At 44.7% G+C, this 70,210-nt stretch overlaps 2 protein-coding genes, 1 long non-coding RNA gene and 3 other non-coding genes across 8 annotated transcripts; 1 reads left to right on the plus strand and 5 right to left on the minus strand.

The window, feature by feature from the left end:
* Nucleotides 1–9,735: 9,735 nt before the first annotated feature.
* Nucleotides 9,736–14,204, minus strand: LOC106801771 (uncharacterized). Of its 2 annotated transcripts, none has more exons than XR_015555568.1 (5): nt 13,830–14,204; nt 13,383–13,492; nt 11,992–12,135; nt 11,581–11,668; nt 9,736–9,978 (listed from the first exon to the last, which is right to left on the minus strand). It is a non-coding gene; the product is annotated as an uncharacterized LOC106801771 (long non-coding RNA). The 2 variants fall into 2 exon arrangements; XR_001391082.2 differs by having other exon boundaries at nt 12,071–12,135; nt 13,830–14,179.
* On the minus strand, nt 11,830–11,921 carry LOC147914196 (small nucleolar SNORD12/SNORD106). Its single transcript, XR_015555704.1, has one exon. It is a non-coding gene; the product is annotated as a small nucleolar SNORD12/SNORD106 (small nucleolar RNA).
* LOC147914197 (small nucleolar SNORD12/SNORD106) lies at nt 12,212–12,302 on the minus strand. Its single transcript, XR_015555705.1, has one exon. It is a non-coding gene; the product is annotated as a small nucleolar SNORD12/SNORD106 (small nucleolar RNA).
* LOC147914198 (small nucleolar SNORD12/SNORD106) lies at nt 13,568–13,658 on the minus strand. The gene has a single exon (XR_015555703.1). It is a non-coding gene; the product is annotated as a small nucleolar SNORD12/SNORD106 (small nucleolar RNA).
* Nucleotides 14,205–14,423: 219 nt separating the features above from the next.
* Nucleotides 14,424–40,318, plus strand: ZNFX1 (zinc finger NFX1-type containing 1). 2 transcript variants are annotated; one of them, XM_014787347.2, is made up of 14 exons: nt 14,424–14,565; nt 16,518–16,632; nt 19,240–21,048; nt 26,177–26,308; nt 27,648–27,796; nt 28,690–28,839; nt 29,897–30,011; nt 31,126–31,373; nt 32,896–33,035; nt 34,060–34,214; nt 34,613–34,758; nt 35,598–35,708; nt 36,032–36,127; nt 36,792–40,318. In XM_014787347.2, exons 2-14 carry the CDS (start codon nt 16,572–16,574, stop codon nt 39,228–39,230), a joined length of 5,751 nt encoding a protein of 1,916 aa, XP_014642833.1. In that variant the 5' UTR covers nt 14,424–14,565; nt 16,518–16,571; the 3' UTR covers nt 39,231–40,318. The 2 variants fall into 2 exon arrangements, with proteins under 2 accessions (XP_014642833.1, XP_087301259.1); XM_087445133.1 differs by lacking the exon at nt 14,424–14,565 and adding an exon at nt 15,083–15,242.
* A 1,773-nt stretch (nt 40,319–42,091) lies between these two features.
* DDX27 (DEAD-box helicase 27) lies at nt 42,092–59,702 on the minus strand. Its single transcript, XM_004430290.3, has 21 exons — nt 59,553–59,702; nt 57,742–57,888; nt 56,174–56,233; nt 55,760–55,925; nt 55,167–55,210; nt 54,973–55,059; nt 54,151–54,256; nt 53,163–53,336; nt 52,362–52,512; nt 50,012–50,111; nt 49,716–49,857; nt 48,689–48,842; nt 47,558–47,639; nt 47,272–47,449; nt 45,714–45,820; nt 45,403–45,505; nt 43,953–44,047; nt 43,734–43,857; nt 43,113–43,200; nt 42,359–42,433; nt 42,092–42,227 (listed from the first exon to the last, which is right to left on the minus strand). Exons 1-21 carry the CDS (start codon nt 59,643–59,645, stop codon nt 42,209–42,211), a joined length of 2,295 nt encoding a protein of 764 aa, XP_004430347.1. The 5' UTR covers nt 59,646–59,702; the 3' UTR covers nt 42,092–42,208.
* Nucleotides 59,703–70,210: the final 10,508 nt, after the last annotated feature.

The raw sequence follows: 70,210 nt of genomic DNA on the forward strand, positions 1-70,210 counted from the left end.
GATCCCTCTATGACCAATGTCAAAGAGTGTACTGCCTATATTTTCTTCCAGGAGTTTTATAGTTTCAGGTCTTACTTTTAAGTCTTTGATCCATTTTGATTTAATTTTTATGTATGGCGAAAGAAGATGGTCTACTTTCATTCTTTTGCATGTGGCTGTCCAGTTTTCCCAACACCATTTATTGAGACTTTCCTTTCTCTATTGTACGTTCTTAGCTCCTTTGTCGAAGATTAGCTGTCTGTAGATGTGTGGTTTTATTTTTGGTCTTTCAACTCTGTTCTGTTAATCTGTGTGTAGGTTTTTGTACCAGTACCATGCTGTTTTAATCATTATAGCTTTGTAGCATATTTTGAAGTCAGGGATTGTGATGCCACCAGCTTTGTTCTTTTTTCTCAGAATTGCTTTGGCTATTCGGGGTCTTTTGTTGCCCTATATGAATTTTAGTATTCTTTGTTCTATTTCCGTGAAGAGTGTCCTTGGGGTTCTGATTGGGACTGCACTGAATCTGTAGATTGCTTTAGGTAATATGAACATTTTTTTTTTTTTTTTTGCTGAGGAAGATCGGCCCTGGGCTAACATCCTTGCCCATCTTCCTCTATTTTATATGGGACGCCACCACAACATGGCTTGACAAGTGGTGCATCAGTGCACACCCAGGATCTGAACCTGAGGAACCCCGGGCCATCAAAGCAGAGCGCACACACTTAACCGCTACACCACCAGGCCAGCCCCAATATGAATATTTTAGCTATGTTTATTCTTCCAATTCATGTGCATGGGATGTCTTTCCATTTCTTTATGTTATCATCGATTTCTTTTGATAATGTCTTATAGTTTTCATTATGTAGGTCTTTCACATCCTTGGTTAAATATATTCCTAGATATTTTATTCTTTTTGCTGTGATTGTAAATGGGATTGTATTCTTGAGTTCTTTTTCTGTTAGTTCATTATTAGAGTATAGATATGCAACTGATTTTTGTAAGTTGATTTTGTACCCTGCAACTTTGCTGTAGTTGTTGATTATTTCTAATAGTTTTCCGATAGATTCTTTAGGGTTTTCTATATATAAAATCATATCATCTGCAAAGAGGGAGAGTTTCACTTCTTCGTTGCCTATTTGGATTCCTTTTATTCCTTTTTCTTGCCTAATTGCTCTGGCCAAAACCTCCAGTACTGTGTTGAATAAGAGTGGCGAGAGTGGGCACCCTTGTCTCGTTCCTATTCTCAGAGGAATGGCTTTCAGTTTTGCCCCGTTGAGTATGATGTTGGCTGTGGGTTTGTCATATATGGCCTCTATTATGTTGAGGTACTTTCCTTCTATACTCATTTTGTTGAGAGTTTTTATCATAAATGGATATTGTATCTTGTCAAAAGCCTTCTCTGCATCTATTGAGATAATTATGTGGTTTTTATTTCTCATTTTGTTAATGTGATGTATCACATTGATTGATTTGCAGATGTTGAACCATCCCTGTGTCCCTGGTATAAATCCCACTTGATCATGGTGTATGATCTTTTTAATGTATTGCTGTATTCAGTTTGCCAATATTTTGTTGAGGATTTTTGCATCGATGTTCATCAGTGATATTGGCCTGTAATTTTCCTTCTTCGTGTTGTCCTTGTCTGGCTTCGGTATCAGGGTGATGTTGGCCTCATAGAATGTGTTAGGAAGTGTTCCATCTTCCTCTATTTTTTGGAATAATTTGAGAAGGACGGGTATTAAATCTTCTTTGAATGTTGGTAAAATTCTCCAGAGAAGCCATCTGGTCCTGGACTTTTATTTTTTGGGAGGTTTTGGATTACTGTTTCAATCTCTTTACTTGTGATTGGTCTGTTCAGATTCTCTATTTCTTCTTGATTCAGTTTGGGGAGGTTGTATGAGTCTAAGAATTTATCCATTTCTTCTAGATTGTCCAGTTTGTTGGCATAAAGTTTTTCATAGTATTCTCCTATAATCCTTTGTATTTCTGTGGTGTCTGTTGTAATTTCTCCTCTTTCATTTCTAATTTTATTTATTTGAGCCTTCCCTTGTTTTTTCTTAGTCTGCTAAGGGTTTGTCAATTTTGTTTATCTTCTCAAAGAACCAGCTCTTAGTTTCATTGATCCTTTCTACTGTTTTTTGGTTTCAATTTCATTTATTTCTGCTCTAATTTTTATTAGTTCCCTCCTTCTGCTGACTTTGGGCTTTGTTTGTTCTTCTTTTTCTAATTCTGTTAAGCGGAGTTTAAGGTTGGTTATTTGAGATTTTCCTTATTTGTTAAGGTGGACCTGTACTGCAATGAGTTTCCCTCTCGGGACCACTTTAGCTGCATCCCATATGAGTTGGTACAGTGTATTGTGTGTGTGTGTGTGTGTGTGTGTGTGTGTGTAAGGAAGATTAGCCCTGAGCTAACATCCGATGCCAATCCTCCTCTTTTTGCTGAGAAAGATTGGCCCTCAGCTAACATCCATGCCCATCTTCCTCTATTTTATATGGGACGCCACCACAGCATCGCTTGACAAGTGGTGCATCAGTGCACGCCCGGGATCTGAACCTGCAAACCCTGGGATGCCGAAGCAGAGCGTGTGCACTTAACCACTATACTACCTGGCCAGCCCCAGTACAGTGTATTTTCATTTTCATTTGTCTCCAGATATTTTTTTATTTTTCCTTTAATTTCTTCAATGATCCATTTGTTGTTCAGTAGCATGTTGTTTAGTCTCCAGATCTTTGTCCCTTCCCAGTTTTTTTCTTGTAGTTGATTTCCAGTTTCATAGCACTATGGTCCAAAAAGATGCTTGTTATGATTTCAATCTTCTTAAATTTATAGAGGCTTGTCTTGTTTCCCAACATATGGTCTATCCTTGAGAATGTTCCATGCATGCTTGAGAAGAATGTGTAATCTGCTGTGTTTGGATGGAGTGCTCTATATATATCTATGAAGTCCATCTTGTCTAGTTTTTCGTTTAAGTCCACTATTTCCTTATTGACTTTCTGTCTGGATGATCTATCCATTGATGTAAGTGGGGTGTTAAGATCCCCTACTATTATTTTGTTGTTGTTAATATCTCCTTTTAGGTTTGTTAATAGTTGCTTTATGTACATTGGTGCTCCTGTGTTGGGTGCACGTATATTTATAAGTGTTATGTCCTCTTGGTGGAGTGTCCCTTTTATTATTATATATTGCCCCTGTTTGTCTCTCATTACCTGTTTTATCTTGAAGTCAACTTTGTCTGATATGAGTATGGCAACACCTGCTTTCTTTTGGTTGCCATTAGCTTGGAGTATTATCTTCCATCCTTTCACTCTGAGCCTGTGTTTGTCTTTAGAGCTGAGGTGTGTTTCCCGGAGGCAGCATATTGTTGGATCTTGTTTTTTAATCCATTCCGGCACTCTGTGTCTTTTGATTGGAGAATTCAATCCATTTACATTTAGAGTGATTATTGATATATGAGGGCTTAATGTTGCTATTTTATTGCTCATTTTCCAGTTCCTTTGCATTTGTTTTGTTTCTCGTCCCTTGTGTTTTGGACTACCAATTCAGTTTCATAGTTCTGTATGATGGTTTTCTTAGCTTTCTCTTTATTTATCATATATGTCTCTGTTCTGTTTATTTGTTTAGTGGTTACCATGAGGTTTGTATAAAAAATTTCATAGATGAGATAGTCCATTTTCTGATGGCCTCTTATTTCCTTAGACTAAGTCAATTCCACCCCTTTCCTCTTCCCCTTCTAAGTTATTATTGTCACAATTTACTCCATCTTGTGTTGTGAGTTTGTGTTTAAAGTGATGAGGTTATATTTCTTTTTGGTGTTTTCTTTCCCTTAATCTTTGATGTTATAATTAAGTATTTGCTAACCTATTCTGATAGAGAGCTGCAATTTTTCTGATTTTGTCTACCTATTTTTCTCTTTGCTCAAAGGTTTGTACCCTCTTTCTCTTTTTTTTTTCAGGCATGAGGGCATTCTTGAGCACTTCTTGTAGTGGGGGTCTTGTGGCAATGAACTCCCTTAGCTTTAGTTTATCTGGGATAGTTGTTATTATTTCTCCATCATATCTGAAGGATATTTTCGCTGGATAGAGTATTCTCGGCTGAAAGTTTTTGTCTTTCAGAATTTTGAATATATCATTCCACTCTCTCCTAGCCTGTGGAGTTTCTGCTTAGAAATCGGCTGAGAGCCCTTTGTACATTTTTTTTTTCTTGCTGCCCTTAATCTTTTCTTTGTCATTCACTTTTGCCAGCTTTACTACTATATGCCTTGGAGAGGGTCTTTTTATGATATTTAGGAGATCTATTGACTTCATTCACTTGTATTTCCAGCTCCATCAGCAGGTTTTGGAAGTTCTCAGCTATTCTTTCCTTGAATAGGCTCTCTGCTCCTTTTTCCCTTTCTTCTCCCTCCGGAATATCTATAATCCCTATGTTGCATTTCCTAATTGAGTCAGATATTTCTCGGAGAATTTCTTCATTTCTTTTTAGTCTTAGTTCTTTCCCCTCCTCCATCTGCAGCATTTCTGCATTCCTATCCTCAATATTGCTAATTCTTTCCTTCATATTGTCAGCTCTATTCTTTAAAGATTCCAGATTTTTCTTTATCTCCTCCATTGTGTTATTCATCTCCAACATTTCTAATTGGTTTTTCTTTATAGTTTCAATCTCTTTTGTGAAGAAGTTCTTGATTTCATTGAATTACCTGTGTTTTCTTGTAATTCATTGAGCTTTTTTATAATAGCTGTTTTGAATTCTCTGTCATTTAGGTTATAAATTTCTGTGCCTTCAGGATTGATTTCTGGGTGCTTGTCATTTTCCTTCTGGTCTGGAGATTTAATATATTTTTGCATACTGCTTGAGGGTGTGGGCTTATTTTTCCTCGTGCTAAAAATATCTGGTCACAGCTTCCACCTGCCACCATTAGGCGGGGGTCAAGAGCTGTGTATTCTGACCCCGCTGCATTCCGCAGGTGCTCTGGCTGACCAGTTGTGCTGGGGCACGGGGTGCGGGAGAGAGGCTCTTTCTTTTGCCTGTCTGATCCCCGGGGGCTTCTCACGCTTCCCTCGCTATCTGCTTTCCTGAGGTGCTAGCTTGATGAAGACACCCCCACAACAATTCAGTCCCCTTGTATGGGACTTTCCCACGGGCTGTGAGAGAACTTGGAGAGTGACGATTCTCCCGCAGAGGGATGCCCCTCCCCCTCTCTCTCTGAAAGCCATGCAGACCCGGTCCCAGGGTCGCTGTCGTTTGGGAAGGAGAGGAGTTCTCCTTACCTCCTCCCACTTCCTCAAGGGGTTCCAGTACCTCCACCTTCAGACATACGGCTGGGTGGGTCTCTCAGACGTCTTTTGTGTTGTGCAAATGTCCGCTGTTGGTATACGAATGTCCTTTTTGTTGTATCTTGGGGGGGAGAGTCCACAGGGAAAGCGCACTCCACAATGCTGACATCATTCACATTTGAACTTTTAACAGCCAGAAATTGGCTCCTTCCTGTATCTGTTAGACTGCATTTAAGTAATAGGCTGAAATTAAGCCAAGGGTTACAAACTCAAGAGCCAGATTGACAGGGTTCGAGTCCTGGCTCTGCCACATAGCAGCTGTGTTGACCTTAGGCAAGTCATTTTACCTCTCTGAGACTGTTCCTTCAACTGTCAAATGACATTAATAATACAACTTACCTCAGAGGATTGTTGGAAGCATACTGTTTTATTACATGTAAAGGACTGTGATGAACACATACTAAGGGCTCAATAAATGTTAGCCATTGTTACTATTATTATTACGACAAGGGCAGGGACCTAAGGAGGGAAGTGGACCATGGTGGGGACTGTAGGGAACTGGAAAGCACATGACCTGCCTAAATGGATGGACACTATTCAGTCACAGCCAATTATTAGCAGGCAGAAAAATGGGTCCACTATGGCCAGATCTTCCAATTTTCCATGAGAAGCCACACTGGCTTCCTTTCTATTCTCCAAACACAACATCCAACAGGCATGTTTTTGCCTCAAGGCCTTTGCAGCGGTCTGGAATGTTCTATCCCACTGATATTCACACCACTCACTCCCTGATCCTTTCAGCTCCATACTCAGATGTTCACCTTTACACTTCCATGTCTGTTCCTTTTCCCCACTTTAGTTTTCTCCATTGCACTTAAATAACATACTATTATTTGCTATTGTTTCTCCCTCCACTAGCAATGTCATCTCCCACATAGGCAATAATATTTTTTTTAATATCGTATCCTCAGCATCTAGAACAGAGCCTGGCACATGGTAGGTACTCAATAAATATTTATGGAATGAATTATGTGAATACATTCTTTCTTTAAGAAACATTCTGTGGGCCCCAAAACGCGTCTTTGGGCTGCCAGCTTGTGAGCAATCATTTAGTTATTTTTGCCTTATTGAGCACCTACTATGTGCAAGGTCTAGAAACCACAGGGGAAGTAAATAACAGAAAACATTCCCTGTCCTAGTAGAAGGCAGTAAGCTAGAGAGAGAAAAGGAGTGGCTTTGGAGTCAAACAGGTCAGAATTTGTGACCCGATTCTGTCTCCTATAGAGAGCTGGGGAACCATGGTTCTCAGATCCTCAATTCCTCCTCTGTGCAATTGGGATAAGAATCATGCCAGTTCTGTCCTCACAGGGCTGTCTGATGAGGAATGAAGTGTGCAGGTCAAGTGGCTTAGCACAGTCCAGACACAAGGCAATTGTCTGATTCATTCTTTTGTTTAACAAATATTTATTGAGTGGCCTACCATGTGTGATGCACTGTGCCACGTGCTGCAGAGGGGCCATAGACAAAGGAGGGAGAGCTGCTATCTACATAGAGTCCTGGCTTAAGGAGGGGGAGATGGACAATAAACAAATATGCTGTATAAATACACATATAATGCATATGTACTATATATGCATAGGCACTATTTATTAGGCAGTGAAAAGTAATACAAAGAAAAATATAAGGTAAGAGAATAGAAAGTGGCAGGGAAGATTATTTTAGATAGGTCCCCAGGGAAGGTGACATTTGAGTAAACACCTGATTGAGACAAGGGAGGAAAGATGCAAAGATCTGGAGAGGCCAGGCTGGTCATTCCAGGCAGAGGGAACAGCAAATGCAAAGATCCTGAGGTAGGAGTGATCCTAAAGTTATGGCAGAACAGTTAGGAGGCTGAAAGAAATTGAAAGAGAAGTGTGGAAATTAATAAAAGAAACCTTAACTAGATTGGAGTCGGGAAGGCCTGTAGGGGGAGCTCTCATGCCCTATCATACATGGTCAATTACACCAAACTGGAAGAGAGTAGCTTGCATCTTCAACAGGAAGTACAACTACTTTACTACCGAGGGGAGATTTCTCTCCCCACCAGGCCACAGCCCAGCCAATGAGATGCCCATGCATCCCTGAACTGTTACTTTCCCCCAATGGACTTTCCTTTAGAATAGCCCCTCCCTATTCCCCCTTTTTCTCTATAAAAGCAGCTCCCCCTCTTTGTTTTCTGAATCTGCCTGTGGTTCACCATAGCATGCACGTCTAAAACTGTAATTCTTGTGACTATTCCTGAATAAATTAGTTTTGAGGGTAAAATAACAGGCTAATTTGCTTTTTAGGTTAACAGAAGAAAGAGAGATGAGGTCAGAGATTAATGGAGAGGAGGATGGTACAGCAGTTGACTCTCATTTTTTTTTTCTTTTTGCTGAGGAAGATTCACCCTAACATCCACTGCCAATCTTCCTCTTTTTGTATGTGAGCTGCCACTACAGCATGGCCACTGACAGACGAGTGGTGTAGGTCCACACCCAGGAACCAAACCCGAGCCACCAATGCAGAGCACGCTGAACTTAACCACTAGGCCACCAGAGCTGGCCCCATTGACTCTGACTTTTACTCCGCACGAGGTGGGGAAACATTGGAGGGTTTTGATCAGGATCGGGGCATGATCCGTGGTTTTCAAGATCGCTCTGGCTGCATAAGAATAGATCACAGGGGGCCGGCCCCATGGCACAGTGGTTAAGTGCGCACGCTCCGCTGCTGGCGGCCCGGGTTCAGATCCTGGGCGTGCACCAATGCTCTTGTCAGGCCATGCTGTGGCGGCGTCCCACATAAAGTGGAGGAAGATGGGCACAGATATTAGCTCAGGGCCAGTCTTCCTCGGCAAAAAGAGGATTGGCATGCATGTTCGCTCAGGGCTGATCTTCCTCACAAACAAAAAAAAAATAGATCATAGGGGGCAATGACGGAAGTGGAGAGACCAGTTATCAAGGCTTGGATGAGGAAGGTGGTAAGAGGGGTGAATTTCAGATGTATTTTTTGTTTTTGTTTTTGTTTTTGTTTTTGAGGAAGATCAGCCCTGAGCTAACATCCGTACTAATCCTCCTCTTTTTTGCTGAGAAGACCGGCTCTGAGCTAACATCTATTGCCAATCCTTCTCCTTTTTTCCCCCCCAAAGCCCCAGTAGATAGTTATGTCACAGTTGCACATCCTTATTGTTGCTGTACGTGGGACGCCGCCTTAGCACGGCCTGACAAGCAGTGCATCCGTGCGCGCTGGGGATCGGAACCCAGGCTGCCAGTAGCAGAGCACGTGCACTTAACCGCTAAGCCACGGGGCTGGCCCCTCAGATGTATTTTGAAGGTAGAACCAATAGGACTTGCTGATGGTTTCACAAGAACGAGAGCAAAATGTCAAAGATAACTCCCAGATTTTTGGCCTGAGCAACTAGAATGATGGTGTTGCCAATAGCTGGGATAAAAATGATTGTGGGAGTGGAGCCTTCGTGCGGAGGGATCAGGAACTGAGTTTTGGACATGTTAAGCTCAAGTTGAATGCATGAGGCAAAACACAAGACAAGCCTGGAAATGTAGGTTGGGCCACACGTAAAGAGCTTTGAATGTCCTGACAAGCAATTAAGGAAGTAAAGTCAGTTGGCTGATACAGTTAATGACATGCAAGAGGTCAAGACCATTATAAAGGGCGTTTGATTACGGAGCTCCGTATTTATTGCTGGGTAAATTACCCCCAAAACTTAGTGACTTGAACAATAATCTCATTTTCTGTAAATTAGGAATCCAGGCATAGTTTAGGTGGGCCCTGTTTCAGGGTCTCTCACAGGCATCAAGGTGTCAGCAGGGACTCTAGTCACAAAGGATTGACTGGGGAAGGGCCTGCTTCCAAACTCAGGATTCAGGTCAGCTGGAAGCCACCCTCAGTTCCTTGCTGTGGAACAGTCTTCAACACAGCAGCTGGCTTCATCAAAATGACCAAGCCAAAGAATGAGAAAACACAGGATGGGAACTAGCAAGAGAATGTAAGCAACTCAGAAGTCTGTTATAACCCATCTCAGAAGTGACATCCCCTCTTCCGCAGTTTTCCATTCACTGGAAGCACTAGGTCCAGCACACCCAAGGGGAGGGGATTATATGACGGAGTCAATACCAAGGAGCTATTTTAGAATGCACAATACAAATGGCCCAACTGTCAGGAGAAAAAAACTGGACTCCAACTTGCTCAGGTTAAGACTCTGTAAGACAGAGTATTATCCGTGGGGGGGAAAGGGGGAGTTAAATAAAACCAAATTGGCCACGTGTCATTAACTAGTCTGAATTTTCCGTGGTTAAACATTAAAAATGCCTGCATAAATGTACAAGTGTGGGATCTGCCCTCCATCTAGTCCTTGCCCCTGAAATTTGACCTCTGTAGACATTTGGCTGTTACTTATTACCCCTGTTCACTGCTTCCTTATTTCCAGTGACCAAAAACAAAAGCATTTTGATTTAAAGGATTTTATTTTCCTTCTTCAGATAGGAAGGCTAGAAAGTTAAAAATTTTAATAATTTAAAAATTTAAAATAATCCTTGATTCTTCAGAATGGGAATAGGTTTTCAACTCTGTAGACAGTCCTCAGGCTATACAATAGCCTTGTGGACTGATTCAACCAGCTTTCTCAGGAAAACACAGGGTCAGTCCTTTTCAAGAGTCCTTGTATTCCAACTCCACTATTGAGGAACTCCTTAAAAAGAAAAAAAGATGGCAATCAGTACCTCATTCTGATGTAAAGGGCTACTTGTCTGGGACATGAAAGCAGCTGAGGGAGACTTCAGGAGCCAGGTGGAGGCACAATCAAGCCCAGACCAAGCAGACGTCCAATCTCTCAGGAGACAACCTGTCTCCTCTGCCACATGTTGAAGCCTGTGGTGCACCTTCAATGTCAAAATGTTCCATTCAATCTAAAGCCTTTCTATTACAGGAAATACAGGCAGGGACACATCCAGGACCACACAAAAAGGTTTCCAGTTGACTGGAGAGGAACATGATACAAATGCAACGCATGAACAGTCTAGGGGTTAAGGGTTACAAAAGCAACAACTTTCTCTCAAATAGCAAGAACTATGCATTTATACATAGACAAAGCCAGCAATTTAAATTTAGGGTAATGAGCAATCATTAATTCCAACTCTTCTGCATGTCTGACATTTTTTTTTTCATAAAAAATGGGGAATGAATTACCAGGAGGCACATCTATTCTAGCAATCACCTACCCTATACTGAGGGGATGGAGGAAAGCTGATGGGTGCTGCTCATTCCACCCTCCACCAAGTAAGGACACTAGGAATGCCAGACAGTGTAACTCAGGGATCAACCTGGCAAAAACAGCCAGTAAGTTAACACAATTAAGAGGTTGTACAGCTTAAAGGCACACAACCAAGGCCTGATTCAATTAGATAGGTCTGACTTAAATGTTTTCCTTAATCAGACGGCTAATCTGAGGAAATAAGTTCCAGTCATGCAACCACCAGCCATGGAGGTGCAGTGCCTAGTGCCCAAAGGATACAGAAAGGGGGTATTGGTTTCTGTTTTAAAAAGGGGGGCGGGAGGGGGCGGCCCCGTGGCTTAGCGGTTAAGTGCGTGCGCTCCGCTACCGGTGGCCCGGGTGCGGATCCCGGGCGCGGATCCCGGGCGCACACAGACGCACCACTTCTCCGGCCATGCTGAGGCCACGTCCCACATACAGCAACTAGAAGGATGTGCAGCTATGACATACAACTATCTACTGGGGCTTTGGGGAGAAAAAAAAGGAAGATTGGCAATAGATGTTAGCTCAGAGCTGGTCTTCCTCAGCAAAAAGAGGAGGATTAGCACGGATGTTAGCTCAGGGCTGATCTTCCTCCCAAGAAAAGGGGGGGGCGGGGCAGGAAATGTAGACTTAACTAGCCTGTCTCCTGGGCTTGCTTACTTTGATGAAGCAAGCTGCCATGTTGAGGCGGCCCAGGCAGCAAGGAACTGAGGGTGGCTTCTAGCCAACAGTGAGAACATTCTTTCAAAAAGAATTATAATCAATTTGAATCCCAACTTGAAAAAGACTTGGAGTTCCTTATCTTGTAATACATCTACCAAAGCAGAAATTGACTGTTCATTTTTCATTTCTTGCAAGACCTAGTAGTACCAATAGGTCAACAGTCCACTAAGGACTTAATTCTCCCCCCTCCTGTTTCATATACCCAACCTGGTGGTTTATTCACAAGTGGGCAAACACCGCTCTATCCTGGCACCACTTAATAATCATTTTATTCAGGGGCTGACACCTGGATAACACTATTTGCAGAAACCTCACCTGTTGTAGGAAAGACTGAATCATGCCGAGGGGAAGATCACACTGCAATCAACCTACTTACTGCCCTGCAGCACTCATGGCTCCTGACCTGTAGGAAGTTAACAGATGAAGCCAAGATAAATGACCCGAATCTCGAATCTCGGGCAAAAAAGTATCCATAGAGCAAGCCCAATCCCCACTAAAACAAACCCGCATGGAAAGTAGCCTGCTAGTGGTAAGCAGAAAACAGAGATAGAAGGTATCTCTGGGGCCAACGCATCAGACAAAACTGGCTAATAATTCAGTTAGATCAACAGGGTCGATCTGATGGGGAAAAAAGTTACATCATCAGCTGCACTGGCCAAATCTGATTCACAGCAAGTAGGACCCAAGGTTAATATCCCCATATTTTTAAATAAAAGCAGTTACTACCTCCTCCATTCTCCAGGTCCTGTGTGTATTCAGCCACAGGGGCAGGGGCACACCTAGGAGACATGTGGACATCACTTACCAATCCTTTCGCACTGCCAGCTTCATCCTGGCCCATTATAAGTCTGCTTCCTACAGACAGCAAACCTGAGATGAAAACAATGACATGTGAGCTCACAACAGCTAGATGCCCAAGGGAGTGGGGGATAGAAGAGCTGCTCAAGCTGGCATATCAGACAGAAACTGGCTTAGAGAAGTTAGATCAACATGGTCGATCTGTCGGGGAAAAAAGTTCAGTCATCACGTATGCCAGCAGGAAGCTCTTGGCGTCTATACAAAGAGCTCTGAATCAGGAATAAGATTTTGTTGGTCCACTTCTATACCAGCAAATTCATTCAATATTCAAGCACTTCTGTGTCCCACTGTTAGCAACAAGAAACTAGCAGCTAAGACAAACACCCCTGCCTTCTGAGTTTACATGACAGAAGCCAGAGTGGCTGGCAAGAGTTGTGCGGAAATGCTTGGTTTTCACTAAGGTCAGAAGTGACGGCAGGGTTTTGAGCAAGTGTCAGGATGGTACATTTTAAGGCAAGATATCATCACTAAAAACCTAAATTAAAGGAACACTCTGGGACAGCAAAGTTTAAAAAAAATGTGTCCCCCAGGTCGTCCCGTCTTTAAGGCATTATTCCTGGACTCAAACAAATTTAACTGTTAGGCAGTTGATAATTAGTTTGAGTGGCTAAGTCAACAGAAACACACATTTGGCTTTCCTTTAAAAAATGCCACGGGCACGCTCTGTGCTGCTGGCAGCCTGGGTTCCGATCCTGGGCTCGCACCGACGCACTGCTTGTCAGGCCATGCTGTGGCGGCGTCACATATGAAGTGGAGGAAGACAGGCACAGATGTTAGCCCAGGGCCAGTCTTCCTCAGCAAAAAGAGGAGGACTGGCATGGATGTTAGCTCAGGGCTGATCTTCCTCACAAAAAAAATAAATAAATAAAAAATAAAAAATGCCACATAATCCATCCACTTGGAAATTTCATGGCACAGGAAAGCTGTTTATCAAGAAACACATGGAGGAATGGAATCCAAAAACGTGCTTTTAGGGATATTAAAATGACATCAAAAAAATAACACCTACTCACTTTAAAAAGATCATTCCATTTTGGGGAATTATTTCTTAAGCTTTGTTTCTTCCCCAGCAACCTTTAGGTACATTTTTAAGAATTTTAAGAAAATGAAGCATCCAAGACACTTTAAAGAATACCTAGTAGCTAAAAGATGCTTAATAAATCTAGCTACCATTAGTCTTCAATTTTTTCCAAGTTAACCTAGCAAACTAAGAGGCTCCTCAGAACACGCGTTTCCTACAATAGCAGACAAACGCTTACCCCAGAGATCAGGAGACCGCAGGTTGTAGATGTCTACACGGGCTTCCCTTGGAGGCCCAGCAGCGACCCCCTCCTCCAAAATCCATTCTGTACCCTCTGATCCCGCTACCCTGCGAACCAACAAAGAAAGGGCATCAATCGCTGTCTTCCCATGGTCGAGCAAGAACGTGGCCGGGCCTTTCAAGGCCGGTGTATCAGAACTAACTGGCAAGTGTTAAACGACATCAACATTGTCGATCTGATGGGGAAAAAAGTGAAGTCATCCTTTACACCGGCCAAAGACTCTTCAGGGCCGCACACGGGTTTTCCCAGCTCTTAACTCATCTCCCCCACCGCCCTACGGCCTATTTAAGGTCAGAGCAGCCGGAGCTACGGGCAGGGCCGACGGCAAAGAGGGAAAAGGAGGAACAGAGATCTCGAAGGGAAAACAGCGGAGCCTCCACTCACCACACATAGCAGTAAAGCCGGGTTCCCAGGGCAGGACGACATCGGATGAGGAAGCACCATCGACACTAGCACATCCCGCAGCGCCGCAAACGCGAAAGAACGAAAAGAGCCTCGGACCTCCCTTATATAACCAGAGGAGGCTCTCGCGCCTGCGCACCGAATCCGAGGCGCTTCCCCTTCCTTCCCGCGCTGCGCGTGGCTATCTGGGAAACGTAGTCTCCGAGCCGCCCGACCCGAGGCGATCGAACGGTCGTCAAGGCGGCTGTAGCCTGCCCCCTTCCCCTACACACGCGGCCGCCTGGGCTCGTCGGCCTCGCCGCCATGTCGCGCTTCACACACGCCGGCTTCCCCCTCCTTCGGGGATGGCTGAGGCCTGCGAAGGCCTTGGGCGCTGCTTTCTCGGCCCCCGCAGTCCCCTCCCCTCAGGCGCGCCCGCCGGAACCCGCGGGCCCCGCCGCCGGAGGGAGCTGAGGCGCCGCCCGCCCCCTCCGAGCCTGAGGGCGGGGGCGCCGGCAGTGCCAGGGCCCGGCCCCCTCGCTCGCCGCCCCAGGCCCGCTGCTCCTCCTCCTCCTCCTCCGGGCCGCCCGCCCGCCCAGCCCCTCGCTCCGCCCAACTTCTGCGGGGAAAGGAAACCGAAAGTGCGCGGCGCCGGGCGGGGCCGGGACCTGCTTGGGCCCCAGCCCGAGCCCGAGCGCCAGTCGGCGGCGGCGGCGGCGAGAGGACGCGCCGGAGCCGGGTGAGTCACCCCCGCCCCGCGCCCCGGCCGGCACCTGCTCCCGCCCGCCGGACCCCCACTGCCGCTGCCTCTGCCGCCGCTTCTGCCCGGGCGCAGCCTCAGCCCCGGAGCCCCGTCACCCTCCTCAGCGCCCCCGGCGCCCCCTCAGAGCCCGCGTCATTTCTCAGCGCCCCCGCCATCCTCCTCAGAGTGCCCTCTCCTCGGCGCACCCATCACCCACCCCAGCGCCCCTCGGCGCGCCTTCACCTCCTCTGCCCCCACGCCCCGGGCCCCACCTCCCCCCCCACTCCCGTCTCTGCCCTCGCTTCCTGCCACACCCGCCCCTTCATCCTCCTCTGTCCTCACCTCCCGCCACCTCACGTACCCCTCAGGACCCCGAGCCCCTGTCCCTGTTTCCAGCTCCCCCGTCGCTTCAGCGAGCGCCGCCAGCGGAGCTCAGCCCCACCCTCTTCTTGGGCCCCCAGCCCTCCCCCGCCGCCCCCGCCGCCCCTCGCTTCAGCCCTGCGGTGACACTTGCTGTATGCCACCACAGCCCGGCTCTGCCTTGACCCCGTAATATTTCCAGCGGGACCTGCTGGCTCCTGGGAGCCAGGGACTCCCCCACCCCCTCTCAGCCCCTCTCAGGACCTGGAGACTTCCCCCTGAAACCCGGCTCCCGCCTCTTGCTGCCCACCCTGGTAATTACCACTCTCCCCTGCTGTGACCCCTGTACCAGCCTGACCGTCACTGCCTTGCTTTCTCCTGCTCTTTAGGCCTTGATTCCCAAAGAAACCCACTGTAGTCTGCTTTTTTCATGGCATTTCCTGTTCCTCTCTGCTCTTCCGTTTCCTTGCCTTTTGTTTCTTTTTTCTTCCACTTCTCTTATCTCAGAAAATTTCTGAGTTTCTGTTTTAATGTTTTTCAACAAGAGGAAGAGGGGGTTTTCCCCTCAGAGAAGTTTTTTTATTTAAAAAAGAAAACTCTAAATATTAAACCTGCACCATGAGGGCAGAGTTTGATGAGGGAAGAGATTCACCAAAAGTATTCCCAGCAGGAAGGAAAGGGACTCCTTTTTTTCGTGAGGGTAAAAGCTACTCCTCATGTAATGCCAGATCTGTTCACAGTTTCCAGCTATGAATATTTTAAAACTCAGAGAGAAGGACAGTCTCAAAAGTCCCTTCACTGAGGACTCTGAGTCACCCACTCTTTCCCTAGCCTACATGATGTGTGTGAGTTGGATTGAGGAGTTCCATTAAAGGGACTTCCTCTTCCTCTTACAAGACCACTGTCAAAAGCTATTAAGGTAGAAGAAAGAAAAGGAAAGAACTGCGGATTTCTAGCTGGTCCTGAGGAAACAAGCATCCCGTGGATGCTAAGCCTCCAGGTTATTAAACATGCAGTTTCTCTCTCTTGATTCAGTAGAGTGGAGGGCTTAATCAGATTGGCTGCATTCCAAAGAGTAGGATAAGGGATAACTGCTTACTGATTATTTCCAAACTGTAGAGTACTGTGAGCTATAGAATACTATACGATATAAATGCTGGATGGGGTGGTGAATACATGGTTTTTGGATTAACAAAAATATACTTTCTATCCTGGCAACAATATTTGTCTGTTTTACTGGAGAGGAAAACAAAACCTAGCAACTGATTAAGTAACTTGGCGAAAGGCATAAACCAAACAGTAGTTTTGAATAGGAATTGATGACACTCCCTCTTCCCCAAGCAAGTGCAAGGATAAAGGGAAGGGGGAATTTGACCCCTTGAAATCACCTAAATTGTGAATTTAATGTGTTATATCATAATTGGGCATTCACAGAGTTGAACACTTGTGCCCTTGATTCAAATCTGTATTTCACTCTTAGTTAACAAATCACTAAGGTGTAGAGGCAGAAGGATTGGCTTGATGCTGTTGGGGGTTTTTTCTGGTAGATGCTGTGTTTAAAGGGCACTGATAATTCTCCATCTGTGCAGATTTCCAAATAACGGAAAGTAACGTGAACGTGGAGGAATTCAGGTAACTCAGACATGGAGGACAGAAGACCTTGTCCAGAGGCCAGGCCCAGGAATCCCCATATCAACCACAGAGGTGAGTAAGGTTTTCTCCCTAATGGGAAGGAAATTGAGTTCCCTGTGGATGAGCAGGCCACCTAAGATTGACTTAAGTCAATCTTAAGTAAAGAATGGCTTATTCCTGGGCCGGCTCCGTGGCTTAGCGGTTAAGTGCGCGCGCTCTGATGCTGGCGGCCCGGGTTCGGATCCCGGGCACGCCCCAAGGCACCACTTCTCCGTCCAACGCGAGGCCGAGTCCCACGTACAGCAACTGGAAGGATGTGAACCTATGACATACAACTATCTACTGGGGCTTTGGGGGGAAAAAAATGAATAAATAAAATCTTTAAAAAAAAAAAAAAAAGAATGGCTTATTCCTTAGCTATAGCATAAATGACTCTGAAAACAGACAGTCCTTCCCTTTCCCTAAGAGAGCTGATGAATGAGTGCAGTTCACCTTAGCAAAGATAGTGATGAGGTGTCAGAAATGGAAATAGCTCCAGGGTTTAGAGCAGCACTATCCAATAGAAACATAATGCAAGCCAAAAACATAATTTTTAATTTTCTAGTAGCATCATTAAAAAAAGCAAAAGAAATAGGTGAAATCCATTTTAAAAATTTAATATTAATTTAATAAAATAGTTGTCTTATTTAAGCCAATATATCCAAATAATATTATTGTATTATAATAATTGAATATATTTTATCATAGTAGTCTAATAATTTTAATGTTTTTATTTACCCTCCCAAATACTCAAATGTTATTTTAAGATGTTATAAAAAAATTTTAATGAGATATTTAACTTCTTTTGGTATTAAATCTTCAAAATTCCATGTGTTATTTTACACATCTTAATTCAGACTAGCCACATTTAAGATGCTTAATAGCCACACATAGCTAGTGGCTGTGTATTTGATAGCATGTGTCTGGAGTCCTAGTCACCAAAGCAAAGTTAGTTCCAAACGTATCACTCTACTGCAGTGATTGTTCTCTTTGTTCAGCACCTTCTAAAACAAAACCAAATGGATTCGTGCTTTTCCCTAAGTTTGCAACATGTCATCCGAGCTTTAGCTATGGAACAAATGAAGAAGAACTGTTTTTTGAGTTATGTGAATGTTGAAAGAATGAGAAACGATACCATTTTCTGTTCTTCCAATACATTGAATCTTCTAATCAGATCAGAATATTAAAAGTAGGACTTTCTTCTGATATCTTGGGAGTTTGAAAAGTAAATATGAAAGTAACAATTAGAAAAATTTAGAGTTCAGTAGTACAGTATTTATATCTTACCAAATATTCCTTTAAGTTGTCACATTAAAATTTTCTCTAGAAGGTGTGAAACAAGGAAAAATATACATAAGTGGATTTAGCATCTGATGTCTTTCATGAAATGGTATGATTATCTTGAATGTGATGTGCATTTGAAACTTTCACAACATTTTTTACCATTAATTCATTGTATACAGTCTTATTTTGGTTGTTTTTAATATCTCCAAGTCCTTCTGGTAAGTTGGATCAGCTCCAGAATCAGTTTTAGAGGAGAGGAGGGTGAAAAAAACTGGACTTGGGTATGTTGGCCAAGGTCACTTACGAAATGTGAGGCAGATCAAGGAAGACAAGTTCAGCTTCATCCACAGGGTGGTGTTAGCTTTCCTGTGTGTACTGGGTGTCTCCTCCCTCTCCCCACACTTTCTTGTCTGAGGGTTGATAATAGATAAGTACTATGTGGATGAACTCGTGCTGCAGAAAGGAGGAAAACTTAAGTTTCATTTTTCAGTTTCCTGAATCAGGGTTTTAGTTTCATTTTTCACCTTCCTGAAACAGAAGTTGAGTTTCATTTTTCAGTTTTTTTCACAATCTATTAATTAGCTCAAAAACATCTTGGTAAAGGAAACCTCACCTTTCCCTTTGCCATCTGCTCTTGGGCAAAGTTCAAGAAGCATTTCCCTTTGTAGTTTTATTCCCCTTGAGGCCTCTGTTGCCTATGACATACCTTTGTAATTGTTTAGTGATGAAACTAATGGCCCTAGAAATCAATAGTATATTCCCAATAGAGGGTTATTACTAGTGCTGTTAGTAATAACTAACATTAATGAGAGCTTTTTATGTATCAGGTACTATACTATGTTATCTTATAAACATTTAATCTTTACAACAAGCCGGATACTGAGGCTTAGAGAAATTATACAACTTGGCCAAGATTATACAGTGTGGAAGTGCCCAGGCCAAGATTTGAACCAGGTCTGTTTGGCTCTGAAACACATGCTCTGACTGTTGTTTGGTACTGGCAAGAAACTACAAACAATGAACTGATCTCTTTGACCCCCTGAAACAATCCCAGCTTATGAAGATTAAATGAGATACTACAAATATTTATTCTCTGGCATGTATTAGGCACTCAACAAATGTATATTCCTTTTTCCCTTCTGTACCCTCTGAAAAAACAATATTTTCATAATATATACAGCAACTATTGTAATCTATTTTACATTTATTACCCAGCTTGGTAGGAAACATTTTTTCTCTCCAAATAGTACCTAAGCTCCTTAGTTGTTTTGGAAAATGAGAGCATATTCATTGTTGTCCTATTGGGTTTCCTTGCACCTTGACTTTAGTGTTAAGCAATATTTCCATTGTGTTTAGGGCCTATGGATGGAGAGTTACCACCAAGAGCTAGAAACCAGGCCAATAACCCACCAGCCAATGCTCTCAGAGGAGGAGCCAACCAGCCCGGAAGGCATCCTAGAGCCAACAACCATCCTGTTCCTTACCGGCAAAGAGAAGAGAGGTTTAGGGCCATGGGCAGGAACCCACATCAGGGAAGAAGGAACCATGAGGAGCACACCAATGATGAACCTCGAGGCCAAAGACATGGTCAAGAGAATGACACCAGGCAGAGAAATGGCAACCAGGAGGGAAGGAACCGCAGACCACAATGGTCTGATGAAAACTTCCAGCAGTGGCGGGCCCCCCACCAGAACCCTGCAAAACAGCCACAGCAGGTGAAAAAACTGGGCTACAAGTTCCTAGAAAGTCTTCTGCAGAAAGACCCCTCTGAGGTGGTCATCACACTTGCCACAAGTTCAGGGCTGAAAGAGCTCCTGTCTCAACCTGGTATAAAATCCAACTTCCTTGAGCTCATCTGCCAGGTTCTTCGCAAGGCTTGCAGTTCCAAAATGGACCGCCAGAGCGTTCTGCATGTCCTGGGCATATTGAAGAACTCCACATTCCTCAAGTTCTGCCTGCCATCTTATGTGGTAGGAATGACCACTGAACCCACCCCTGACATTCGAAATCAGTATCCAGAACACATTAGCAACATCATCTCCCTCCTCCAGGACCTTGTGAGCGTCTTCCCTGCCAGCTCTGTGCAGGAAACTTCGATGCTCATTTCCCTCCTGCCAGCTTCTCTTAATGCTTTGAGAGCCTCTGGTGTTAACATAGAAGAGGAGACAGAGAAGAACCTGGAAAAGGTGCAGACCATCATCGAACATCTGCAGGAAAAGAGGAGAGAGGGCACTTTAAGAGTGGACACCTATACTCTAGTGCAGCCCGAGTCAGAAGACCAGGTTGAGAGCTACCGGACCATGCCCATTTACCCTACTTACAACGAAGTGCACTTGGATGAGAGGCCATTCCTCCGCCCCAACATCATTTCTGGAAAATATGACAGCACTGCTGTCTATCTGGATACCCATTTCCGACTCCTGCGAGAAGATTTTGTCAGACCCCTACGAGAAGGCATTTTGGAACTTCTCCAAAGCTTTGAAGACCAAGGCCTGAGGAAAAGAAAGTTTGATGACATCCGAATCTACTTTGATACCAGGATTATTACCCCCATATGTTCATCATCAGGCATTGTCTACAAAGTGCAGTTTGACACAAAACCATTGAAGTTCGTTCGCTGGCAGAATTCTAAGCGATTGCTCTATGGGTCCTTGGTGTGCATGTCCAAGGACAACTTTGAGACATTTCTTTTTGCCACTGTGTCTAACCGGGAGCAGGAAGATCTCTGCCAAGGAATTGTCCAGCTCTGCTTCAATGAGCAGAGCCAACAGCTGCTAGCAGAGGTCCAGCCCTCTGACTCTTTCCTCATGGTGGAGACAACTGCATACTTTGAGGCCTATAGGCACGTCCTGGAAGGGCTCCAGGAGATCCAGGAGGAAGACATCCCCTTCCAGAGGAACATCGTGGAGTGTGATTCTCATGTGAAAGAGCCAAGGTACTTGATAATGGGGGGCAGATATGATTTCACTCCCTTAATAAAGAATCCCTCAGCCACTGGGGAATTTCTGAGGAACACTGAGCACTTGAGACATACCAGAGTTAATGTCTTAGACCCCAGCCAGTGGCCCTCAAAAGAAGCCCTGAAGCTGGATGACTCCCAGATGGAAGCCTTGCAGTTTGCTCTCACAAGGGAACTGGCTATTATTCAAGGACCTCCTGGAACAGGTAAGAGAGAGTTTTTAAGAACACATGTCATCTGCCCTGTGAGATAGGCAAGGGAGGCTTGAGTCTAGGTTTCTAGAGTGTCTCAATTAGAAACATTCCCGTGGGCCGGCACCGTGGCTTGGCAGTTGACTGCGCGCGCTCCGCTGCTGGCGGCCCAGGTTCGGATCCCAGGCGCGCGCCAACGCACCACTTGTCTGGCCATGCTGAGGCCGCGTCCCACATACAGCAACTAGAAGGATGTGCAACTGTGACATGCGGCTATCTACTGGGGCTTTGGGGGAAAAAGAAAGAAGGGAGGAGGATTGGCAATAGATGTTAGCTCAGAGCCGGTCTTCCTCAGCAAAAAGGGGAGGATTGGCATGGATGTTAGCTCAGGGCTGATCTTCCTCACACACACAAAAAAGAAACATTCCCCTGAAATGAGCATCAAACTTGTTTATAAAGTAACTGTTCGGGCCGGCCCTGTGGCTTGGTGGTTAAGTGCGCGCGCTGCAATGCTGGTGGCCCGGGTTCGGATCCCGGGTGCGCATCGAGGCACCACTTCTCCGTCCATCCTGAGGCCGAGTCCCACATACAGCAACTAGAAGGATGTGCAGCTATGACATACAACTATCTACTGGGGCTTTGGGGGGAAAAAATAAAATAAATAAAAAATCTTTAAAGTAACTGTTCATAGTGATTTTCCTGTGGGGACCCATTGGTTTAATAGTAATAGACCAAAATCACAAGGTTAGAAAAGACTGCTAAGGGGTCAGACTTAGGAAGATGTGTTAGCTCTGCTTCACCAAAGGCTGTATGAATTTATGTGATTTTATATTACTTTAAATTAAATAATTTCGAGTATATAGTAATAGCACTATGCGCCAAGTACCGTTTTACATGCTTTACATATGTTAACTCATTGCATCCTCACAATAACTCTATGAGGTAGAAACCATTCTGTTTTTGATAAAAATAAGGCAAAGAGTGGTTGAATAATCTGTTGAAGCTCACACAGATGATAAGTGACACACCTAGGACTTGCACTCAGGCAGTCTGGCTCTGGAGTCCTGGCTCTTCTATCTAACAAACTGTACTTGCTTCTCATGGAAATGTACCTCCCTACACCCTCCTCCCCATGTGCCATTCTCTAATCCTACTCTGGGGTGATAACTACTATTAGCAGTTTGATGTGTATTTTTCCAGATGCTCCCCAAGGTTAACACTGATATATCTTTGTATCTACATGTATATTTGTATGTTTACATACATACATGCGTACTTTTTCTATTTTTTTAATAACAGAAATGTGATCATACTCTATATAGTGGTCTACAATTTATATGTATATATTTAGCAACATGTTATGAACATTTTTACATTCTCTACACTTCAGTCACATTTAGATATGTACCTCACTCTTTTTGCTATGCCTGCATTCACTCTAGGGTATGAATGTACCGTAATTTTTCTTTAGTACTGTAATAAGTATCCATATATCTGTATCTGTGTGAGTGTTTATCTTTGGGTACTCTGCTTATTATTTCTGTAGTTTTTTTCCTGAAGTGGGAATTTACATTAATAGTTAAAGTAGGTACTGCTGAATTACCCTCCCACAGGATATACCCAAAAAACAGCAGGAAGACGGGGCCCGCCCGTCTTCAGCTGGCCCAGTGGTGTAATGGTTAAGTTCATGTGCTCTGCTTCAGCTGCCCAGGGTTTGTGGGTTCAGATCCCAGGCGCGGACCTACACACCACTCATCAAGCCATGCTGTGGCAGTGTCTCATGTACAAAAAATAGAGGAAGATTGGCACAGATGTTAGCTCAGGGACCATCTTCCTCGCAAAAAAAAAAAAGGCAGGGAGAGGTTTTTAAAAAACACTGATAAAATAATGGCAACTCATGATAAAAAGTTAATATAACAGAATAGAAAGTTCTTTCTGATAAGAAACACCTATAATGATGGGAAAATATGCATAATAGAAGTAGTGCTTTCAGGGCTTAAAAAAAAGGATGTATCAGTTTGTACTGCCACCAAGAATGAATTAGTGTTCCCGTTTCCTTACATCCTTTCTAGCAATGTTGTATGTTATCAATCTTTTTTGCTGATCAGCAGTTTTTGCTGATCTGAGAGGTTAAAAATTTTGGCTCATTATTAATTTTAATTTTACATTTTAATAAAAAATGGTTCCGAATTTTTTAAAAGTCTCTGTCTCCCTCCTTCCACCATCCTACTCAGTTCCCTTCCCTAAAGCAAACAATGTTATTACTTTCTTGTTTATCCTTCCAGAGATACTCTATGAATAGTCAAGCAAATGCATACTTATATTTATTCCCCTCACTTTTGTTGTTGTTGTTGAGGAAGATTCTCCCTGAGCTAACATCTGTTGCCAATCTTCCTCTATTTTGTACGTGAGCCCCACCATCACAGCATGGCCACTGATAGACAAGTGGTGTAGGTCCGCACCCGGGAACCAAAGCTGGGCCACCAAAGTAGAGCACACTGAACTTAACCACTAGGCCACCAGAGCTGCCCCGCCTCGCTTTTTTTTTTTAACCTACTATGCTAGAAACTCTTCTGCATGTTGCTTTGCTCACTTATAAAATATCTTGGTGATCCTTTCATATTGAAATGTAAGTAGTGTCTCACTCTTATTTGTGGCTGCATAATATTCCATTGTATGGCTAGCTCATAATCTCTAACCAGTTCCCCATGGAGTGATTTACTAATATAAACAATATTTCTGTGAATAGCCTTCTTTTGAGTTGTTTCACACACAAACAGAATATATCCAAAAGAGAAGTTCCTAATTGGATCAAAGAATATGTGAATTTATAATTTTAATAGATATTGCCAAATTGCTCTCTGGAAATGTATATCACAGTGGTTAATTTGTACTTCTTTAATTAAGAATGAGATTAAATATCCTTTCTTGTGTTTATTAGCTGTTTATATTACTGCTTCTGTGGATTATCTTTTTGTATTTGCCTGTATTTCTATTGAATGGCTTCTTTTTTTTATTGATTTGTAGGAGCTGTGTGATTATTCAGAATATGCATGTTGCAAATAATTTCCCCTAATGTTATCACTTGAATTAGGATTCTTTAGTTCTGAGTATACTAATCATTTCAGGCTAGCTTAAGACAGACAGACACACACACACACACACACACACACACACGCTAGCTTAAGAGAGACACACACACACACACACACACGCTAGCTTAAGAGACACACACACACACACACACACCCCACACGCGGAGCTACTAGGAAAGAGCCTGCCTATGAGGGGGAAGTAGTAAAGGAGGTCATTTTTGAGATGAAAATCCCAAAAAGTATCCATTCTAAGGGGAAGGAAGCAGTGGGAAGGGATAGAGTAAATATTGAATTATAAAGATTTTCTTTCCTCCTCCTGAGGTATCCTTATCCATCCAGTCCTCCAAACTAGAAACCTAGGCGTTATCCTTTCCTGCTCCCCACCCCAGCGGAATCATTATTAAGTTCTAATCAATTTTACCTCTGAAACTTCTCTTCAGTCTGCCTGCTTGTCTCATCTCTACTGCTGGAGCCAGGCCTTGGTCTTCACTCATCAAGAAGGTGTCAGGAACCCCTCAACCAGTCCATTCCTATTCCCTCTTGCCCACTCTTACCCAGTTGTCACTTCCTGGGGGGACAGCCTGGTGGTGTAGTGGTTAAGTTCGCAAGCTTCGCTTCGGCAGCCCAGGGTTCACACGTTCCAATCCCAGGCACGGACCTATGAACTGCTCATCAAGCCGTGCTGTGGTGGTGTCCCACGTACAAAATAGAGGAAGAGGGGCATGGATGTTAGCTCAGGGCTAATCTTCCTCAGCAAAAAGAGGAAGATTGGCAACAGATGTCAGCTCAGGGGCCAATCTTCCTCACCAAAAAAAATAAAAAATAAAAACCAACTGTCCTTTCGCCAGGGAATCCTCTTCTACTTCATCGACTAGGCCAGAATCCCAATTATATGTTTTCTTGGCACCATGCATTTATTTCCCACATTATGATTTTGTTTTTGTGATTAATTATCTTTCTCTTCTGTAAGTCTATAAGGTCCAGGAAGATAAGAACCATGACTGTTTTGCTCACTGTTGTATTTCTTGCACCTAACCCAGTGCCTGACACCTATTAGCCACTCAATACATATCATTTGAAGACAAAAAAGGAAGGAAGAAATTATTTATCATGGTATACTGACATCTTTGGTTTTCTTTTATCACTCCCTCACTCAACTTTGAGTTTTTTGATGACCATGGCTATCTTCTCAGCCTGATACGATGTGAGAATTTAGCTATTTGTAGACTTAATTAATTATTGGCCACTTACTAATGAGCCCATAACTCTAACTCCTATGTTGATTTCTATGAGTTTTTCCCTGCTATCACAAAGGCAAGTCTACTGTGGTATATTAAAAGCATTTCTAAATAATTTGCCACATGAGATTGGAATCAATGTATATGTCCATCAATAGGGAACTGGCTAAAAAATACCTTACAGCTGTGAAAACCAGAAAAGATGGGGATTCTTTTTATGTACTGATAGAGAACCACCTCCAAAATACATTAAGTGAAAAAAGGAAGATGTAAGACAGTGAAAATAGTGTGCTATTTGTATTAAAAAAAAGAATAGAAAAAGACTATATATTTGTTTGTATACACATAGAATGACTATCTCTGTAACGTTACACAAAAAACTGTTAGCACTGGTTGCTTCAAAGAGAGGAACTGTGTGGCTAGGGGACAGAGAGTGAGGGGACTTTTCGTTATAGTCATGCTTTGTTTAACAACAGGGACGTGTTCTGAGAAATGCATTATTAGGCGATTTCGTCGTTATGCAAACATCAAAGAGTGTATTTTACACAAACCTACGTGGTATAGCCTACTACACACATATGCTATGTGGTACTAATCTTATGGGACCACCATCACATATGTGGTCTGTCGTTGACTGAAATGTCGTTATGCCGCACATGCTGGATACCCATTTGTGCTTCTTGGGTTTTAAACCATCTCAATGTGTTACCTTAAAATTTTTTTAAATAATAATAATTTGCTATAAGTAATTCATTACTACTTTTAGGAAGTCTCTAAGTTTTTTAACTCTCCTTTTTCCTTGTTTTCTAGGCAAAACCTATGTGGGTCTAAAAATTGTTCAGGCCCTTCTAACCAATGAGCCTGTTTGGCAAATTGGCCTCCAGAAGTTCCCCATCTTGGTTGTATGTTATACTAATCATGCTTTGGACCAGTTTCTGGAAGGTAATGTCTATAGGCAAAATTGTTCTCTATCAAGACATTTAGTTGAGCCGTCAGCAGCTACAGTAGCTTTCTATTACTCTTTGAGTAAAGTTCACAGTCCTTACCATGACCTGCAAGGCTGTATGTAGTCTGCTGCAGCCTAACTCTGAACCTCTTCCCTTATTTTCCCTAACTCCAGCAACACTGATTGTCTTCAATTCCTTGACTTTCCTTCACCTTCTCCCTTGGCCCATGATGTTCCCCTTGCCTAGAATGTACTTTTTCTCGCTCCTTCTCTCTGCATCTTGACCCCATCCTGCCTGGCTGGCTCTGACTCATTCTTCAGGTCTCACCTTAAATCTCTCTTCAGGTGGACTTTCCCTGTTGCCCCAGACAAGGTTGTCTCTTTTTGTATTTTTTCTTCAGAGACTTAGCACATACATAACAGTTTATTTGCATGTGTCTCTATGCTAGGCTGTAAACACGAAGAGGGTTGATTCTGTTTCTTGCTTTGTTCACGGATCTTGCCACATACTAGGCACTTAAAAAATGCTAATTGTATTAATGAATGAATGAGTATATGTTTTTCTTTTTGCTTAGAGTATTATTTCCCATTCTTCTATATCCTCCTTTCATCTAGATTAAATCTTCCTTATTCTTGGAGGGTCTGTTTAAATATTAGATCCTCAAGGATTAGATCCCTATCCCACCCAAATTGGGTAAGATCCCCTGTCATACACTTACAGCATCATGTACTTACAGCACTTACTGCACTTACCACTGTTATGATAAATTATTTAATGTGTGTCTTCTCTGCCAGACTGTGAGATATGAGAACAAGTTAGGAACTGAGTCTGTGTTTTGACTGCTATATCTTCAGAACCTAGCACATACCTGGCACATAATAAGCAATCAGTAAATATCTGCAGAGTGAATAATAGAGAACATTTACTAAGTGCTTACTTTGTGCCAGGCACTACCTAGGAGCTATAAAGATACTGCCTCGTTTATCTGGAGGTAGTCCTATAAGGAAAGTAGTATTGTCTTCAAATCACAGACGAAGAAACTAAGGCTCAAGTTACGTAACTTGCCCCAGGTTACATAGCAGTAAGTGTTGGAGGCAGGATTTGGGTCCCCAATTGTCTGATTCTAAAGCCTCTGCTCTTAAGTACCATTTACTGCTCCACAGGTCACATCATCTCTGGGGCCTTCTTGCTCATTAATGGGGTAGATTTCCTGTAAGCACCAGTTTGTTCCCTAAGGGACCAGCTGAGAGAACATCCCAAACACATACAGCTCTCTCCTGAAAGAATCTGGCATAGCTCCTCTCAATTCTGCTGTGCTCCACTTTGTTCCATAGGCATCTACAAGTGTCAAAAGACTAGCATCGTGCGAGTAGGTGGAAGGAGCAACAGTGAAATCCTGAAGCAGTTCACCCTGAGGGAGCTGAGGAACAAGCGGGAATTCCGCCGCAACCTCCCCATGCACCTCCGAAGGGCCTACATGAGTGTAAGTCTCAGCTTTGGATATCTGAGGTAGCGCAAGGGGGAACTAAAGATAGCAGTGGCTTTCTGGGTAGGCTGTCCAGGGGAGATAGGGAGGCTCCAAAAAGCTATGAAGGACCCAGGTTCCTTCTGCTAATCCCATGGTGTTACCTTGCTCTTGTAATCCAAGATGGGGAAAGGACAAAAAAAGGCACACTGCTGCTCCTAACTCCTGCCAGGACCTTAAGGCTACTTCTCCCAAACCACCCACAGCACTTCTACTTACAGCCCACTGACCAGGGAAATGTCATCTGCTAGGTGGGCAGCAGTGTGCTCAACCAAAACACTGAGTTCTTATTACTAAGGAAAAAAAGAAGTCTCCACCACAGTGTCCTTGGCCTGTTTTTCTGTTGTATTATTTGTTTCCTTTTTTACTGGTTGGTAGGAGTCTTTCAGACATTTTAGATACTAATCCTTTGGTTTTAAGACCACAATAATGTGCTTTGGGAAATTGGTTTGTTGGGTCTGTTTATTTATTCTCCTTTGTTTTTTTTTTTTTATGTGAGGAAGATCAGCCCTGAGCTAACATCCATGCCAGTCCTCCTCTTTTTTTTTTGCTGAGGAAGACTGGCCCTGGGCTAACATCTGTGCCCATCTTCCTCCACTTTATATGGGACGCCGCCACAGCATGGCCCCAACAAGCGGTGCCTCAGTGCATGCTCGGGATCCAAACCCGGGCGCCATCCAAACCCGGGCTGCCAGCAGCAGAGTGCACGCACTTACCCACTACACCACAGGGCCGGCCCCTATTCTCCCTTCTTGCTATTCCTTTCTTAGCTTTGTTTTCCCTCAAGGCACGGACTGAGTTTGGGGGATGACAATACTACCTCATCATTTCTTTCCTTCTCTTCTTGGCAGATCGTGACACAGATGAAGGAGTCAGAGCAAGAGCTGCATGAAGGGGCCCAGACTCTGGAGTGCACCACGCGCGGCGTACTACGGGAGCAGCACCTGGAGAAGTACATCTCCCCCCAGCATTGGAAAAGCCTGATGAATGGACCGATACAGGTAGGGGTCATCCTGGGGGGAATAAGCATATCTCTTGTACCTGGAGGGAGCCTCCAGCAGAAGCAGCCATCCAAAGTATTAGCCCTTTGGTAATCTGATGCTCCCATAATGGAAAAGTTTCTTTTTATGAGGAGAGGCAGTTGAGTATACTAGTCAAGAACAAGACTCTGGAGCCATCCTGCTGGATTTGAATCCTGGTTCTGTTCTGGGCAAGTTACTTAATTTTTCTGTGCTTGTTTCCTCTTTTATAAAGTGGGGATAATAGCAACATTAAGTTGAACCATATGAAATTGCTAATATTTGCAAATTTGACTTGCAAAAATGACAATTTCTTACAGATCAACTTAATTCTTATAGGATTGTTATTTGTATAAACAAGTTAATATTTATAAACTTCTTAACTTAATAAGTGTGCTGTAAGTGCTTATTAAATGAAACAAAATCACAACGTGGCAACCTAATACGTAAAGAGACCCTGGGAGTCGACAGACCGAAGTCACAGAGATTGACTGTGTGACTTGGGCCAGTGTGATCCTCAGGTCCCTCAGCAAGCAAACAGGGATGATAATAAGGCCTGCCTTCAAAGGATATTATGAGAAGTAACTGATACAATCTCGGTAAAAGTGGCTGGCCTGGGATCCAGTGACATGGTAGCTCTATTTTCAGTGCGTTAGTGATTTCCAAGATTATAAACCCAAAAGCCTAAAGGGGTCAGTCAGGTCCTTTAAATGACAGAAGCAAGCTAGATATGAGAAATTGGGAAGTAGAGAAGATGGTGGGAAAGTGGAAAAGGGGTGGCAGCAACCCGCTTCCAGCCATTTGTTACCCTTCAGGAATACAGGCTTATTGCTGCCTTAGCCCCTGATTTTGTCAAGAGAGGCAGGAAATTTTTATTTTTAAAATTCTATGCAAGTCGTATTAAATGATCCAGTTGCCCAAGAGTTGCCAATTTGCAGCCTCTAAATTTTAAGGGAATTACTTTTGATTCTTCAAGGAAACCTTTCTTTCACACTTGGTATCACAGAATTCTCAAGGCTGATAATTTTTCCTTCCTCAGGATAGCGAATGGGTTTGCTTCCAGGGCTGGAAGCAGTCCATGATGCTGGAGTGGCTGGGTCTCGGTGTCGGTTCCTTCACCCAAAGTGTTGCTTCTGCAGGACCTGAAAATACAGGTAAGAAGTGCATGTCTAGAATCACATAGAATCACATCTTAAAGTGGAATATGATATAAAGACCAGAAGAGCAGGACTTAAAAGTAATATCCAGAATATATAAAGAGCTATACTCAATCAGGGAAAGACAAATAATAGCTTAATAGTAAAATAGGTAAAGGCCTTTTACCAAGCACATCACAGAATAGGAAATCAATAAACATATGAAAAGTGCTCATTAGAAACGAGAGGAATTAAAACCACAATGAAAAAGAAAACCGCAATGAGATACTATTACATACCTACCAGATCGGCAAAAGTTTAAAAGTTTGATATAACCATGCATTGATAAGAATGTGGAGCAGTGGGAACTCTGATACAATGCTAATGAGGATGTTAATTGGCACAACCACTTTATAGATAATAGAAAAACAGAAAGAACTCAAATGTCCATCAACATTTGTACAATGGATGGATCGATTCCATTCTATTCAGATAATGAAATACTGTACAACAGTGAGAAGGAATGAATTATAGCATGTACGGCAACATATATGAATCTCAAAAACATGCTGAATGAAAAAGGCAGATTATAGGAAGATATATACAATATGATTCCATTTATTTAATGGAGCTCAAAAAAGTGAAAACTAGGCAATGTGTTGTTTAGTAGAGATGTATAAGCATTATATATGTGGTTGAGTTTTTTTTTTTTTTTAAAGGGAGGAATGAATGTAAAATTCAGATTAGGAGGGCCCACAAGGGTCTTTAAAGAAATTGGTAATTTTCTGCTTAAATTGGGTGGAAGGTATCTGGATGTTCATTTTATATATTTTTATTATCCTTCAGATTGCACATTTACATAGTGTACTCTCCTTTGTATATGTATTTGACATGAGTAAAATCTTTCTTAAAAAGGTATACATGCATATGATTTTTTAAATGTAACAAAAAAGTGTATAAGGAAACCTGTGTTTCCCTCCCCTAACTTTCATTCTTCACAGTTTCCCTCCCCAGAGGTAACCACTTAAACCCTTTGAGAATGTCTTCATGCACCTAAGCTCTTATAGGTACCCTCTTCCATCCTTGGGCTTCAAGAGTCTCCATCGCTGTCCTGCCCACTTTCCTCTCTTAGCCCAGGCAGAAGGGGAGGAGGAGGAAGAACGGGAAGAGGAGGGTTCACTGATTGAGATCGCAGAGGAGGCTGACCTGATTCAAGCAGACCGGGTGATTGAGGAGGAAGAGGTGGTGAGGCCCCGGCGGCGGAAGAAGGAGGAGAATGGGGCAGTCCAGGAGTTGGCTAAAGCGCTTCTGGCCATGAGGCTGGACAACTATGGCCCTGGGACAGCAGCTGGGCAGGAGCAACCCCTAGAAGAGTGGGAGGTAAACTCACTTCCTTGTGGCCCCTGAAAGCCCTAACAGAATGGAAATGGGAATTCAGTTATTACTGCGAGGTGGGTGGGGGTTAGACTCGCCTGAAACAGGCCTGAGAGCTTCCGTTCTGACTAGGACTGCAGGCTCTTATTTTCGCCCACTTCTGTTGCAGTGTATTCACCTTATCCTCACAGGTAGCTTAATTTACCCATTTTACAACCTAACCCTGCTATAAGATGGGTCCAATTCCTAACAGTATAAAAATTATGGCCTTTCAGAGGGACCCTGGCGAGAAATGCCAGCTTAGAAAGACAGGGAGCAGATAGCCAAGGGCTTCTCTTGAACTTGTAGAAAAATGCAGCACATATGAGTCCAGTCAAACGCTTATGGTCTCAGTGCTTGGTGCTTTCATGAATGTTCTCTTCTCGACTACAAACAAGTATATGAACATGCATTAAGATTTTAGAGGATTCAGGTAAAACAAAATGAAGTAAGCCATACAGGCTGGATAGAATACTCATCCTTCATTCACCGTGGAATTTGATATTTCTCTTAAAGCCAGAATAGTGTGAAGGCCCATACTTTTCCTCTGCTCCTTCCTTTGGTAGAACCCAGTGGTCCTCAGAATTTACCGTGTATTACTATGACAATAGAGGACTGGATACTCAAAATGTTTTCTGAATCCCACTAATGATTTAAGGGACCATCAAGGGCAACTTTGACTGGTTGCAATTTTCATTGGTCTGTGACTTTGAACCCAATCTCCTAGTTCAGTTCAACGTCACGATATGTGATGGGCAGCGTCATGATCCCAATACATGGAAACATGGTTGGGCAACTCTCTGCCACATGGCCTCAGGACAAGCTGCTTTGTTTGGTTTTGAAGTGGGAGGAGGCCCACAATACTGTGACATCCGTCTCACATGCCAATCCTTCTAAAGGCTCGTGGCCTCAGACTCAGTGACAGAGCCAGGGGAGAGTACTTTCTCCTGAATGGTGCCTTTCACCCACTTGTTAAAGTACTATCTCAATATGATGGCATTAAGACCATCTTAGCAGGCCCTGTACAGCATTCAACGAGAGAGACTCATCTCACTCCTTTCATGACACATGTTTTAGGAATGAAAAACAGACTGTGGTCAGAAGATGTTCAGTTATAACTAGTGCCAGCAGTATTCTGGGTATTTTTCATGTATTTACGCCTTCAGTCAATCCAACAACCCTATGAAGAGGTACTATTATTATTCCCATTTTATCGAAGGGGATGCTGAGGTGCATAAAGGTTCAGTAACTTACTCTAGGTTCCACAACTAATAAGAGGTAGATGGGGCTTTGAACCCAGGCAAACTGGCTCCAGAGCCCTCGTTTAGCCACTCTGCAGTGGAGTATCTGTTGGGAGAGTGTGAGACACTCAAAGAAGTTCATCAGAGGTGGCAGCCCCTTTTTTTATGTGCTCTGGCCCCCACCTTGGGCTTAGAACCGGGCCCACCTCTGCTCAAATGGTGACCTTGGCTGGTATTGATGTCTGCAGACCCAGCGCAGCCAGAAAAAGAAAATGAAGAAGAAAGTAAAGGTTGAGCTTCGCAAACTGAATACCATGACCGAGGCTGAGGCCAATGAAATCCAGGATGTTTGGCAGCTGGACCTAAATTCTCGCTGGCAGCTTTATAGGTACTGTGCCCGCTCCCCACCCACCCCCAGCCAGCCCTTGTAATTTCCCCATTGGGTTCCTTTTCTGTTCCTAGAACATAACCTCCTCCCAGACCTTCAACAATGTTAACTAATGATTGGTTGAGCACCCCCACTGAGCTGAGTGCTAGGGATGCAGTCATGTGATAGAACAGACACTTGACTTTACCCTCCTGGAGTTTAGAGTCTGTCCAGGGAGACAAATCAGTTAATTTCACAAATAAAAAGTTAGAAATGGGCATAAGCACTAAGAAAGAAAAGAGCAAGAAGTGCTCAGAACATTAATCTGAGATCTGAGCTGGTCTGAGGTATCCAGGAAAGTGACATTGGAGGTGAGATCTGAAAAATGAGTAGGCATTAATAAGTCCAGCAAGGAAGGAGGAGCAGATGAGATTGAGGGGACCACATAGGTAAAGGCCTTGAGATGGGAAGGAACATGTCTGTTTGAGAAATTGGAAGAGGGCAGCCAGCATGGCTGTGGCTCCGGGAGAGAAATGAAAAGTGAGGTCAGAGAAGTGGGCATGGGCCAGACTGCGCAGGGTAGGGCTAAGGTGAGGAGCGTGGATTTTATCTGAAGAGTATTGAAAAGCCATTGGAAGGTTTTACAGCAGAGTAGTGACATGATCTATTTTACTTGTAAAATAAGACTCTGTGGAGAATTAGGGGAGAGGAGGGGACTCAGGCAGGTATGGGGAAGGGAGAATTTGTAAGAAATTCTTATTGAAGCTTTTGAAGTCCCTTACTCTCTTCCCAATAATCAACCTCTGTTCTTTATCCCATCCCCTTTCTTAGCTCCTGACTATTTATATATATATTTCTGCACATCTTTTTGTTGGACATTTGGACTCTTGGGTCCCTGCACATCTGGGTGTCTCCTCCCTCTCTCTGTGGCCTATAAGCTCCTAAGGGTCTAGGTTCCATTCGTACACAGGGCACACTGAAGGGGGTTCCTCCACCTTTTCAAAGAGCACACGACTTTCTCTCCCTGGTTCTTCACATTCTCCAGGCTGTGGCTACAGATGTACCAGGCTGACACCCGCCGGAAGATCCTCAGCTATGAGCAACAGTACCGCACATCAGCAGAGAGATTGGCTGAGCTGAGACTCCAGGAAGACCTGCACATCCTGAAAGATGCTCAGGTTGTAGGAATGACAACCACAGGTAAGAAAGCATGGGGAAATTTACCTGCTCCAGCCATTCACTCCTGGTGCCAAGCTCTTGTCAGATTATCTAGGAAGGTAAAGAGAAGCTTCTTTAGTAGGTTAGAGGATAATACCATGAAAAGCTATTGAAAACAAGCTGTGTTTAGGGAACTGTTGGTGAAATCCACGCACTTGTTCCTGCTGCATTTGGAACCCCAACAATGACCAACATGGGTATGATGCTCTGGAGACCACCCAGCAGCACTTTTTCTCTCATTCAGTGGTCACCACAGCCCTGGATGAATGTGAGGGCTCAGTTATCACAGATCCAGGTTCAGGGGTCACCAACCCAGAAGCCCAGTGGCCTGGTGGGTTCAGTGCATCAGCTCAGAGGACCTTCCTCTCTCTTAACTCGAGGTGCTGCCAAATACCGCCAGATCCTGCAGAAGGTGGAGCCTCGGATCGTCATTGTGGAAGAGGCTGCCGAAGTCCTTGAGGCCCACACCATTACCACATTGAGCAAAGCTTGCCAGCACCTCATTCTGATTGGGGACCACCAGCAGGTAGAGCAGGAGCCCCTGGAAGATGGGCTAGTTCTCTGAGGGGGTGGAATCAGACAGGAAGACCCTGGCCTCTCTGCTTCACCAGTCCTCAATCTTATTAGTGGCTTTCTGTGATTCCTCTTTCCCTCACCTCCCACATTAAATCTAAGAGCAAGTACTCTTAGATTTGGGGTATATTCTAGAGGTAGCATCATCCATTTTATCTGTTCCCTCTACTACTTATTCTAATCCACCATGGCCTTTTAAGTGGGCTGTTAAAACAGTATGCTTCCTACCTCCCTGCTTCCATTTTTACCACCCTCTAATCCATTCTTCATAAAGGAGCCAAAGTGAATTAAAAAAAAAAAAGTAAATGAGATTATGTCACTCCCCAGTTTAAAACCCTCCAGTGGTTTCCCATTACACTTAATATAAAAATCAAGCTTCTTAAACTGGCCTACAAAGGCCAGTATTCTCAGGGTTCAGCCTGCTTCTCTGACTTCACCTCATACCACCATCTCACTTGCTCACTGTGTTCCCACCCCCTGTCCTTTCTGTTCCCTCTCATGGCTTGCTTTTTGAACTACTGGCAGTTTCCTCCATGCTGGCGTGAACTCAGATGTCACTGTTTAGAGAGGCCTTTCTAAAGAACCCCATCCTTAGGCACTCTGTCACATCACCCTCATTTCTTGCCATCATGGCCCTTGTCTCTCTTTATTCTTAGCCTGTCAGCACCTAAAGCAGTGCCTGGCACATGGAAGGCACTTGAAAAACATTTGATGGGTGGGTAGATGGATGGATGGATGAATGTTTAAAATATCTTTTCAATAGAGAATCCTCAGCCATATTTCTCTTCTCAGCTGCGACCCAGTGCCAACGTGTATGATCTGGCCAAGAATTTCAACCTTGAGGTGTCCCTCTTTGAACGGCTGGTGAAAGTAAACATTCCTTTTGTCCGTCTGAATTACCAGGTGAGAAGCTGGGCCTCTATTGTTACCGAATGTCCAGGGGAAGGCTCCTGGGACCCTGCCAACTGCCAGCAAGAAGCTCATAAAAATAAAACCAGTTTCATAATGAAATGACTCTGTCAGACTCATTTTGTTTTCTATTTTAAAATACCACAAGATAGCCTGTGTTGAGTTTGTGTTGGATGAAGGAGCTGGTTACATTCTGCCCTTTTCTCCCTATTCTTTTCAAATGTTACCTTCCAGGTTTTCTACCAGCAACCTAGTCTTAGAAAACTATCCATTTATTCTCTGCCCATGTTTCTAATGACATACATGTCTTGTTGCAGCACCGCATGCGCCCTGAAATTGCCCGGCTTTTGACCCCCAACATTTACCAGCATCTGGAGAATCATCCTTCTGTTCTCGAATATGAAAAGATTAAGGTGAGTCTGCCCTACGTGGTCTTTCTCGGATGCTGTCAGCAACTTAGGAGGCTATATTTTCCTCAGGATGAAAAGGGCTTCCAGAAGGGAATAGAGCCAGCTTTTTCAAAAGCTGGTTATTACGAGGAGGAATAATATCGAAGTTGAGAACATAGACGTGGGTTTTTTAATCCTGGCTGTGCCTCTTAGTAGCTTTGTAACCTTTTAGCAAATTATATATCAATTCTGAGTGTCAGGGTCTTCTTACAGTGAGAATAATGGTTGCTGCCTCATTACATTATTGTATTGAAGGAGATAATGTAAGCAAACCAGTAAGCACAGTGAAGTGCTCATAAATTAGCTGCTCTCGTCATCTTCACCATCATAGCTGCTGCTTATTCCCTAGACTATGATGGTTGGATTATGGATGGCTATTATAAATTTTAATATCAAATAAGTATCTTAAAAACTAAAATAGACAAATTCTTTATCCATTTTACTATTTGCCATGGCCTCAAAACAAAGTACATGGTAACTGACTCCAGAATTAAAGATGTGTGGTATGGAGTATACAAAAAGCCTTCCACAGTCTCGCCCTAGAACGGGGTCAGCGGCCAACATGTGTGAAGATAGGAAGAAAAACTGCCATGAGTGAACCTCCTAACGTCACTTCTTTCCTTTCCAGGGAGTTTCTTCCAACCTTTTCTTTGTAGAACACAACTTTCCTGAACAGGAAATCCAAGAAGGCAAAAGCCACCAGAACCAGCATGAGGCTCGCTTTGTGGTGGAGCTGTGCAAGTACTTCCTGTGCCAGGAATACCTGCCCTCGCAGATCACCATCCTCACCACCTACACCGGGCAGCTCTTCTGCCTGCGCAAACTCATGCCTGCCAAGACGTTTGCTGGTGTCAGGGTCCATGTGGTGGACAAATACCAAGGGGAAGAGAATGACATCATCCTCCTCTCACTAGTGCGGAGTAACCAAGAAGGCAAAGTGGGTTTTCTCCAGATATCCAACCGCATCTGCGTGGCCTTGTCCCGTGCCAAGAAGGGGATGTACTGCATCGGAAACACTCGGATGCTGGCCAAGGTGCCCTTATGGAGCAAGATCATCCATACTCTTCGAGAGAACAATCAAATAGGCCAAACACTCCGGCTGTGCTGCCAGAACCACCCTGATACCCACACTTTAGTATCCAAAGCTTCTGACTTCCAAAAAGTGCCTGAAGGAGGCTGCAGCCTACCCTGTGAGTCCCGGCTGGGCTGTGGGCACGTCTGCACCCGTGCCTGCCACCCCTATGACTCCTCACACAAGGAGTTCCAGTGCATGAAGCCATGCCAGAAGGTCATCTGCCAAGACGGGCACCGGTGCCCCCTTGTTTGCTTCCAAGAGTGTCAGCCTTGTCAGGTGAAGGTGCCCAAAATCATTCTTCGGTGTGGTCATAAGCAGATGGTCCCTTGTTCCATGCTTGAGTCTGATTTCTGCTGCCAGGAGCCTTGTCCCAAGGTCCTGAAATGTGGGCACAGATGCAGCCACCCCTGTGGTGAGGACTGTGTGCGGTTGTGTTCAGAGATGGTCACTGTGAAACTCAAGTGTGGGCACAGCCAACAGGTGAAGTGTGGTAATGTGGAAGACGTCATGTATGACCTTCCAGTCAAGTGCACCACCAAGTGTGGCACTGTCTTGGACTGTGGGCATCCTTGCTCTGGCTCCTGCCACAGCTGCTTCGAAGGGCGCTTCCATGAGCACTGTCAGCAGCCCTGCAAGCGCCTGCTCATCTGCTCACACAAGTGCCAGGGGCCATGCATCGGCGAGTGCCCGCCCTGCCAGGAGACCTGTCAGAACCGCTGTGTCCACAGCCAGTGCAAGAAGAAGTGTGGGGAACTGTGCAGCTCCTGTGTGGAGCCCTGTGTCTGGCGCTGCCAACACTACCAATGTACTAAACTCTGCTGTGAGCCCTGCAACCGACCCCCTTGCTACGTGCCTTGTCCTAAGCTGCTGGCTTGTGGTCACCCCTGCATTGGTTTGTGTGGGGAACCATGCCCCAAGAAGTGCCGTGTCTGCCACCAGGAAGAAGTCACCCAAATCTTCTTTGGCTCTGAGGATGAGCCTGATGCCCGCTTTGTGCAGCTAGAAGACTGCACACACATCTTTGAGGTGCAAGCCCTGGACCGCTACATGAATGAGCAGGATGGTGAAGTTGCCATCAGGTTGAAGGTCTGCCCTATCTGCCAGGTGCCGATCCGCAAAAACCTGAGGTATGGAACCAGCATCAAACAGCGGCTGGAAGAGATTGAAATCGTCAAGGAAAAGATCCAGGGCTCAGCACGGGAAATCACAACCAGCCAGGAACGACTTACGACCCTTCTGGAGAGCAAGAGCCTCCTCTACCAGTTGCTTCCTGGAGACTTCCTGAGGTTGAAGGAGAAGCTGGCCCAGAAAAATCTGTCAGTGAGGGACCTGAGCCTTGTTGAGAATTACATCAGTTTCTATGACCGCTTGGCTGGCCTGTGGAATTCCCTGAAAAAGGTGCATGTCTTAGAACAAGAGAAAGTGAGGACTCGACTAGACCAGGTCCATGAGTGGCTAGCCAAGAAGCGTTTGAGCATCACCAGCCAGGAAGTGGATGACCTCCAAAGTGAAATCCAGAGGCTCACATACTTGGTGAACCTCCTGACCCGCTGCAAGATAGCAGAGGGGAAGGTGAGAGGGAGCATAGCAGAAGAGGTCTACAGTGTGCGGGAGATCCTCGAGAGAACATGTAAGTTCACCCAGGAGGATGAACAGCTTGTGCAGAAGAAGATGGAAGCTCTGAAAGCTGTCCTTCCCTGTTCTGGTCTGGGCATCTCAGAGGAAGAGCGAGTGCAGATCGTCAGCGCCATGGGTTATTCTCGTGGCCACTGGTTCAAGTGCCCCAATGGCCACATCTATGTGATTGGTGATTGTGGGGGAGCCATGCAGAGGAGCACATGTCCTGACTGTAAGGAGGTGATTGGGGGCACAAATCATACTCTGGAAAGGAGCAACCAGCTTGCTTCTGAAATGGATGGAGCCCAGCATCCTGCCTGGTCTGACACAGCCAACAACCTGATGAACTTTGAGGAGATCCAGAGGATGTTGTAAAAGATGGCATACCGCTGCCTTTTGCCCTGGCCACCATACGGCTGGGGTCGGCTCTCCTATGAAGGAAGCGAAGTTTGGTTTTTTATTATCGTCCTTTAGTCTTAGCACCTATTTAAGGATCCACTTTTAGGGCTTGCCCACATTTGTTTCTAGATTTAACCCTGCGCTAGAGTAAGCACTTTACCTCCAGAACTGAGAGGAAAGTTAACAGATTTCTCCTCTTTTTCTCTCCTGCAAGTTAGTGGACAGATTCCCCAGAGCATGCATGGGGCTTCCACCTAGGGCTACCTAGTGGTATCTCTGGGTCCTGACTCGGTCAGATGTTTTTTCTACAATTTCTACAATGCATACCCGGGGCACAGAGTATGAGCTCAGTGAAGCCGACTCGTTCTAACTGCCAGGCCCTAACTTGCAAACTAACTTGCATTATAGTAAACAGAGGCCCAGAGGAGTCGTCTATGAACTGCTTATCCTTTCAGGGAGCACAAGAAGCCCTCCTGCCTTCCTCCTTGGGCACCCTCACTCCAGGAGACGGAGGCATGTGCTAAGACAGACTTCACTGACGAACCGTGACCCAGTTACATATTCACTGAGAGGGAGAGGAGTGTGACTAACCACAGCTGGGGGCTTATGCAGCGGGCCTAGGCTAACTAAGGAGTGATTCCCATACCCTGTCCTGTGACTTGCACCTTGTGATGGTGGAGGTCTGCCTGCAGTAGAAGTTCAGTAGCAGTGTTGGTTCCCCAGGGCCCTGAATGGAACTAAACTCACATTTGGTACCAGCAGCACCTATCCAAAGTGTGACCCTTTGTCCCAACACCCTCTTGCAGCTTTTGCCTGGGCAGGGTTAGCATGCCAGCAGCTTCTGCAGGCCCCAGACCCATGCCAGAAACCAGCCCACAGGCCTGCTGCCTGCATACATATTCCCTTAGTCCAGTGTTCCCTAGAACAGACACTTAGGCATCTCAGGTCTTTCTAATGTTGGCAAGAAAAACGTCCCTTTCCTATGTGTGCATTTCCTTTTTTGTCTTTACTATGCACTTTAGCCTATAAAGCCAATTAATAAAAACGATGATTGAGAACATCAATGGTCCGTGTTTGTCGTCAACTGTTAGAAGCAGCTTAGGCAGCTGGAGACAGTGAGGACGGGAATGGAGGCACTGCCTACAAGGAGGCCATTTTGTTCCTGTGGCATGGGGTTCTTATTGAACTGGTGGGTCATTTTTACTCATGGTAAAAGAAAATCCTTTTCAACCTGTACAAAAGGGTGTACTTGAAGTTTCCTTCCCAGAGGCAACCCTGTTAACAGCTTCATGAGTCTTCCTCCCAGAGATAATCTATGCATAGGCAATGTATACCCCTTAAAAAAGAAAAAAGTACAGAGTGCTGCACTTGGCTTTTTTAGCCTAATGACCTAGCTTGGAGATCTTTCTGTAAGCACATACAGTGAGTTTGAACCACACTCCATCATGCAGGTGTGACATTATTTAGTGAATTAGAACTCTCTATTGGCAACTGTTAGGTGCAGCCTAAATGTATAGCTTTGAACACACACTTTAATTTCGAGAGTATGTGCTACCGGCTGTTACCATTTTTGTGCTGGGGAGGGTGTCTTTGTACTCCTTGAAATTATATGTGACATAAACTGAAAACACACAATTATCTCAAGGGGTGCCCCCTAGCTTTCATCTAATTCTCAAAGGGACCTATGATTTAGAAAAGGATGAGAACTACCATTCTACAGGATAAAAGCTGTTTTTTGCAACAAGAAATGAATTTATCTGGGAGCGTTTCTGTCCCCTTTGAGCTTCCATCTCTCCAGTAGCACTTTCACAACACAGTTAAGAGTCAGGGTATGGGTTCAAGTAGACTCTGGTTTCAAAAACCTGAATTCCCAACTGTGCAACTTGGGAAAGTTACTCCATCTTTCCGAGCCTGTTTCTTTATCTGCAAAATGGGGATAAGAGCACCTGCTTCACAGAGGTGTGATGAATTAAATGAGACCATGCTCAGTACACAGAGCATCTGGGACAGTTGGTGCTCAGTAAATGATAACTTCCAGTTCTAGGACATCAACAGAAAAGAACTTCTGGCAAGAATTTCCTTACTCCACATCCAGTTCCTCTACCAGCATAAAGATGCATTCCAAGTATATGTACGTGGCAGTGCCAAGCTAGTAGACTGGGGGTAGACTGTGCTACTGAGGGAAGAGACAGGAATAAAATATAAAATTAGATTGGTTTCTTCCCCTTCCCAAAAAATACATCTTCCATTTGGTATATTCTCTATGTGAAAGCTGATTCATCAGCAAGAAGGGAGCCTTGGCTGACTAACAGGGGTGCTTAGGAAATAGCTACATACCACCCCCACCAACTTTTTAGTTTTTTTTTTTTTTTTTTTAAACTTTTATTTTATTTATTTTTCCCCCAAAAGCCCCAGCAGATAGTTGTATGTCATAGTTCCACATCCTTCCAGTTGCTGTATGTGGGACGCGGCCTCAGCATGGCCTGAGAAGCGGTGCGTCGGTGCGCGCCCAGGATCGGAACCCAGGCCGCCAGCAGTGGAGTGCGCGCACTTAACCGCTAAGCCATGGGGCCGGCCCCTAGTTTTTTGTTTGTTTGTTTGTTTTTAATTTTTATTTATTTATTTTTCCCCCAAAGCCCCAGTAGATAGCTGTATAGCATAGTTGCACGTCCTTTTAGTTGCTGTATGTGGGACGCGGCCTCAGCATGGCCGGAGAAGCAGTGCTTCGGTGCGCGCCCGGGATCCGAACCCGGGCCGCCAGCAGCGGAGCGCACGCACTTAACCGCTAAGCCATGGGGCCGGCCCCTAGTTTTTTTAAATGTACAAATGACACAGACTTCTTACAGTTTTAAAGAATTTTTTTACAAATAGAGAAAAGACAGACCAAGCCTGGATGACTTCTCACAACGAAGGGATCTAAAGGCCACACCACGAACTTCTTCAGGCCACCACGGCTACTTCCTCCTCTTGTACCTATTGAGACAATAAGCAGAGTAGAGACCAACCCCCAAGACCAGAAAGAGGAAGGAGGAGCTCCTTTTCCATGAAAGATTTCTTCTCAGTCCCAGTCAAAACCTCTGGCTCTCCAAAACTGTAAACATTACCTGGATTTAGATTTAAAGTTTCCTCCTCGTCTCTCGCGGGGCAAGCCCAGCTGTTTCCTTTCTTCAAAGGAGGGGCTGTGGGCGAGAGAAGATGAGATGCTGAAAAGGCAAGCTGTTAGACAAATGGGTGGTCTCATCCCCAACCCACCCCCCGGCTCCCACACAAAGCAGCAATATCATGGATGCATCATTTTCAGGGCCTGAAGTTCTAAGCCTGTGTGTGTTCACAGGCCTGACTTGGAAGTCAGGGCCCAGTTTTTTTGTTTTTTGGGGTTTTTTTTCTTTTTTTCTCCCCAAAGCCCCAGTACATAGTTGTATGTTATAGTTATAGCGTTGTACAGGCCCAGCTTTAAAACAAGACTGGAAGAGGCTCTTCCTTCTCATGTACATAATAAAACTACTTGGGAAGCTTAGTCTGTCCCCACCCCAACCCCGGCCCAGGGAACGTAGTGGGGACACACATTCCCAAGAGCAAACTAGGGTCCTTTGGGGTTCTATCACTCCCCTGAGAGAAAGCTCTATTTCTGAACCTAAAATGTGTTATTTCACCTCCAAGGCAGGAGGGCCTTAACATCTCTTTCTTCCTGTTCTCATTCTGGGATTCACACATGGGTTGGTGGGGGGGTGACAGGAGCCCCTGAAATTATGTATTATATAGCTAGAGGTACATGAGAATTGGGAGTGAGGAAGGAAGGAGAACATTCATAGCTTTCATCAAAATACCAGGAGCTCCATGATGACTTAAAAACCCTACCCAGCTCGATACTGTTTCAGGGCCTTCTTGCTCGTGTTGGTGAGTTCTTCATCAAATACAGATTTCTTCACCTGCTTTTGCTTCTTGCCTGTGCACAGAGAAAATGGGTTAGATATGTCCTATTTGGCCCAAGCTCCTAAATCCCCTTAAACTCAGGGTAATGGTTCCAAGCTCAGATGCTCTGGCCTGATGATTTATTGACATGGAGATAAGAGATCAGATCCTGGCAGAAAAGGGATAAGGAATCAGAAGTACCAGATGTAAAGAACCGCTCCAAAGGATGACTGCAGCATCCAAAAGTGAAACAGGCCATTTACACGTGAAATGCACCAATGACCATCTTGGCTTCATTATACCCTGACCTGCTCCTCCAAGTAGCAGGTGGTAAGGACTTTGGCTCCAGAGTCAGAAAGGCCTGGGTTCAAATCCTAGCTCTCCCCACTAACCATGGGAGCCACTTCACCACTTAGAGCCAATAAAAGGACAGCTGTACACACTGGTACATACTCATCACTCAATGAAATGCTCTTATCATCATCCCTCCAATTTTCTCCCTGATCACAAGCACCGGTTTCAGGCAGAACCTTCCTACCAGTTCCTGCAGGCTCCCCATCTGCCTACCAGGGCCTCTTGCTGGCTCCTCGTCAGGCATTGCTCGGGCCCGCTTGGCTCTGCGATTCCTCTTGGCCAGCCGCTCAGCAAACATCTGTGCCTTGAGGATTTCAAATTGGGACCTTTCCTCTGCCTGGGAGAAGGATGGCATGTGACTGCAGAACAGACCAGACAGCCCTCACCCATGCCAGCAGGCAGGCACCCAACTCCAAAGGGGAGGTTACTCACTGTCATCTCCCCCTTTTTCTTGGCATCCTTCATAAACTTTTTCCTTTTCTTCTTCCCCCTTAAGGCCAAGTCAAACTCCTGCAGAGCTTTGGCAACTGGGATGAGAAGAGAGCATGAGATTTCAGGTACTGTTTTATATCTCTTTTTAAAGTTACAATAAGAAGTGTACATATTTTAAATTGGTACATGAGGACTTAAAATGAGAAGCAGCAATCACTTCCTCTCCTGGTGGTTACCTCCATCTCACTAAATAACATGCTTGCTTGTACTATTTCTTGATTAATTAATTTGAGACATTCATTATCTGTCTATGTCTACCTCCTTTTGTGAAAGATGAGGATTTAGTTCACTTGTACTCCCCCACACCTTCCCACAATATAGTTATAACTCTATTTTTAACACAGAAACTTAACATAGATAACACCCTAATTTTCTGTCCCATCAAATATAGGCAGTATTTCTTAAATTGCTGGTACAACCTCTTTGGAGGGTAAATTTGCAATCCCTAACAAAATAATAAACACACATACCATCTGACCTATAAATTCCACTTTTAGGAATTTATCCTGCAAATCAAATATACTTGCTTAATTGTGAAAGGGCATCTATACAAAGTTATTCACTACATCACTTGTTTATAACAGCAAAAGACTGGAAACAACCTCAATGGCCCCCAATGAGGGACTAATCAAATAAATTATAATCTACCCTTATGATGGAAGACCATGCAGCCATTTAAAAAAAAAAGAAAGAAAAAAAAAAAGGCAGCTATCTGTGCCTATTTAATTGAAAAAACCAAGGTGCAGAACAATGTGAATTCATTTGGGTTTAGAAAAAGGTGGAGGGAGGAATATATATAAATATCTTCCTATTTTTTTAATTGTTGCAAAATATATATAACATAAAAATTTGCTGTTTTACCCATACTTAAGTGTACAATTCAGTAGAATTACATTTACAATATTGTACAACCATCACCATCGTCTGTCTCTCAGACTTTTTTATCATCCCAAACAGAAGCTCTGCAACCATTAATAACTGGTATTGTACCCAATTCCCTAACCCAAACCCTGGCAATGTCTATTCTACTTTCTGTCTATGAGTTTACCTATCTAGGTACCTCATATAAGTGGAATCATAAATATTGGTCCCTTTGTGTCTAGATGATTTCACTTAGCACGTGTTCAAGCTTCCTCCTTGCAGTGTCAGAACCTCATTATGGCTGACTAACATTCCACTGTAGGTGCGTACCACATTTTGTGTATCCATTCATCTGTTGATGGACACGGGTTGTTTCCACCCTTTGCTATTTGACTAATACTTCAGTGAACACTGGCATACAAGTATCTGTTTGAATCCCTATCTTCAATTCTTTAGGGTCTAGGGAGTGGAATTGCTGGGTCCTGTGGTAATTCTATGTTTAGCTTTTTGAGGAACCTCCCAGACATACTTTTTTCCTTCTTCCTCTCTTCTTTGGTCTGGAACCAGCTCCTCTCAGGTTCATGGTTTGGTGCCTCCTTCCCCTTCTCTAGGAGCCGCTTTGCTGTGTTGATCTGTGGGGACAGCAAAAGGATGCCTGTCATGAAACCTACATCTGATAATATATAATATGGCAGCTGCAGGAAACCACAGGCTGCAAATGCTTGGGCTCTGATGATATGCTGGGCAGACACAATACTTCAGCAGGGCAGAAGCAGCAGGGGCCCGTGCAGGCTGCTTACTGAGCAGCACTGTGGACCAAAGCCCTCCTCACAGCCTCACCTGGGCTTCTGACTGTTGCATCTCTTTTTCCTCAGCTTCTAGTTGCAGAACTGCATACACGTCTTTCTCCATTTTCTCAATCTTGTCCCGGAATTTGAGGATGACATCTCAAGGGAAGAGAACAAAAAGACTTTAAAATAAAGATGAGGGGCCAGCCCAGTGGCAGAGTGGTTAAGTTTGGCATGCTCCACTTTAGTGGCCCGGGGTTCACAAGTTCGGATCCCGGGCACGGACGGACCTACACCACTCGTCAAGCCGTGCTGTGGTGGCATCCCACATACAAAATAAAGGAAGACTGGCACAGATGTTAGCTCAGGGATAATCTTCCTCAAGCAAAATGAGGAAGATTGGCAACAGGTGTTAGCTCAGGGCCAATCTTCCTCACCAAAAAAAAGATGAATGCTGTGCAGCTGCTGAAAATAATGTAGATCTGTATTTAGTGACGTAAAAAACGGGGTTTTTATGTGTGACTTCTCTCCTTAACCACACCCCGCAACAAAGGCTTCCTGTAGCTCTTGGAATAAATTCCAAACTCCTAAGTGTGGCCCCTGCCTACCTCTCTGACCTTCTACCTCCCCCTTGCTCACTATGCCCCAGGCCCTCTGGCCTTCCTTCTCTTTTACTTCCACAGCAAGTTTGTTCCTGCCTCAGAGGCTTTGCCTTGGTTTTCTCTGCTTGGCACATTCTGTCCCAGACTGCTCATGGCTGCCTCATTCTTATCATCTAGGACTCAACTCAAATGCCATCTGTTCAGAGACCTCTGCTAAAGAACTTTTCTGAAGTACGTACCTCTCCTCCTCTTGATCTCAGTCACATCTACTATTAGCTTATTTATTGTGTCTTCTTCCCAACAGACTATCAGCTATTTTGTTTCTTGCAGTATCCCCAATACTGAGGATAAATAGCACCAGGCACACAGCAGTACTCAATGACTGTCTGCTGATTAAATGAATTAAATGAAAATGAAAAAAATGAAAGAAAAAAAAGACATATGAATGGAAAAAAGGTCTGAAAGGATATGCACCTAAATGCTAACGGTGGTGAGCTCTTTAACATATAATTACATTTTTGCTCTTATTTTATTTACTAATTTCCAACACTGAATACATGTTATTTTTGTAACTTTAAAAAGGATGTGCTTTACATGACCCCTATGGATGAGAAGAACAAAAGGAATAAAAGATATCCAAAAAGAATGAGTGCTGACCTCCTCCCCAGGCTCTGCCCCCCTCATAGAGGAAGGGGGGCTGGCTAGTGGGGATTCTGCCCCAAGAAGAGGGCTTCTCTTCCCAAAGGCTGGAAAATTCCTATGAGTGGGGCACTTTGGGCCCAAGTCTATCATTATTCCCTTTCACACACAGAGAGACTGAAGCCCAGACAAGGGGAGAGGTGCTGAGGGTCACTCAGCAAGGAGTGGCCGAGCTGGGATTCAAATCTGGCTCCTGACTGCAAAGCACCTGCTCTCTTTACCCTCTGCCCCCTGCCCCATCCCAAAGGGTCTGATGAAAGACGCTGTCCCTCCCACCCACCCTGAGCTGCTGCAGTGGCGCCTGCTCACCTTGGGGAAGTATCCGGGCCTTCACAGGGGCCTTGGCGGTCTTCACGATCTCCTTGAGCATCTTCCGCTCCTCTTCTCCCACCAGAGAGACCGAGCGCCCAGCCCTGCCAGCACGCGCGGTTCGCCCTACCCGGTGGACGTAATGCTTGATGGTGTTGGGCATCGTGAAGTTGATTACCTGGAAGGTCAAAGTTAAGCATCAGTCAGACCTGGGAGTTGGCGGAAGGGGACACAATGAAACAAAAAGACTCCCAACAAAAGTTCAAGGAAGACGGGGCCTGCTCACCGTTTTGACTCCCTCGATGTCAAGTCCACGGGCTGCCACATCTGTGGCCACAAGGATGTCAATCTGTTCATCCTTAAAGCGCCTGGAAATAGCCACAAACAGATGTTCATCTGGATACCCGACCCCAATAATGCTCCACAAGAGCCTGAGCCAGCAGAGAGAATCCAAGCCCTTCTGGAGTCAAGCAGCAGAGTACCGACTATCACAGTGGGGACAGATCCTAAATGTCAGCCTGTCTGCCACTTGCACGCTCCTTTAAACATCCCATAACGTAGAGCAAACACAGTTTTGTGTATACCACCTTACAGCAATTCCTATAAATGAGAAAGCTTGGGAATCACAGAGCAAGACTATAGGAAGTAGCATATGCAAGAGCCTCAGCATTCAAAACAGCCTTTCTGTGATGACCTGAGAGAGGTGGAGAGTTTTAAAGGCTTCCTCCTTCCTACCAAGTTGACTCCATTCTCTGAGAATTAAACAAGAAATCACACAGAAAAGCACAGGGCCTAGCAAAGTGAATGCTCAAGGAATGGCAGCTGGTTGACTCCAAATCTCGTTCTATCAGACCCAGATATGTCAACTGCTCTGGAAAAGCTGCAGAGAATACAATGTGTGCTAGGTCTTCTCAAGTCAGAACCGCCATGGGCCGGCCCCGTGGCTTAGCGGTTAAGTGCGCGCGCTCCACTGCTGGCGGCCCGGGTTCGGATCCCGGGCTCGCACCGACGCGCCGCTTCTCCGGCCATGCTGAGGCCGCGTCCCACATACAGCAACTAGAAGGATGTGCAGCTATGACACACAACTATCTACTGGGGCTTTAGGGGAAAAAAAATAAATAAATAAAATTATAAAAAAAAAAAGTCAGAACCGCCTGCTGTGACCCCACCCAGCAGCTCCCACACTCAAGTCTTAGAGCACGAGTACCATCTTCCAGGAGCCTACCAAGTCGGAGTTCTGAATGTACCGAAGACATGACCTGACAGTGATGAAACGAAAATTTTTAAAGTGGGGAACTGTGCTATCTGCATCCCCTGCTATTGCTGTAACGTAACTTCTGAGCGGTATTTTCCCTCTTTCGAATGAGGAGAGCACTCTCTGAAGGATGGGCGGCAGCCTCCGCCCCCCGACCTTTACCGGAGGGCCTCCAGCCGCTGCGTCTGTGAGAGGTTGCCGTGGAGCTCGCCCACCTGCAGCCCCATGAGCCCCAGGAGGATGTGCATGCGGTGGGCCTGCTTCTTGGTCTGGGTGAAGAGCATCACATGGTCGGTGAAGGTTCTGGTCAACAGAGCTGGCAGAGAGAGAAGAGTGAGCTGCAGCCACCTCCAACACCTACTCCCTCCTCGCCTGCGAAGTGGCTGCTGTGCCTGGCAGCAGGGAGACAGGCAAGGGCCGGCCTTGTGGAGCTCACATTCCAGGGCAGACAGAGAAGCCAATGCCCAATTCCCAAGGGTGATTAATGCAGTGAGAGAGTGAAGGAGGATGAGGAGGCAGCTCCTGAGGCTGGCCTCTCTGAAGAGGTGACATTAGGCTGAATGACAAAGTAGGCTCATCCACAAGATTTGAGGGAAGAGTCCAGGCAGAGGAAAGAGCAAATATAAAGGCCCCGAGGCAGGACAAGCTTGGTGGGTGTGAGAGAGCGAAAGCCAGTGTGGCTAGAGCACCATGAGCACACGTGCCACTGCCGGGGACTGCAGACGGCAGGGCCAGGTCCCAGAGGGTCTTACAGGACTAGGTATTTTTTGTTGGGATTTTAATCTAAGAGCAACGGAAGACACCAGAGGGTTTTAAATAGGGAAGTAACAGGAGTGAATGCTCGTTCGTATCTGAGCATTTTAAATGACCTACAGTGTGGACAATGGATCACCAGGGGACAAGGGCAGAAGCAGGACAGCCCAGGAAGAGGCTGCTGCAACAATTCAGGCCACAGACAGCAGTGGCCTGGACTAAGGGCCAGAGGGGCAGTTGGGGGGAAGTGGTTGGGAGTTCAGCAGGACATAAAGAGGCCTGGATGGTGGGAGGAAGGAGAGGCGATAAAAGAAAGGGAGGAATGACTCGTGGCGAAAGTGACCGAGCAGATGCACGGCAGTACCACACACTGGGTTAGGGGAGACTGGATGGAGGAGGCGCCGGGGCACAACCCAGTCCCACCCTGGGCTTTCACCTGCCACGATGGCTTCCCGATCCCCTTCCCGATTCGGCCGGATTCGAATGAACTCCTGCCGCAGGAAGGGGGCCACATCCGTGTTGCTGTTAACAAATATCCGGACAGGATTCTTCAAGGAGACAGAAGCCAAATCTTTCACCTGCCAGGCACAAAGACAGGGATGCTCACCAGCCAGCCAAGAGGCAGTGAGTGAGGCATGCCCATGCTCACCCCAGGCCACCCCTTCCAGCCCAGCCCTGGTCCCATGCACTGCCCCTCCATTCACCCCACCACGGAGAATCCCTGCGGCCCACCTCGTCCGTCATCGTGGCTGAGAAGAGCATGGTCTGGCGGTGGTGGGAACACATTCGGATGATCTCCTTCATCTGCTCCTCAAAGTACTCGTCCAGCATCCTGGCAGGCAAGGAAGGAAAGGAATCAAGAGAAATGAACTGAGCTCCCTTCTGTCGCAAGGAGAGACAGGAAACATCAGAGAGGCGACGTTCTGCTGTTGTTGTTAGTTGTTTCGGACTTAGTTACTTACTTTATTACTATTATTATTATTATTTTACCCTTTCATCAAGATTCACCAAGAATTATCATCATTTTGTCACGTTTGCTTTATCTTTCTTCTGAACTATTTGAAAGTAAGTTACAGACATCAGAACACCTGACCCCTAAACATCTCGGCACACATCCCCGAAGAACAATGCCCTTCTTCTACAGAACCACAATATCAGTATCACACTCGAGAAACTTAAGTGTTTGAATAAGATCCAAAGCACAGTTCAAGTTCATATTTCCCTAACTGTCCCAAAAATGTCATTTTATAGCTGTCTTTTATTTTTTCAGTCCAGGAAGGAAAGTTCCTATGTTGCATTCAGTTGTCATGTCTCTTTAATATCCCTTAATCTAGAAAAGTCCCCTCACTCTTTCTCACACTCTGGATTTGTCTAATTATTTCCCGGGGACTGGATTCAGTAAGTCCTCACTGGGGGAACGTACAGAGGTGCGGCTGTGCGCTTCGCCCTCGCTCCATCAGGAGACACAGACAGTCAGTTTGTTCCAGCCCGCTGGTGTGAGTTTCATCACTTGGTTGAGGCGGTGTCTGTCTGCCAGCTCTCTCCACTGCAAAGGGACCGTCTTCTCTGTAGATAATATTCATCTGTGAGATTGCTTTGACTCCAGTTTTTTCAACTGAGTCAATCCTTGACAGTATTGCACCCTCCAGTCCAGCCTCTAGTCGACGATCAGGGATCACATTTAGCTGTCACGTCTCCTTGGTCTCCTTAATCTGCAACTTCCATAGCCTTTCTTGGTCTTTTGAGACATTGACATTTTTGAAGAATACAATTCCCTTCCCCTTTAAACCTAAATCAGATCATGTTCTCTTAGGGCTTAGAACATGTTCTCTTAGGGCTTAGAACAATCTCCACCACCTCCCTCAGGCCTCAAGAATGGTTCCTTTGCACCGGAGGAGCCAATCACTTATTCAACAAACACTTACTGAGCATCCTCTAGGTACCAGACAAGCCCGTGGGCAATGGGATGTGGCAGTAAGCAACACAAAGCCGGCCCTTCATGAATGTGATGTTCTAGGGGAAAGGAGGAACACACCCACCACACGAGCATTCAGGTAACAATGTGGGAGGGAGAGAGGTGTTGCATCTCAGAGAAGGCAAGGCAGGAAGGGAGGGATGAGGCGGGGCTGTGGGAGGAGGGCAGGAACCGTTACAGACAGTGGCCAACAAATGTCACTTAGATAAGTGACAAGTGGAGCAGGAACCAGAGGAGGTCAAAGAGGTCATGCCATGCTGAGGGAGTGGCCAGCACAGAGCCCCAAGGTGGGCATGTGTTGACAGGACTACCAGTGGATGCCTTACAGGTGTGAAAACAAGAAGACAAGGATGACACTAAGCACTGTGGCCCAAACAACTGAAAGGACAGAACTGCCATTCACTGAAATGGGGAGAGGGAGGGAGGGAGATGGGATCAGAAGCCTGGTTAAGGACCTGTTTAGTTTTGAGAAGCTTCAAGTGGAGAGTAAACTTCAATAGGCCTTGGGGTTATTTGTGGCCTCCTCCCCTGCTCCCACCTCCATCATTAGTCCAGTTCAATAAGAGTTCATTGTGATCAGTCCTGAAGGAAAGAGGTGAGCAGATGGGACGTGTGTGAGAGAAAGGGAGGGAGAGAGAGAAGGGATGGGAAAAAGGAAGGAAAGAGGGAAAGAAGGAGAGAGGGAGTCCCGCATCCCAGTAACAGAGGCTGTTTGCTGAACCCTCACCATGCACCAGCACTTCACCTGTGTTACTCCTTGAATCCTCAACACCGCAAGGTGGGAACGATTCTCATCCCCCACTTACAAACAAGGAAAGGTTTTACTTTGAGAATCTGTTAAAATAACATTTCCAAATCTCAGTTAGGAAGTGGCTGAGCCAGAATTTGACCTATCTTCCCTCTCGACTATCACGTTACTGAAAGAGAGAAAGAAAGCAGGATAATCTGGGCTAAGGAGAGACACAGGCCCAAAAGCAGCTGAATTGGCACTGCACACCAATGGCGATGGCGAGAGCCATGGAGGATAATGCAGGATGGCAGGTTCCTGTCCGGAGGTGTGGCCCTTGGGGCCTCAGAGCGCCTGGGGCCCCACCACTTCAGGTGTACCTGTCAGCTTCATCCAGGATGAGCACCTCGATGCTGCTCAGGTGGAAGGAAGGGCAGTTGTGGAGGTGATCGATGAGCCGGCCCGGGGTGGCAATGAGGATGTCAGGCGCTGCCCGAAGAGCTGCTTCTTGAGACTTCACGTCCAGGCCACCTACAAAGAGAAGAGCCCCACCCGGCGGCCAGTTCTGTCACTGGTATTGACTGAGCCCTGCCACCTGCCAGGTCTCATACCAGATGCAGAAGAAACAGCAGAGAACAAGACTGATGAAGGCCCTGCTCGCATGGATTTTACAATACGTTGGGAGACACAAATTATTTCATCACCGTTGTGGTAAGTGTGAAAACCAAAAAAGACAGTGACACAAAGGCACTTCAGAATAGATTCAGACATCTAAGGATTGAGAGAAGCAGCTGAGAAAATTGATGTCTTTTTACATCACCTTTGACTTCCCACTGCATGGGAGGGTAAAATGAAGGTTAGATAACAATATGATGTAACATCATCAGAAAAATTCTGTCACAAATAATATCTGATTCATTATTCACATGACACAGAAATTATATCCTTAATTTGTTCAGTATCAAGAAAATTTTTTTTCCATAATTTCGAAGTTTCAAGGCTGGTTAAGTCTCCATCAAACCCTCTCCCCTCCCGCCATCATCTGCCATGAAAACCCGTCATCCATTTCTAGGTGGGTTCACTCATAGAAGGCCTTCCTGTCATCCTCAGACGCTGGGGCACACCAGTCCTCCACCACATCCAGTCTCTTAGGGGCTGGCAGCCCTCAGCCAGAAACTCACCCACAGCCAGGCAGGTGGTGACGCTGCAGAACTGGGCCAGCTGCTTGGTGACGGAGTGCACTTGGATGCCCAGTTCTCGGGTGGGAACCAGCACCAGCACGCGGGTCACTGGAGCCTCGCGGGGTTTGTAGATCAGACGCTCCAAGACGGGCAGGGCAAAAGCCGCGGTTTTCCCTGGAGGGAAGGGCAGCAGGAGAGCATGAGGAGTGCTTCTGTCCCTTCCAGGTTCAGGTTTTCACCTGAGCACTGAAAACCTATGTATCTGCTCAGGGGGAAATGAAACAACTTACTTATCACAAAACTGTTTTTCTGGTTTTAAACCACATGGTCAATGTAAAATATCTGGGAAATATTAAAAAATATGAAAATAAAAATCACCCACAATTCAGCCAACCAGAGATAAACATTAATGTAATGGTATCTATATCACCAATTTTTTTACATGGACAGAAATACGAAAATATAAATTTTAATGCAATAACACTATATATTGTTTAGTAACTTCCCTTTTTAAAAAAACTTGTATATTTTCCTATTTCTTCAAATACTCTTTACTTTTTTAAAATAGTTGCTTTAGTATTCTATTACATGACTATACCTACTATATTATTAACTGCACTAATAGACAATGTTGCAATGAACATCCCTCTTACAACGCTTGACTCCTACGATGGGGACCTATCATGGCAGCAACAGGAGGTCACAGTCACAGAGACACCCTGATAGGACGGTCACGGGGCACAGGTTGTAGGGCACCTGGTGAAGGTCATCTTTATTTAACCCTATCAGGTTATCTTTTTTTTAAAAAGAGAAGTTACTAAAGAGAATATATAGTGTTACTGCATTAAAATTTATATATTTATAAATATAAAATTCATATTTGCATATTTAGCAAAGTGGTCTTTTGCTACGTCAACCTAGAGCCCTTTCTAGGTTGAACATTCTCCTCCTGCCTCCTCTCCCCTCCCCAAGTCCCTGTCCGTTTTACCTGTCCCAGTGGCGGCACAGGCACAGATGTCCTTCCCCAACAGACCCACAGGTATGCACGCCTTCTGGATCGGGGTGGGCTGCTTGAAGCCCATGGCTGTAATGGCCTTGGGAGAAAAGAGAGGATCACACAGGAAGAGGAGGGGCAGTCTCAGCATGAAACAAGGCAGGTTTCCAAACAAGTGGTAACTACTGCAGTCCCTCCCAGTCATCCACTCCACATTTACAGAGTGCCTATTGGGAGACCTGTTCTAGGCACCGAGGATCCAGCAGTAAACAAAAGAAATAAAAACTCTGCCCTCAGGAATCTTACAATTTGGTAGAAAAACAGGCCAAGAACCAACATATGTCATATGGAGATAAATGCTATGCAGAAAAATATAGCAGTCAAGGGGGCGGGGAGGGCAGGTGGGAGGGGATGGTGCCATTTACAGCAGGGGTGGCAGGGAAGGCCTCACTGAGCAGGGGATACTGAGAAGGACCCTGAAAGAGGTGAGGAGCACCCCAAGCAGGTTTCTGGAAGAATCTTCCAGACAGAGGGAACAGCAAGTGCAAAGGCCCTGAGGAAGAAGATGCCTGACCTGTCTGAGGGCCAGCAAGGAGGCCAGTGCGGCCAGAGCAAGAATGAGTGGTAGGAGACATCATCAGAGGGAACCAGAAGGGGCAGGGCCTTATAGGCCAAGATGGAACTTTCTGTTTAAGAGAGTTCTCTGGCAGCTGTGTGGACAACAGAGTTTAGGGAGGCAAAGAGCCCTGTTTAGGGTGGGGAGCCCAGTTAGGGGGCAACTGCAATACTCCCATGGTTGCCAAAAGAAGCTACTACCTTCAGAAGAGGGCGGGAGAGGTTCATGTCCTGGAATGAGAGGTTTTCATCATACTGAGATGCGTCTTCAAAAAATCCTCCTGCTTCCTACACCAGGAAACCAAAAGACAGAATGAGAATTCAGCAAAAAGGGCCCTTACAATTCTTTCAGGTTGCAAAAACAAGCTCACGCTCTTTTCCGAGCCCATACCCACCTGTCCTTTCTTCTTCTTCTTCCGCTCCTTTACTTTGAGTGTATCTGTGGAGAAAAATACAGCTGCTATCAGGGCGCATACTTACTGAGCACTTGCAATCTGCTAGACACCGTCCTAAGTGCTTTATGTGGATACCTCACTGAAGCCACACAACGACCTGTCCTCAGGCTCATTTCACAGATGAGGACATTGCACAGCAGTGCAGGTAAGTAACTCACCTAAGGTCAGACAGGAAGCAAACTCGGCGAGTTCCAGAGAGCAGGCTCTCAACCACTACGCTATATCACGATGCTTTAGCATTCAATAGTTACGGCTGGACCCATCTGGGATGTGGGGGACCTATCACCCCAAATAAGTTTGAGCCATAGAGGTGCCAGCAGCTTGTGGGGCTGGAGACGGGGAAAGAGTAAACTCTGCCTGCAAAGTACAATAACCCTAACAAAATCCTAGGAAAAAAGAGAAGCTAAAAGAAAGGAGTTCAACATGGAGCTCTTATATTTAACTCTGTAGAAGAGCAAAGGAAATCCTACAAAGCAAAGGGGGACACTTTCCAATTTCCTGTCCATTTCTGACAGCACCACTGTATCACCCACCTGCTTTGGTGAGGATGTTCTCATCAGCTGACGCGTAGTCGGTCTCTGATTCTTCATCTTCTGAGCCTGCCTCGTCTTTCCCTTCAAGGTCTTCCTGCTCCTCCAGTTCAGAACCCTCCTTTGCTTCTTTCTCCTTCTCTGACTTCCCAGACTTGGCTTCTTTATCCTGGAAAAAAATCATTATAATGCAAGGTGACTACAAACTTCAGGAAATCCAAAACCTCCAAAGAGCAACATTATGCTCTCCAGTCTGGGCAGAAGGCTATGCGGGTTCTTAGTGAATATTTACAACAGACACACAAAGAAGTCTCCCTGCACCAGCGGCCCTCCCACCCAGGCCTAAAGAGGAATGGTGGCGTCATGTTGAGAGTAAAGCTCAGGGCTTCACTACTTTTAACAGCTTTGCTTTCTTACCTCTGTTTTCCTTTTCTTTCGAACTTTCTCAATCTTCTCATCTAATGTAGTGGCTGCTCTCTGCAGATAAAAATAAAGAAATGAAAAAGAAATACACGTACAGGAAAGAGACAAAGCAAGGTTCCTCTGAGGGTCGGGTCTCAGATGCTAATATAGAAAAAGCTTGTCTGTCCTTGCACAAATTAATCAATCCATAGATTATTCATGGCAAAAAAAACCCATGAAATAAATGGTCTATTTGTGAAAAAACTTTAAATTACCTGGAACCAATAAGAACATCCCTATTTTAGAAGGTGTTCACTATTCACAATGAAATAATTACCAAGAGATGTCACAGTATATCTGAATGCTACTTGGAAAAACTCTTCCCTTTACCAATCAGACATCATTTAGCCTATTAATTAAAATGTTGAAATCCGAGCAAATTCAGGTAATGCTGGATATTGCTAAAAATTTAGAAATGGCAGGCCCCCTTTATGCATGCTCAAAGCACCCTGAACTGCTATGGCACTTACCACAACCACAACCAACTGTGTAATTATTTGTCTACTTATTTTGTAAGCTTTATAAGACCAAGTCTTTAATTATATGGGGCCCATATGAAAAGAAAAAAAAATCCTCTCAAGATGACCTTGACAAGGCAATGCTGTTTTATTTCAATCGGAACAGGGACCAGCGAAGTCTGGAGTAAACTGCTCTGAGCAGGCAATGTACCTCTTTGAAGTGCATGAAATGGAAATAACTTTCATGCATCTTCTAGCCTATTCACCAGATTCAAAGAAAAGCACGGGATCTTGGCAAATAAGCAGATAACAGTGACATCTGTAGCAGCTTTGCCTGTGCTGTGTGGGAACCAAGGACCCTCAACAGTGATGCCATGTGAGATCACCTGGCAAGAGACAGTATCTGTGGGGCAGAGGCTAGCTGTCAAAAAGACCACTACCAAGGATGCCTGCTAGATTGTTCTTTGTTACAAACTGATATAACAAAGGTTTCTCTCTAATATTCAAAACAAGGAGTGAACACCTAAAAAACAGACCATTTTAACATAGCTATGTCCATTTTTTCAGGTCAAGCAATTTATATGTAATGTGTGGTATTCTTAAATCATTGGACTGGTATTATCAGATTTCCTCTAAGAGTTTTTTTTACACTTTTTAATGTCTATGAAATCAAGAAGGGTCTCTCTTAATATATACACTTAAGTTAGTCTGAACTCACCATCCCCTCCTCCAGGAAAAGCTCCATGGACATTTTATAAGGAAGGAAATAAAATATTTCTGATACTTTTAAACGTCATCTATAGATCAATGAATGTGTTTATAACTAAAGTCTGCAATAAATCCGTTTTGCAACATTTTATACTTTGGTTTTAATCAAGACTGTGGGTTATTTGTGACCACCTCTCCCCACTCCATCAAAACTACACACATATTTCCAAAGGAATTCCAGTATCTGCTAAATCTAAGTAGATGGAAAAAGGCAGTGAGGTCACGGTTAGACTCCGAAAACCACTGTCCAACCTTAACAGCCCAAGGCCTAGAACTGCCTATCACTGTCAGTCTCACCTTCTTCTTGAGCTGGCTCATGACGTCAGCCATGGCCCAGCTGCCATCATACATCCCCTCCTTCTCAGTGAAAACGAAGTCAGGGTTGAAATCGGCACTGCGGTTCTTCTGCAAGGCCTTCTGCTTTCTGCCCAGTACGATGGGCCCCTGGGAAGAGGGAGAAGCAAAGTCACGATGGGGCTGAGATGAAAGAACACTAGAAAAGGAAGAAGGAAATGAGGGCACTCAATAAAAGAATGGAAATATACAAGGCAAAAATTGACAGATGACAAGAAGAAACTGACCAATCTACAACAGTCATGGGAGATTTTAACACACCTCTCTCAGTAACTGACAGATCAAGCAGACAAAAAATGAGTAAATCTGTAGAAAATTTGAACAGCACAATTAATAAGCTTCACTCCAATGAACACATACAGAACACTGCACCTACCACTAGAGAATGCCCATGCTTTCTGAGCACATGTTGAATCGTTGCAAAAACTGATCATGCAGTAAGCCTTTAAGCAAATCTTCAATAAGTTTCAAAGAATCAATATCATACAGACTCTGTTCTCTGACAACAATTCAATTAAGTTAGAAATCAATAACAAAAAGATAACTTTAAAAACCCATACATTTGGAAACTGGAAAGGAAGGACTGACTGAACTATGGCTTCAGGAAGATAAACTGAGAAGAAAAAACCCTGAGAACTAAAAAGTGCTATACTGACTTTTTTTCCTCACTTGAATTAAACAATCTCATAAGAACGCTGACGCTAAACTTTATTATTAGTAATGATTCTATATCATTTCTCAGGTACCTACTTTAACCATCAATAGTTGTATAGCACTTCATACTTGAAGTTTTGCATTGTCATTTGCCATATTTGCTTCAGTTCTTTTTTATGATAGTTTTCCATTCAAGAAATGAAAAGATCCTTCTGGCTGCTAAGTGGAGAATACACTAGAGGAGGTGGGCAAGAGAAAGAGCTGGCGACCAGATATGTTAGAATTGTAGGTATCCAGGCACAAGAAGGCAGTGGCCTGGACTAGGGTGGGAGCAGTGTGGATGGAGAGAGGCGGAGTGGCTTCAGAGAGATTCCTGTGCTAGCTTGCAGAACGCTGGAGGAAGAAGCTGTCAAGCATGACTCCAAGGTTTCTGGCTTGAGATGAGTAGATTGGGAGGGTGAGGGCGACCAGAATTCAGCTTTGGAGAAGTTGAATTTGTAGAAGCCATGGGACACTCAAACTGAGGTGTCAGTAGGCAGGTGAGGCCACGGGGGGAAACCACCCAGCTGGATCTTTGAAGGGTGACCACCTTGTTCACGTCACTGATCCCTTTTTAATTGCCATACTGCTTAATGTCTATAACCACCCACCCCAATATAAGCTTCAGGAGAGAGCTGTCCTTGCCCATCTTGTTCATCGCCATGTCCCGAATGCTTAACTCTAGGCGTTAAGTTTTCAATAAATACTGGCTGAGTGAACGAACAGACAACCACGGCTCCTTGGCCAAGAACCAGGACTGGCTTCACCTCTGGCTCTCTACGACACAGGGCCCGGCTTAAATATCAGCTCAGTGAATGGGTACTGAGGTCACCAAGGCGACACGGAATGGCACGGGCAAAGGCGCCGAGGTGAGCAAAAGCTAGTGGCGAACAAACTCAAGATCTCGTGGTCCCAGTGAGATCCTCCCCGGGACACCTGCCGGCCTGGCAGGTGATGCTGAGGATTTGGGAGCGGGGACCTGAGGAATCACGGGCAGGGAAGCAGAGAAGGAGACTGGACTGCCCGCCGCCGCGCCCCCACCCCACCCCACCGGCTCATACCTCCTCCTCCTCGTCTCCGGAGTCAGACTCGGGCTCCACCGGCACCTCGTCATCCTCGCCTATGGTCGGGATGAAACCCAGCTCCTCGAGCATGTTGCCGCAGCGCCTACTTCCGGACACCAGCGCGGCGCGCCGTCCGGCCCTGACGACCGCCTCGTCGTCACTGCGCATGTGCTATACGTCACTTCCGTTTTGAGGCAGCCCGGCAGTGCGCCCTCTGCCGAGCCTTAGAGCGCGCGCGCAGCGATCTGGGGCGTGGCTTCGCGAAACGACATCAAGGGGTGGGGCTTTGTCTTGGGCAAATTCCATTATCTCGGGGCTCGAGAGAGGTGGGAACGTAGGAGGAGTGTGCGGGGCTTGAGGGAGAGAGGGTACAGAGGTGTGTGGATAAACTCTGTATGTGTATGTTTATGTACAGAAAAGTGTGGAAGAACATAAACAGCAGTGATTGTCCCTTGGGTGGTAGAATTTTAAGTGATTTTTATTTTCTTCTTAGATTTTTTCCACAATAAACATTTATTTTCGTTAAAAAGAAAAAAAAATTAAGACTAGCTAACACTTGCACAACATTTACCATGTGCCAAGTCCTGATCTAAATACTTTTATGTGTATTAACTAATTTAATCCTCACAGCAACCCTGGCAGGAGGTACTGTTACTATTGCCATTTTACCGATGAGGAGACTGAGGCACAGAGAGGTCCCGAGTTCACAGAGCCAGTTAATAACAGAGCCAAGATTATAACCTAGGCAGTGGCTCCAGGGTCCTTAGGAAGGTAGGTCTCAGGGCTCACCGGGAACTTTTCCTCTCATCTCTGCTTGTGGAAATCTTACGCACTCTTAAACCCAGCTCATGATCACTGCCTCTAGGCAACTTTCCCCTAAACAACACTCCTACATGAAGTCTTCCTGGACTACTCATCCTCCTTCATAACTGTTTGCTCCTTCCATATCAACACTTCCTACTTGCAACGGTTGTAGTTGTACCACAAAAGTAGTCTCGATTGTCTTTTTTTTTTTTTTTTTTTGCGATTTTAACCATTTTTAAGTGTACAATTCAGTGGCATTAATTACATTCACAATGTTGTGCAACCATGACTACTATGTTTCCAAAACTTTTTCATGAGCTCACACAGAAACTCTAACCATTAAGCAATTACTCCCCATTCTCCTCTCTCCCCAGTCTTTGATAACCTCTAATGTACTTTCTGTTTCTATGAATTTCCCTGTTCTAGCTATTTCATATAAGCTGAATTATACAATACTTGTCTGTTTGTGTCTGGGTTATTATCCTTAGCATAGTGTTGTCAAGGTTCGTGTTGTAGCATGTATCAGAACTTCATTATGGCCAAATGATGTTCTCTTCTACATATATATACCACATTCTGTTTATCCATTCATCTCTTGATGGACACTTGGGTTGTTTTCAACTTTGGGCTATTGTGAATAATGCTGCAATGAACATTGGTGTACAAGGATCTATTTGAGTCTCTGCTTTCAATTCTTGACGTATATACCCAGGAGTGGAATTGCTGGGTCATGTGATAATTCCATGTTTAGCTTTTTGTGTGTGTGTGTGAGGAAGATCGGCCCTGAGCTAACAGCTGCCAATCCTCCTCTTTTTTTTTTTTGCTGAGGAAGACTGGCCCTGGGCTAACATCCATGCCCATCTTCCTCCACTTTATATGGGACGCCGCCATAGCACGGCTCGACAAGCGGTGCGTCGGTGCACGCCAGGGATCCGAACTGGTGAACCCCGGGCTGCCACAGCGGAGCACGTGCACTTAACCGCTGCGCCACCGGGCCAGCCCCTATGTTTAGCTTTTTGAGGAACCACCAAACTGTTTTCCACAGCTGCACCATTTTACATTTCTACCAGTAATGTATGAGGGTTCCAATTTCTCCACATACTCACCAATACTTGTTTTTTTTCCATTTTTTTAAAATTTATTATAGCCTCAGATGTCTTTTAATGGTGGTGGTGATGGTGGTGAGTTTCATGCCCTGGCTTCAGATGCAGAGTCTTGTGAATGAAGAACATCTACCACTTTACTGAGTGTTAGTTCCTAGGCCAATGTTTCTTTACCTACAGATAGATCATAAGGGAAAGTAGACCTCTCATAAACACAAAAACCCTCTCATAAGCACATAAACACAAAATTTTTAGTACAATTACAGGGGCTTCGTTGGCTTCCTGAAGTCCATCCAGTCATCCCAAGTGAGAACCCTTGTTCCAGACAGTGGACAGCAGAGGCTCGATCTGAGTCACCTTCTGTCCACTTCACTTCTACCGCCACCATTCTCTCTCAACTGGATGTCTGCAACAACCTCCCCCGGTCTCTGTGATTCCACTCTTGGCTCCCTTCAATCCATTCTCCACACAACAGAGAGATCTTTTAAAAACCCAAATATTATTGCCTTGGTCCCCTGCTTAGACGTTACAATGTACTTAGAAGAAAATCCTGACTCCCTGGTGTGGGCACCACGATCTAGCCCCTGGTGACTGCTACAGCTTCTACTGCGACCCTGCCCCTTGTTCCCCACACTCGAGCTGCACTGGCCTTCTTCCTGTTACACAGGCCAATCTCATTCTCAGCTTACGAGACTGTGCCGACTGTTCCTTCTGCCTGGAATGCTGTTCCCTCCACTCAGTTCTTGACTGGCTCTTTCCCATCCTCAGGTTTCAGCTCAAATGACACCTCTTTGGAGAGGCCATCTCTGAGCACCCCATAAGCCAGCAGGGCCCATCCTGCAGTCATTCTCTGTCCCATCCCTCTTTTGTTCTCTTCATAGCAGTTAGTGCTCCGGCGAACTTGTTTACAGTCTGTCTTACTTACTAGCTGTGAGCTCCAGAAGGGTGAGGGCCTTGTCTGTCTTGTTCACTGCTGTATCCCTAGTACTTAGTACAGTGCTTGGCACATAATAGGCGTTCAGTAAATACTAGATAAATAAATGAGTGAATGAATGTCTCTATGTGTTTTTGAATCATTTTCAGATGTGTATCAAGTATGTCAATGTTTGCTCCACTCAAATAGGCCTTATGTCAACCCTGGCTGCCTCCACCCTACCTGAGCCCTGGAGGGCGGGAACCATGTCCAGCTCTTCCTGGTACCTCGGAGCAGTACTGCAGGTGCGCAGTCTATAGGGAAGGACCAGCATTTTAAATTTCCAATCCATTGCAGACTGGTACTTTTGTAAAATACAATGAAAATGTTGTGGCAATGTCAGTTTGCTAGAAAACTTTCTGAAAGCTTATTCTCAACGTCTCTACTTATGTTGTCCTGAGCAGGTATTAAACAGTTTGCAAATGGGCACCAGCTGCAGTCCACTTTTGAGTCATGCCGCCTTAGAGCTCAGCACAACACGTGGGAGGTGTCGGTGTTTAGAGCACTGTCTTGAACTCTTAGAAAACCAAGAAGACAACATCACATGGGATTAAAGGCAAAGATGGAGATGAACAGATTTTGTTCACTTCAAAACATAATAAATGCCAGTTGTTAGAGCAACACTGTCCATTGGAACTTTCTGCAGCATTGAAAATGTTTTATATGTGTGTTGTCCAATATGGTAGCCACTCGCCTATTGACTTGTAATATAGCTAGTTCAGGAACTGAGTTTTCCATTTTTATTTTTTTATTTTAATTAATTTAAATTGGCTAGGGGCAAATGCTTTTGATAGTGCAGTTATATCAAATTTTATCTTGGTAAACTCAATGCCTCCATCTCCTTTAGCATCTGATACCAATCAGTTTCCAAGCTCTATCTATTCTACCACCTAAATATTGGTCCAGGCAGACCCCGTTCTCCATCTCAATGGATGACAACAGTATTGAAGGAGTCGTGCATACTTGATTTCTCCATCTCCCTCAATGCCGCCTCCCCAACCTCCAATTCATCACCATATCCTGTCAATATTACCCCCTAAGCATCTTATGTATATCTTACAAATAGAAGCATAAACTCCTTCCATTTCTCTCCATCTTCACTACCACCTCTCTCCCCTGGACAGTTACTTCATAACCAGCTTCCCTGCATCCAGTCTGGTTCACCATTCCTACCCTCAGTACCTTGGTGGAAATCCTTGAGTGGCTTCCCATTGTTTTTTAGGATAAAGACAAACCTCTCCCTTCTCCTGGGCCTACAAGCCCCTCCTTGGTCTGGCCCCATTCCCACTCCCAACCCCTAACTCGGTCAAACCCCTCCTCTTTTTTTTTTTAAATAAAAGCCTCTCATGACCAATGTAGTTCTCCTTTGGAGCGTCAGGCACAATTTCAATTTTACTTTCATTTGTAGTGAGCTGATTCATGGTCTCCCCTACCAAGTTATCAGCTCCATGAGGACCAAGACTAGATCTGTTTTTGCTCAACATTTTATTCCACCACCTGGCACAGTGATAGTATTCAATAAATATTTGTTATCAGAGTGGTTGAGCTTGCAGCTTCTAGAACCAGCTCTCTAGGTTCAAATCCTGGTTCCACCTCTTACTGGTTGTGACTTTGGCAAATTAACTTCTCTGTGCCTCAGTTTTCTCACCTATAAAATGACAAACACCTCTTAGAGTTGTTAGATTACATGATTTACAATAGCACTTGGCATATGGTAAGCACTTGATAATGTCAGTTATTATTATTAAATGAACACATATTGTTATTAGATAAAGGAATATATGTACTTTACTATAGGCCTCCCTGCTGGATCCGCCAGTAGGGGGCGTGGGTGAGAGACTGGAGGGCTGGAGGAGGTAGAAGGGACTTGCTCCTTGTTTGCTTCCCATTCCTGTGAGTGTCATTCCAACAGCTCTTCTTCCTGGAAGTGGCCGTTCATTCCAGTTTGTAGTTGATTGCAGTTTGCAGTTTATTCTTCTTTTTCTTTTTTTTTTTAATAATTTTATTTATTTATTTTTTCCCCTCCAAAGCCCCAGTAGATAGTTGTACGTCATAGCTGCACATCCTTTTAGTTGCTGTATGTGGGACGCGGCCTCAGCATGGCCGGAGAAGCGGTGCATTGGTGCGCGCCCGGGATCCGAACCCGAGCTGCCAGCAGCACAGCACGAGCACTTAACTGCTAAGCCACGGGGCCGGCCCCTATTCTTCTTTTTAACACTCACAGAACCAGCTTTACTGTGCCCACTCAGAGCACCAGTGATCACTGAGCAACGCCTCCTCCACGGTAGCTTGGGTCTCAGACCCGTGGGAACTTCCTCTGGGCTCAGAGACGTCAGCACCAGCTGGTTGCTGCCTCTTTGGAGATCTGAGCTTCAGCTGCTTCAGACCCCTTCTCTAAACTTCTTAGTTCTAATAATTTCAGCCTCCTCCCTTTGTTCCCCCAGCTCTTGGGCTGCTTCCTGCAATTACTACCTCTGTAATACTTAGTGTTCCTTTCTGCTTTTGAAGTTTTCAGCACCTGGTACGGTGGTTTTGAAATATGTCCACAAATTCTTTGATTTCCTTTCTTCAAGAGGTGGAGCTCAATTCCCCTCTTGAGTGTAGGCTGTGTTTAGCGGCCTGCCTCTAAAGTATAGAATTCGGTGACAGCGACGGAGTTCATAACAGACACAGAGGCTTTCACCTTGCTCTTTCTTGAATCACATGCTCTGGGAGAAGTCAAGTGCCATGTGTTAAGGACACTCAAGTAGCCTGTGGTGAGACCCATGTAATGAGGAACTGAGGCCTCCTGCCAACAGCCAGTCAAAAACTGAGGCCTCTGTGTTGTAAGGGAGCCATCTTGAAAGTGGATCCTCCAGCCCCGGTCAGACCTTCAGATGAGCACAGGCCCTGCTGACATATTGACCACACCTTCGTTAGAGACGCTCAGCCAGAACCCTGCAGCTGCACCACTTCTGAATTCCTCACCCACAGGAACTACAAGGTAACTGATATTTCTTTTAAGCCACTAAGTTTTGGAGGTAATTTGTTATGTAGAAATAAATGCCTAATTCATCTGATTAAGAATTCTTTTTTTTTAATTGAGATATAATTGACATACAACATTATATTAGTTTCAGGTGAACAATATAATGATATTTGTATATATTGCAAAATGATCAAGACAATAAGTCTAGTTAAAATCCATCACCATACATAGTTACAATTGTTTTTCTCTTGTGATGAGAACTTTTAAGAGTTACTCTCTTAGCAACTTTCTAAGGTACAATTCAGTATTATTGACTATAGTCACCATGCTGCACATTACATTCCCATAACTTATTTATTTTTTACCTGGAAGTTTGTACCTTTTGACCCCCTTCACCCACTTTTACCTCTCCCCTCCCCCTACCTCTGGAAACCACCAATCTGTTCTCTGTATCCATGAGTTCAGTTTTTTTTAAGGGAGGGCTTTTTTTTTTTATTCCACATATAAGTGAGATCATATGGTATTTGTCTTTGTCTTACTTAGTTCACTTAGCATAATGCCCTCAGGGTGTGTCCACGTTCTTGCAAATAGCAAGATTTCCTTCCTTGTAATGGCTGAATAATAATTTCATTGTGTATATATATCACGTTTTCTTTATCCATTCATCCATCAGTGGATAGTTAGGTTGCTTCCACATCTTGGCCATTGTTTATAATACTGCTGTGAACACAGGGGTGCAGATATCTTTTCAAGTTAGTTTTTGTTTTCTTTGGATAAATACCCAGAAGTGGAATTTCTGAATCCTATGGTAGTTCTATTTTTAATTTTTTTTTTAATTTTATTTATTTTTTTTAATTTCTTTCCCCCAAAGCCCCAGTAGGTAGTTGTATGTCATAGCTGCACATCCTTCTAGTTGCTGTATGTGGGACGCGGCCTCAGCATGGCCGGAGAAGCGGTGCGTCGGTGCGCACCCGGGATCTGAACCCGGGCCGCCAGCAGCGGAGTGCGTGCACTTAACCGCTGAGCCACGGGGCCGGCCCTATTTTTAATTTTTTGAGGACCCTCAGTACTGCTTTTCATAGTGGCTGCACCAATTTACATTCCACCAGCCATGCACAAGCGTTCCCTTTTCTGCACATCCTCTCCAACACTTGTTATTTCTTATCTCTTTGATAATAGCCATTCAGGTGTGAGGGGTATCTCATTGTGGTTTTGGTTTGCATTTCCCTGGTGATTAGTGATGCTGAGTACCTTTTCATGTACCCTGTTGGCCATCTGTAGGTCTTCTTTGGAGAAATGTCTATTCAGATCCTCTGCCCATTTTTTAATCAGATTGTTTGGTTTTTTGCTATTGAGTTGTATGAGTTCTTTATATATTTTGTATATTAACCCCTTTTCAAATATATTATTTGCAAATATTTTGTCCCATTCAGTAGGTTGTCTTTCATTTTGTTGATGGTTTCTGTTGCTATACAGAAGCTTTTTGGTTTTTTGGTTTTTGTGGGTTATTTGCTAAGGAAGTTTCACCCTGAGCTAACATCTGTTGCCAATCTTCCTCTTTTTGCTTGAGGAATATTTGCCCTGAGCTAACATCCACACCAGCCTTCCTCTATTTTGTATGTAGGTCGCCATCACAGCATAGCTGACAAGTAGTGTAGGTCCACGCCTGGGATCCGAACCTATGAACCCGGGCCGCCGAAGCAGAACACATGAACTTAACCACTAAGCCACCCGGCTGGCCCCAGCTTTTAAGTTTGATGTAGTCCCACTTGTTTGTTTTTGCTTTCGTTGCTTTTGCTTTTAGTGTCAAATCCAAAAAAATTGTTCCCAAGACCAAAGTCAGGGAACTTACCACCTATGTTTTCTTCTAGGAGTTTTGTGGTTTCAGGTCTTACATTCAAGTATTTAATCCATTTTGAGTTGACTTTTGTGTATGGTCTAAGATAGTGGTCCAGTTCATTCTTTTGCATGTGGCTGTCCAGTTCCCCAACACCATTTATTGAAGAGACTGTCCTTTCCCCATTGTATATTCTTGGCTCCTTTGCTGTAAATTAATTGACCATATATATGGGGTTTAATTTCTGGGCTCTCTATTCTGTTCCATTGATCTGTGTGTCTGTTTTTATGCCAATACCATATTATTTTGATCACTATAGCTTTGTAATATAGTTTAAAATCAGGAAGCATGATATCTCCAACTTTGTTCTTCTTTCTCAAGATTACTTTGGCTATTCGAGGTCTTTCCATTAAATTTTCTTTGTTAAAATAACTAGTATATTTTTCTGCCTCATAATTGAACTTTGACTGACACATAAGCCAAAAAATATATATCCAGACAAATGCACACAGTCATATGTACATTGAAGCACTATTTCTAATGGTGAAAAGCTTTTAAACTACTCTATTATGTAACAAAAAAAGAAGCAGTTCTCTCGATTCTGGTACATTCCTACAATGGAAAACTGTAACCATTAAAATATATGTAGTTCCATTTATGCTGATGAAGGGGAGGAAGACTATCCTCTACTCACTCTGGGTCCTTTCTGATTGGGCTACAAATTAAATTGACATGAGACCGAATAACAAGAGAAAATCAAACAAAGCTTTATAACATGTATACATGGGAAAGACCCAGGAAAACTGGGTAACTCAACAAAATGCCTGAGATTCTCCTCCTAAATACTATCTTCAGCTAAAAATAAAGGAGGATGTTGAGGAGTGGGAGGAATCAGTTACGGGAGAGTACCAGAAAAGCACAATAAACAAGAGTAAGGTTATAATGCAGATTTAAGGCCTTGCAGTGATAAGTTTCTAGAGATGAAGTCATCCCCCCTTCTTTCCTGTACAGAAAAGGAGATACCTTTACAAACTGAAGTTTCCTTTACAAATGTAAGTGTTTGGTAAACAGAACTTTGATAAGAATGGGCTTAGCAAGGATCCTCCCAGTCTATTGATACCCAGAGTTATCTATCGTGGTGGCCTGTCCTGGGGACAGGCCTTCTATCCTAAATCCTTTTAGGCGGATGGGGGAGGAGGTCAAAGTGTCTTTCAGAAAATAAGGTAAAGAGACATATTTTGAAGTGGCCAATTCTGATCCCCCACACTGACATAGAATAATATCTAAGATACCTTAAGAAAGCAGATTATAAAACAACATATGTGGTATGATTCCATTTTTATGTATGAAATATGGGTGAGTTATTAAGAAAATAATTGATAATTTGTGCTTTTTGCTGCTGTGGACTCACCAACTCAAAAAAGGGGAAACTGAATTTCAGGCCCATCAAGGAAGGTTAAACTGAAGAGACCCAGAGGAGAAAGCAATAGAGGTATTTGACGTCAAGATTATGAGAAGGGTGTGACCTAGTGTTTATGTGGGGACATAGACTCCCTAATATGGGAAAGGGTGGAAGCTACTGCTTTGAGTTGAAGATGAACAACGAATCCAATCAATCAGAGAGTTGTTTATCGGTCATTGTGATGGTTAATTTTATGCGTCAACTTGACTGGGCCACAAGATGCCCAAATATTTGGTCAAACATTATTATAGGTGTTTCTGTGAGAGTGTTTTTGGATGAGATTAACATTTAGGTCACTAAATTGAGGAAAGCAGATTGCCCTCCGTAGTATTAAGGACCCTCATCCAATCAGTTATGGGCCTGAATAGAACAAAACGCTGACCCTTCCCTGAGTAAGAGAGAACTCTTCCTGCCTGATGGTCTTCACAAACTGGGACATCAGCTCCTCCTGTTTCAACAGCAACTTCCAGCCTTCAGGCTTGAACTGGGACATCAACTCTACAGATTTTGTTTTTTTTTTTTTGTTTTTTTTTAAAGATTTTATTTATTTATTTTTTCCCCCCAAAGCCCCAGTAGATAGTTGTATGTCATAGCTGCACATCCTTCTAGTTGCTGCATGTGGGACTCGGCCTCAGGATGGACGGAGAAGTGGTGCCTCGGTGCGCGCCCGGGATCCGAACCCGGGCCACCAGCATCGGAGCGGGTGCACTTAACCACCAAGCCACGGGGCCGGCCGGCTCTACAGATTTTGGATATGCCAGTTCCATGATCACGTGAGCCAATTCCTTATAAAAAATTTCTCTCTCTCCCTCTCTCACTCTCCCTCTCTTTCTCTCTCTATATCTATATCTATATCTATATCTATATCTATATCTATATCTATATCTATATGGTTATCTCTGGATAGATAGATAGATAGATAGATAGAGATAGATAAATCTCTCCAGACCTGAAGGCTACGTCCAGAAACAATGACCAAATTACTCAGCAGATCTTCTTTGGTTGACACACCACCGATGCCACTACTGGTCCCAGATATCATGATTTGATCTCTGACTGCAGGACCAGAGGCCACTGCTGCCTCTGAAGCTGAGTGTCTCTGCAGCCACGCTGGCTAGAGTGGATTCTTTTTGTGTGTGTGTGTGTGTGTGTGTGTGAGGAAGATTCAGCCCTGAGTTAACATCCGATGCCAATCCTCCTCTTTTTGCTGAGGAAGACTGGCCCTGGGCTAACATCTGTGCCCATCTTCCTCTACTTTATATGGGAGGCTTCCACAGCATGGCCTGACAAGCGGTGCGTCGGTGCGTGCCCAGGATCCCAATGCAGGTCGCCAGCAGCGGAGCGCACGCACTTAACTGCTACACCCCGGGGCCGGCCCCGAGAGTGGATTCTGACTGTGGCTCTCTGCTTCCTGTGGAAGACTGGCACTGATGCTTCTGATTGGCAGAGCCTAGGTCACAAGCCTGTACTTTAGCTGCAGGAAGCCTGAGAAAGTGATTATCTAGTCT

The sequence above is a fragment of the Ceratotherium simum genome, chromosome 21 (genome assembly GCF_057802395.1).
Source record: "Ceratotherium simum simum isolate JZ-2026a chromosome 21, ASM5780239v1, whole genome shotgun sequence".
NCBI lineage: Eukaryota > Metazoa > Chordata > Mammalia > Perissodactyla > Rhinocerotidae > Ceratotherium > Ceratotherium simum.

Excerpts from the sequence above, each read along its gene's own strand:
- ZNFX1 (XM_014787347.2), top strand. The coding sequence starts at position 16,572 with ATGGAGGACAGAAGACCTTGTCCAGAGGCCAGGCCCAGGAATCCCCAT. Across the intron at positions 16,633-19,239 it reads TCCCCATATCAACCACAGAG|GGCCTATGGATGGAGAGTTA; the intron begins GTGAGTAAGGTT and ends CATTGTGTTTAG. Across the intron at positions 33,036-34,059 it reads TCTCGCTGGCAGCTTTATAG|GCTGTGGCTACAGATGTACC; the intron begins GTACTGTGCCCG and ends CACATTCTCCAG.
- DDX27 (XM_004430290.3), bottom strand. The coding sequence starts at position 59,645 with ATGCTCGAGGAGCTGGGTTTCATCCCGACCATAGGCGAGGATGACGAG. Across the intron at positions 44,048-45,402 it reads AGAGAGGAAGAAGGAAAAAA|TTGCCAAAGCTCTGCAGGAG; the intron begins GTATGTCTGGGA and ends TTCTCATCCCAG. Across the intron at positions 42,434-43,112 it reads CTGAAACAGTATCGAGCTGG|CCCCTCCTTTGAAGAAAGGA; the intron begins GTAGGGTTTTTA and ends TCTCGCCCACAG.